At 40.2% G+C, this 72089-nt stretch overlaps 1 long non-coding RNA gene across 1 annotated transcript; it reads right to left on the reverse strand.

Annotated features, from left to right (window-relative positions):
* Positions 1 to 28983: 28983 nt before the first annotated feature.
* On the reverse strand, positions 28984 to 43360 carry LOC120407192. Its single transcript, XR_005599834.1, has 3 exons — positions 43253 to 43360; positions 35285 to 35379; positions 28984 to 29276 (listed from the first exon to the last, which is right to left on the reverse strand). It is a non-coding gene; the product is annotated as an uncharacterized LOC120407192 (long non-coding RNA).
* Between the last annotated feature and the right edge of the window lie 28729 nt (positions 43361 to 72089).

Here is a 72089-nt window from a genome sequence, read left to right on the forward strand (position 1 = left end):
TGGTAATTAGTTATACCCTGAGCATGTGGGAAAGACCCCCCCAGGCAGATACCTGGGAAAGAATTCTCTGTAGTAACTCAGAGCCCTCCCCATCTAGGGTCCTATCACCAACTGTTGGCAATTTTTACTACTGGCAGTCACTGATTGGCCACATGCCATCATAGGCAGTCCTGTCATACCATCCCCTCCATTAAATTATCAAGCTCAGTATTGAAGCCAATTAGGTTTTTTACCTCCACTGCTCGCCTTGGAAGGCTGTTCCAGAACTTCACTTCTCTGATGTTTAGAAACCTAATTTCGAGCCTAAACTTGATGATGGCCAGTTTATATCCATTTTGTTCTTCTTTCCACATTGGAACTTAAATAATTCCTCTCCCTCTCTTATCATTCTGATGGCATAGTTGCCTTTCCAGAAACTTCATCGATTTGAAATCTGCAAAAATAAGCATTAACACCACAGTATGTCTTCCCAAGGCTGAACATTTGCTTGCACATTAAGAAAAAACTTGGAAGACTACATGTAATTGGGCCACCAATAAAACACACTCTCTTTGACTGTATTTTACAGATTCCATGTACCACTGTATGGCTAGAATTTACTGAAACACTTTACCAATTGATAAATGAATTTTTAACTGTAAAAAATATATATATTTAAAAATAATAGGATTCATAGGTACTTGACTGTTTAATATGCTCCAGAATAACTTCCATGTTTCTGAAATATTAAGATCCATCAGCTTCGTCTTATTTGGATATATTTATGTTTTTCCTCAGTTGCTGATAATTTGGAGGCAAGCTTTGGAAACCTATAAGTGACAGGGAGAATTTAATAGAGCTCTTTTGGTGTCTTCTGTGATTACTCAGATTTTAGAGTTTGACATCCTCTTGAACCAGGATATTACTTTTGTGCCTTATGGCACAGTTGCTTTAATCTGTATTTCCTTAGTCACAGGATTTTCTCTCCCTTCCTTCACAAAATGACAAGGATGATTGAAGATAGTATTTATACAATAGTACTTTATTTGATGAGTAATGGGTGATATTATATTTTATGTGCCACTGGGGTCTCCTGTTAGAGTTACTATAGATGCATTGTTTTTGTTGTGCCTCTATGATTTCATTATGCTATGTTGCTTGTACTAAGATCTTTTAAAAGACGACTAGTGGAACTCAGGGTTTGTACCATGCAATCACAATATTTCTTGCTAGGGCACTGATCCTAAGCCCATTGAAATCAATACAAATTTTTGTATTTACTTCAGTGAGCTTTGGATTCTTTGCAGTTTCTACCAGATATAAGATTCTAATAAGTGAAAGTTTTCCTCTGTGAATTTTTCACATTGGTGAGGGGAGAGAAAATAAAAGCTGGCTACTATTTTTTGCAAGACAAAGTTTTACCAAGTTTCCAGGACTGTCAATAGTCCTTTACCTATTTATGATATTTTGTCATTACTGTGAAAGTTCACATTTTACAAACCACGCAGTCATTGTCCTACATTATTTCAATGTTATGAAAAGTCCTTTATAGCAGAACTAATTTGTCACCAATGCTGACAAAGGCTGAGAACTTTTCTGCAAATCTGTGAAAAGTCCAAAAAACCCCACTGTTTTCATGGAACTTAAAAAGCCTTCTAGCAAAGATTTCAGCAGCACATTTTTCCAGTGAGATACTTACATTTCCAAGTTTTGCCACATTTTTCTGACAGTGGATGACTTAAGCTATTTACAGGTCTCTGTGTGAAACCACAAGAATAGGATCCATGGGCAAACATTGGACTTTGTAGCAGTTAGTTTTAGCAATTTTGACAAACCCTCTATTAGTGTACAAGAGTCAAGCAGCTCATTGTGGCACTGACTGAAAAAGAGAGCACACACACAAGAAGATTTCCAGATAGCACTAAGGAATTTACAGCCAACTGCTCCATCACGACTTAGAGCCATGCCTGCCCCTGAGCTCTCGCAAGTTAGTTGAGGCAGAGTAGTTGCATGGGAAACCTCCAGTATCTTAGGCACTGCATAAATTGGTGATTCAGGAGGTAAAACTCATCTTGAAACCACACAATATCAATGCCCTAGAATGGTGTTAGGGACATTATTTTGCTGAAGGTATTTTCTTTCATATGAGAGCTACTGCAAAACAGACCTTCTGGCTAAAGCTGTGAAATTAACAGTGGTATAAAATTTAGCCCTGGTGTAAGCAGTTACAATTCCACTGTAATCAATAGAGTTACACCAAAACTGATTTTGGCCCACTGAACCATATATCCATTTGAACATAGACTCAGTTTAAAATTAGTTGGGAAAAAGTTATGAAGCATTTGCATATACATTTACTGTGACTTCACATGCAGACTGCATAGCTCCTACCCACTCATTTGCACAATTACCTAATTTGCACACACATTGAGATGAACGCTTGTGAAAATATGGGGGCATTTTTTGATTGCGCAATATTTTACACATTGACTTGAGAAACTGCCTTCTAAATATTTGGACCTTACTTATGTGAGAAAGCCAATGGCATTTTCCCCCAAATAGAGCAAAAATATTCCTTCTGCTTACCTTATCAAGCTTAGCAATAGTGACCCCACTGAACAGAATACAACTATCTAAAACAAATACATATTAAAAAGCCAATGGAGACATATCATCATGTGTGAAATAGTAAATTACCTTCACATGGATCCCACAGGTAATGAGTAAGCAATATTTTATTTCTTTCTTCATATGGAATATATTTTATTGCCTTCTGTCAAGGAGAAGAAATGGCCTCCAAGGAGTAAGAGCTTTAGGTACAGACCACAGAAAATAAAGATGTTCTATGCTTCTAATGACTTCCATTCCATTTTGAAACATGCCCACATTTTATAAACAGTAAGTGCAAAGGATCTATTATAATAAAATGTCTTAATCTAGCCAAATCTGTATGAGTTAGTGAAGAACACATCAGAGGCAACTTATGAAAGCCTTATACAGATAATATATAGACCAACTCTTGATCCAATGGTGTCTTTATTAATCATTTATGGTCCCATCCACCTCTCCTAGCAACAGCAGCTACATTCCACTGAGCATCATTCATACCATTCCACTTCCTGGAGTTTCTGAATGAGACATTTTCCTGACACTGCATAAGGACACCAGGACTTCCCATCTCTACTCAAGATGGGTCACCCTTATTAATAGCTTGATTATTCACTATACATACAATCTGCCCCTGTGTAAAGGCAAGAGTGCTGGATGCTTCCCCAGGAGCACCTCTTGGAAAGAACTGTGCCACAGAAAGCCCAATACTAGTAGCAGATTACTACACCCCACCTTGTGCTGGTTCAGAATGGGCTGAACCAAGGTTCAGCCCATTCTGCACCCACCTATGTGGTGAGGGTAGTAATAAATGTGCAGTACCTGCTTCCCCCTCTGCACGTGAACCTAATGTCCTGGGAAGACATGCACAGACACCCACCCCAAATGCCCACCCCAACTGCATGGTCTATAATCTGACTTTAAAAAAAAAACAGTTTGAAGCCCATGGAAGAAAAACATTCTACAGTGTAATAGAAACAATGGTCTAAAAACACTGCGGCAACCACACTAGACACTCATGTTTGGGACACAACCTGCAGCATAAGACGATGAGTGCTGCAGGGTAATATAACCTTTATCCCTTTACTTACTCCACCATTCCTTTCCTAAAGTCAGTGTACACGTGTAGTTAGGTTAGACTTGACCATGCTGTATGTAGGCTTTCACACAGCAGCACATCTGCTACAAGATGAGCCATCAAGAGCTCTGCAAACCAGTTATTAACATTCTTGGTTACATGAAGCTCATACTACTTGTTTTACTGAAGGTTATTTTTCCCCGTTATGAATAAATACTGTATAATAAGACTGTTACAATAGAACTGTGAAAATTAAGCCACATCTGCTTGTTGGAGATACAGTATTTAAACTGCCTGGTAGACTGGATATTCCCCAGTGGTAGCTGAAGTTCTGTATGCCCACTAGACTTCTTAAAATAGAAACTCTAAGTCCTTCAAACTAGTAACGATTTTCAAATGTCCAACAAATTGCTTTTTTGATTAATGACTAATTTGAATACTCAGGGATAAATTTCCCCAAGCACTTTGTATTAAGAAAAACTGGTATTCTCTATGCAGCTCTTCTGTACAACAGTTTGAAAATTTACTCCCTAGTGTTCAGGGACATTCAGAACTAGGCTCAAAGGTAATGATGCAGCCTTAATCACTTTGTCTTCAATAACATTTTCTAGGAAGTGTGCGATGTGTTTTTCTACAGTCAACCGTTGAACTACCCAGGTTTATTTTAGCTATCAGTGACTTGCAAATATGTACATACTGAGGTCACAATCAAGGAAGAGTTTTACTGATTCTCAGGACATTTATCTATCAATTTGCTCTTTAGCAGAACAAAAAAGTTGCAAGTGTTACTACCTGATACAAGCTGGTTTGGGGAATTTCTATCCATTTTCAATAAATGGATTAAAATTTTCCTAGATTATAGTCATGGAATGTAATGGCCAAGCAAAACCTCGAATGTCAATCCTGTTTATCTTGAATGTTCCAAATTGCACTGTGCTGAAAAACAGAGGAAATCTCATGTCCATGACCCTAAACCCCTTCATAAACAAAACTATGCAAGGTTTACCCAGCCTTAGTTTTAACATGCTTAACTTTCTCAGATATCAGCTATTAAGCAAAATATCTGTGTTGGCTCACTTTATGTACTGAACACTAAGTCACCCTTCTTTGCAACAGAACCAAAATCTTCAAAAGTGCATGTTAAACTACCTCTCCATCTCCAGCTTGCACCACACAAACTCCAGTGCATTAATACCTACTGTCATGGGGTATGTCATTCACTGTCAGACTGGTGCCTACTGCTGGTCATCTTGGGGAGTAGCTGGAGGCTGGTGCCCACTATTCATGGCTTGCACACCATCACTGCATCTCTGCTGGCTGCCTGCAGCCTCAGGAACTGCAGCATCCCCTTCACGGCTCGGCCCTTTGGCTGCGTCACTTTCCATGTTCCCCACTTCCGGGGAAAGTTTAGCCCCTCAATAGTCCAACCACTTCCCCAGTGGCGACTGCATAAATTGTTCTGCCACTTCCCCAGTGGTGAGGGGTGGGGGGGGGCAGGCCTGCCCACTACTCCAGCCCAGGGACCCTGTGGATTGCAACCTTCTGCTGTGCCCCAAATTCCTTTCCCTGCTGCTATGTCTCCTTCAGCCACGTCCACCTTCTTTACCCTTCCTCAGGGCCTTCTTTACCCTTCCTCAGTCTCAGCAGCCGGCCAGGAGCTCTTCTTACTCCCCCAGTCCCTGCCAGCAGGAGTTCTGTCCAAGGTGCCAAAGGTCTCTCAGTCTGCTAGAGACACAGTTCTCCCTCCTCAAGCTCCAGGCAGCTACAGACCCTGCTCTGCCCTGAGGCTTCTTTTATATGAACCTACTGGGCCCTGATAGCCTGCTCCTCACAGTCCCTCTCCTATTGGATGTTTTTTATACAGCCTCTCTATTAACCCCTTACTGGCCAGTGTGGGGCAGATGCCCCATTACATCTAGTTACACACATGTGCAAATCCTGATCTGCATGGTATTGGTGCACCTAACCTGGGTGAGCGCAAAGTACATATGTCTTTTTATACCAACACTTTTAAAGATTTGGGACACAGAACATTTTTCTTATAGTAATAATTTTATTGTCACCGACATTATGTATAAGATCCTTGTAGAAGGCCATTTCTTACCATTTAAAACAGTTTTTAAGATACACAGGATTTAATATGTGTACTCATATAATGGGCAAGATTTTCACCCTGAAAGTGTACCCTCCCAAAAAGAGGAAAGGGACTCCTTCCCCGATTTACCCTAACTTACATAGGCTACCCAGCTCAGATACACAACAGTAAAACAAACTGTCAACTCACTTATTTTCACTCCAAAATAGCTGGGCAGGAAGTGGTCACAGAGTGATGGAAAATGAGTTCCACTCCTGCATTGTGCTGGCCTGCACCACTGAACCAGCATGTCAGGGGCATCAGCCAGTACCAAATTACTACTTTTGGAAGCAAGGGGTCATAGGAAGGAAGTTTTGGCTCCCTGAGCTGTCACTTGCCCCATCCATGCACTCTTGAGTGGTGCAGGTATATGTCACCCCTTGATATGGGCTTTGTCCTAGGGACACAACCAACTGTTGCTTAACAATTAGACAAAAGACTGCCATTGGACTAAGTGACACCATCAATATTGTGACAACTTATGTTGACTGTACACCATTATATTTTAGAGAAATTAAAGAAAAGACAAGAATTAAGGCCATTTTTAAATTCCTTTGTGCCAAGTTAAAATGTATTGATAAATGACACTTATTTGGGGAAAACTATTCACCAGTAAGCAGAAGGAATTTAAGCAATTACTTAGAAGAGAATATATTCGACTAGCAAGAGAGCAGGTATGAGTACATTTTTCACAAATCCCTAACTCTCATTTTCAAAAGTGACAAAGGCCTAAGAGCTACTCACAGAAGTGTAATTCCCAGTGTGGGTAGACATATGTATGCTAGCTCCTCCAAAGCTAATGCCTAAAAATAGCATTGTAGCCATGGTGGCACAGGCAGCAGTTCTGGATGGCTGCTCGAGTACATACTCAGGAGGTCTGGTGGGATTGTACTCAGGTGGCCAACCCCAGTCACTACCTGTGCTGCTGTGGCCACACTGCTATTTTTTGGCATTAGGTTGAGCACAGCTAGCATATGTGTGTCTATACGTGCAAAGAATTACACCTGCCACCTGCTGTGTAGATACCTTTAATCTAATTGAAAGTCAATGGGACCTAGGCATCTAAGTGCTTAAGTCACTTTTGCAAATGTGATCTAGTCTCTTAAGTCACTTAGGCACTTTGAAAATTTTACTTTAAATTGCTATGGAAATACATGTTATAGCAATATCTGCCAAAAGGCTATTCAATACCATGGTTGATTGCTATTGTCCCTGTGGAAGCAGAAGGGGACCCTAGAATCTGAGGCCTGCTATACAGTAGACTAATTTCATTTCCTTCCATCATATTCAAAAATGCCCAAACTGCTAATCATGCAAACTAGGGCTGTCACGCAATTTAAAAAACACCAATCATGCGATTAAAAAAACTCCAAATTTGTATACTGTGTTGTAATTGAAATCAGTATATTAAAAAAATGTAGAAAAACATCTAAAATATTTAATACATTTTAATTGCTATTCTATTATTTAACAGTGCAATTAAAACTATGATTAATCACGATTAATTTTTTTAATCGTGATTATTTTTTTTAGTTAATTGTGTGAGTTAACTGCAATTAACCAACAGCCCTAATGCAAACACAAATTCAGTATAATTTATTATGATGCTTGGTTTGATGGAGTTTCTCATTCTGCAGCCACTCACAAACCAGAAACTTACTTTCTCTATGTGTCTGGATGTAAGGTAGATTTGAGGGTGGGGATTCATAGACTCAGAGATTCCAAGGACAGAAGGAACCATTGTGATCTTCTGGTCTGATTTACTGTATAAATAACACAGGCCATAGAACTTCCCCAAAATAGTTCTTTTTGACTTCAGGCATATCTTTTAAAGTAAATCCAATCTTGTCTTAAAAATTGTCAATAAGGAAGAATCCATCACAACCCTTGGTAAATTGTTTCAATGGTTAATTACCCTCATTGTTAAAATTTGTCTAGTTCCAGCCAGACCATGTTATACCTTTCTCTGGTAGATAGAAGAGCCCATGATCAAAATATTTGTTTCCCATGTAGATTCTGATGAAGTCACCCCTTAACCTTCTCTTTGTGAAGCTAAATAGATTGACCTTCTTGAGTCTATCACTAGACATATTTCCCAATCCTTTAACCTTTCTCATGGCTCCACTCTGAACCCTCTCCAATTTTTCAACATTTTTCTTGACTTGTTGACACCAGAACTAGACAGAGTATTCCAGCAGTGGTCTAACCACTGCCAAGTAAAATAACTTCTCTACTCCTACTTGCGATTCCCCTGTTTATGCTTTCAAGGATCACATTAGTCATAGCATCACAGTGGAAATGCATGCTCATCATGACACGTCAAATATTTTTTTAGAGTCACAGCTTCCCAGAATGGTTACCCATATTGTAAGTATGGACTATGTTCTGAATTCTTAGGTGCATACATTTACCAGTATTAAAATACATACGATTTGCTTGTGCTCAGTTTACCAAGCAATCCAGGTTGCTCTGTATCAGTGCTCTGTCCACTTTACCACTGGCCCAGTCTTTGTATCATCTGCAAGTTTTATCAGTGATAATTTTATGCTCTCCCAGGTAATTTTAAAAAGTGTGAAGTTGAGAGCCAAGAATTTATCCCTGCAGGACCCCTCTAAACACACCTACTCACCAATTCCCTGTTTAAAACTACTATTTAGCCTTTTTATCATTTAGCCAGTTTTTAATTCATTTAATGTGTACCATGATCATTTTTTATCATTCTAGTTGGTTTTTAAGTACATATACACAGTAAATCTGTCAGTGTGCAGTAAGTATAACAGACTCCAGTGAAATACCATTTTTCAACACTAATCCATTGGAATTTTACGTTAAGCAAATCAGGGGTATATCAGCCATATATAATGGGCTATGAGGCATGACTAAAGTGCATTAACTATGAAAACATTCAGTGTGTAAGATTTTTAAGATACCAGATGCTAATCCCTGAGGTCCAAATCACAAGCTCCTTAGTACATTATAGAACAATCAATTTTATGTTCCCAAGGTTTGTGAATTGGGCCATAAGCTTTTAATTCAATGAACTGAATGTATCATACTTACAAAAATGAATACAATGTACCACTCAGAGCATTGCAATTAACTTGCTCAGCTTTTTTCTTATCCCTCAAGATAGAGGGGTGGGAGAATACTAGAAACAATGTTTCATTTAAAGAGGAATAACACAAAAATCAAAGGAAGTTTAAGAAGAATAAATAAGTTAGGAATCCAATAACTATATAACCTCTTATCTATCTTTCATAGCCTATTGGAAATTCTTCAGACACTTCCAGTTGCTCTCCACCTCAGTCAACACATGATAATTTGGATATATTCTTTGTTTTCTTAGTTTACTTGATCGATGTAGTCATATCATGAAACCACTATATTATCACTTATAGCAGAATTATCATAAGTTTTATGATTCTGAATGATTCTTTATGGCTCTTGGAAAAACCCAGCTCTGTGCTGACAAACACACACAGTTTGAACCAAAAATTCCAGTTGATTGCATGTAGAAGCATATGCAAGAAGTGCAGAATTTGGCCTTTACTTGATATTTCTCTCAAGAGACCAAAAATTGAATCATAAGTGACCTGTTAATTAACCTTTAGATAAATCAAAACCATCCCTCTATTTCTTCAGTCAAGTAAAGTCATCGCACAGGCAGCATTCTAATACTTTTCACTCTCAGGATAATGTCACCCTTACCTTTCCAGAGGAATGCCTGTGGGTCTCAGCTCTCTAATTTAGCATTGCCTAGCTGATATGTCACTCCAGAAGTTAATCCTTTCATTCTACTGTTTTCTGCATATTTTGACTACCCTATCTCCCATAAATATGCATAATGTATCCTAGATCCAAGCTCAGTACACCATACCTAGCGGTCATTTGGTCTTTTCTACTTCCAGAAACGTAGACAAGGAGAGAAGAGATTTTATTCTTAAAAGTAAAACATAATAAAATCAAGACTTCCAGACAACTTTAAATAAGGAATAAGCAAAAGTATTTTCTGGTTTAGATAATTAAACAAAAATGTTGAAAATGTACAAAAATATATATAAATTTCTGGTTCAAATGGAAATTTCAACATTTTGAGATTTCCCATAAACTGGAGATTCCAAAAAATTTCATTTCAGAAATACTGAAAATACGATGTTTCCAAAAAATACATATATGCTCCTAGTGGGTGGTAGGCCCAGTGCAACTGACAAGATTCATGTCAATTTCATTCAGCAGCTGCTCCTGATCCTGGAGCCTGTTGCTCTGGGGCAACTCTGCCTTGCAGACTCCCCCAAGCTGGGACCCCAGAGCTACCAAACCCCTGGACCAGCTGACTCCTCAAGCTGCCCAACTCCTGCAGCCTGAGGATCCAATTGCCCCAAGCGTTAGGCAGCCTGGAGAGCCAGGAGGCTTCCAGGCTCCTAGCTTTGTGGCAAGAAGCCTGGAAATACTGAGACTTTCCAGGCTTCCAGCTTCATAGCAGAAAACCTGGAAACCCTGGGGTCCCCAGCCTATTGCCAGTCCACATGGCAGGTCTACCCCAGAGTCATGGACCTTGGAAGCTTCAGCACCCCACCACATGACCTGGCAGGGAAACAGGTCACTAGACATGACTGATCACGCCCTGGTCGTTGCAATGACCAGGGCACGGGAAGTCATGTGTAGGGACCGGAGCAGAAGTCAAACCTCGTGGTTGGAGCCAATGACAGTGCCAGGTAGCAAGCTGAAGGTCAGAGCCAAAGCCAGGGATAAGGCATAGAAGCAGCAACATGAAGTAAGGCAGGAAAGCAGGAACTGGGAATAGATGCAGGTCTGGGATAGAAGTACAGGAACCATGAGTCAGGTAAGCAGGAGGGGTCCATAGCAGCAGACAACCAGGGAATCCTTTAGTTGCTCAGACAACTTTCTGTGCTACTTGCTGGTTTATATAGAGCACCTCAGCCAATTGAGGTCCTGGATGTTTCCCCAAATTAGGTGCCCTCTGTGAGCTAAGCCTTCATTGATTCCCTTTGCTGGTTACTCAGGTGAGCTGCTGGGTGGTGGTCATGGCCTGAGCACTGCCTGGGGCCCTGGGGTGCAAGGCCCACCATCCCTCACAGAACCCTGCCTGTTATGCAACAAACATTAATCACACGCAAATTGTTTTCTTGAAACATCTCAGGTTTGATGAATCAATGTCATTTCTGACCAGGACTACGGTTAGTAGACCTGAAATGTTAGCATGGTCTAAAATGATTGAAGAACATAACTAGAAATTCACTCATTTGACCTAATATCAAACATCTCTGCTAAGACTAGCTCAGTTATGTAGCGGATTTCAAGTATAAGGCCTTTATTCAGCAAGAATGGACTTCAATGGGGTAGGCTTAAAGCTCATAAGGTATAGTGCAGATCCAGAGCCTAAATAACTTAAATAGTAAAGGTAAGAGATAAGTATGGAGTACTCACCTTGTTCCCATTTAGCTGAAAGCTTAGGTAATGACTTTATTGTTCTCATTCAAGAGACTGGTTTTGTATTGTTTTGATCCACTTTATTTAAAATTAAGTGTACATATGTATCAAAGTAATATTCTTTGGATAAAGAATGGATATCTACAGTAATACGTAATAAAAATCAAAAGTGGATGATGAAATCCTGGTTCCAATTACCTCAATGGAGCCAGATTTTCACTGGGAGGATATGCAATAAAGTTGCTTTTCCTCACACTAGCCAAGTTTGGTGTTATTGACTGCTGCTTTTTATTTGTTAAGCTTAAATTTAAAGACATTTCCTTTCAAGCTCATCGACTTGTAGTGTATTGGAAATGTTGCAAGCTGTAAGTCTGAAACTTGTTATGTTTATAGACACTTTTCTTCCACATATGCTTGTTAAATTTGGGCTGATTTTTCCCTATTGGTTTTAATTACTCAGTGTTTAAAATCTCAATAGAAACCCGGATGGATATGATGCAGAATGTCAGGAATTCAATCTATCTTTGTTATTTGTATGGCTTCCATCACCGGTGCATTGAGCACCTCACTGTCTTTGTCCTCAGACTACCCCTGTAAGGTATGTCATTTTTACTACTGTTTGTTATTATTTGGCTTTGACACATTTTTAATTTTTTTAAGTCATAGGAAGCTGATACAAAGTGAAAAATCAAAGGGTCAGTGCTAAACCTTCAAGTGATCTCAAACGAAATGTTTGGTGCACCATGATGACAGAGTCTGAATAGTTCATAACAAAATGTTAGGACTTGGAACAGCTTATTCAAACACTCTTCAGACCCATAGCTTCTTCCCTCTCACCATCTTCCCTGCTCTCACCCACATCTGCACGCTTCCAGCTCTCTCCCTTCATCCTTTACGATAATGCCACCAACTTTCTTCCCTTCCTGCCAACCTATAGGCCTCATACTCCCTGAATTCCAGTTATCCTCCATCACAGACATCTATGTCTTTCCCACCTCAGACACAGATGTTACCCCTACATTTTGGGGATCCAAAGATCAGCAGTCCTGCTATTTTTCCACACTTTCTTTTTCAAGGGCTTCAGATCTCAGAGAGGCAATGAGGAGTCTTATGGTATTAAAAGATATCTTTAAAACAGCCATCTATACAGTATTTTATTTCAAAGTGTCTCTGAATGGCAGGAAAAGAAATGCTTCAATAAGGAAGCAGACTGAAAAATTAGCATATTCCATCTGCTTTAATATGAAAGTTACTTTCAGAATCATTTTCCAAAAAAGGCTTTAAAATATATCCCTGTCTTAGCTGAGTGAATACTAGTTTAAAAATGGATATAAAGCATCAGCATTTGGAATGAGAAGAAACCAGTAGAGGTTTTGTTGCTAAAAGGTCAACAATGCTTGCAAAGAGATTCAATCTTTAAAGCTCTACAGAATTTCATTTACAAAAAAACACCATGAAAAGGAAAAGGCTTTGAAAATATGAATCTGCAAGTAGTTTCTCATCATGACCCTAAGTTGGGAATGTTGTTGCATAGCGTATACCCACTGCCACCTACAGACAAAGATTTGCGCACACACACATCTGCCAGAGTCAGAAGTTTTGACTGAACCCAAGATGTCATAATGTCCAGATATTAGCTGCTCAACAGTCTTGAAATAAACTGCAGTAGCTCAGCTGCTGCACTAGAAGACTGATAAAGCTATTCAAATACATATAATCAACAGATTGTCTGCTATAAAGGCAGCAAGGATGACAGTGACATTGTGTTTGATATGTCTGTCTGTATGGGGGATGAGTAAAAGGGAAGCTGAGGGGAACAGACAAAATTAGACCCTGTTAAGACACTTTCTTGATTTGCAGGAACAGTGCTTATATGTGCATGTGCCATAATTATGACTGCAGTCTCATTGAAGAGTCTTGACTGCATCTAGCTTTTAAAACCATCAGTGCCAGAAATACAGACAAGGATCCAAAATTGAGGGCCCTGAAAAGATAAGGCATTAACTGCACATTATAAGCTATTGATTTCTTCTCTTCCCCCTTCACACACACCCCCACCACCTGGCATCAACATTTTCTACAACCTCAGCATCATCATTATTCAGCTTGATCTAGTTTACAGGATAAAAAATAAGTAGGAAATATCAGATTTGTAATGGATTGCAGTAAATTTGGATCTAGAATGAGAGAAGTTGCACTTAATGAAAGAGACACAAGAATTTATAATTCAGCATTCAGCTTCCATAATTTTGCAGACAAAAGATATAAGCTTTGAAAAGCAAGTGGGAAGCAGAATTTTGGTTTCATACAAGTTATACTTTTCCCTGTTAGCTAGAAATGGTAAGATTAAGATTCATTAATGGGTATAAGTCTTTTTCCACCAATTCATTTTAAATGTTGAAAGTGAGCATTTTTAACATGTTCTATTCTGCCTACTATGTTACTAGATAACTGTTTGCTATTTTCCCTGCAAGGGACAAACATTGTTTTTTGTTTAATTTCATTAGACTAAATTGTGTCAATCAGCCTGAGACTTTGCCAGGAGCAATACAAGCAAACAGCACTGATTCAAAACTATACCTTAGCAGAAAAACAATGTTACCTATAAAGAGGTTAAACATCTTAATAAATTAGCTGCAGGCGGTATGAGAATATTATATACAGTGAAGTGACATAATACAAAATGTATGTAGCTTGTTTCCCTATACATTATATATATTATACCTTCACTTCTCACTAAATCTGGGCCTGAAGAGAAGCCAAACTTTTGGCATGGCAAGTAAGTATAAAATGAATGTGCATGATGGCCTGGATTATCTGGATCATTTTGGTTATTTTGCACCACTCTGGCAACACAATGAAGATGTAATGCTGCTTTATCTATAGAGAATTCCTCCTGGATGGTGATTCCTACATTACATCCCTATGCCTCTCCATCCCCTACATAGAGATGTGGCTGAGAAAAAGGACACATAGTAAGGATACCCTATGTCAGCTGATCCCTGGCTGTCATAATGATTTCTTGAGAGCATGAACAGTGAGACATAAATTAGAAGGGTCCTGAGACTGCCCTAATGTATGCCTTGGATCAAGGATTGAAGCCACATTTGGTCCTCTCGAGTCTTGCACTGAACACAGCTCCACCAGACGAGATGATATGGGCCATAGTTTTTGTCCTTTAAGTCCTTTTGTTCTTTTTATTCCATACTAGTAATAGACGTTCTACTGATGAACAGATGAAGTTCATCTTTTTTTTTTTTGTTTTTTATAAAAGTGAGATGAAGACTAAGTGTTTGCAGTAAGCTCATGAACCAGTAAATGTGCTGTTCACTGATATTTGAATTAACAGAGAAACCTTTGGCACATCTCTACTGACTATCCAATGTTTTTGCAGCAGATTACATTTGGAAATACTTCACATTTTATATGAAAGGATGAATCCTACATCCATGGAAAATTATGCTTTTTTTTTTTTGCTGCCTAACCTTTGTGTGTCAAAATTCCCATGACTCTTAGCCTACATTCCTTTCTAACATTTTAATCCATAAGTGATTAAATAGGCAGTGCATCTCCAGCCACCCTTCACTCCAGGGGGTCAGAAATTGGAAGTATTAAACTTTCTTTCATTAATCCAATTCTCACTGCCCAGCCAGAAACTGAGATTAGCAGACACCTACTGCAAAATAACTATCTCTAGCCAATCAGTGCACAATAGTCGCTGATATTTGCCATTAAAAAGTAATGGAGAATTTAAATAGCATGTTTGCTTGATATGCTCAGTATCTATAACATTTTTAAAGTAATTGACATGGATTAAAATTAAAGCCAGTTCATAGATACAAGACTGAACAAGCATCTTAGTTCACACTGGAGATCAGAGGATCCATTATGAATTAGAAAATTTCAGGTTGTTCTTGTTCCCACTGATGCCGGCAATAAAATTCTCACAGACTTTAATAGCACTGATGGCCTGATCCCAAGAGGCATTGGGCCCCTGAAATTTCTAACAACTTTGAAGGGAGCTGCAGATGCTTGGCACTGCAAAGTAGTAGGTTTGAACTAGCAGAGTGGCCGTACATTGCAAACCATACTTTCTTCCCTATGCCATTCATTATGATAAATGCAGCTTAATTTTAATTACTGATATAATATTTTATGGAATGGTGGTGCAAGTATTGTCATATATGTCGAAAACAAAGTTTTACTCAAGAGAGATCTTATTACAGCATACTTCTGAGCAAATATTTGTGAGCCCTAGGGTTAGTTCCCAGAGGTTTTTGTAAAAAAAATAAATAAATCAAGAATTGTGGAAGAACAAAGTGAAAGAGCCTGTTTCTGGGTTTAAAATAGCAGATGACCAGAGCTGATATGTATTTTGTTGTGTTCCCCACTTCTGAGGTCTGCATTGTAAGTCCAGGACTTCAGGCAAAAAGGGCCACTACCTCAATGGAACAAAGCTTTATACTACTTGTCATTTTCTGCTGATGCAGAAAGAGGAAAGGATTCTTGGAAATTTATCCTTGTTCCAGACAGGATTTGCCCCAAAGTATTGCTTCAATCCCAGGTAACCAGGCTGTGTAGAGAGTTCTGCAGGGGCACAGAAGAGGAGAAGGATTCCTTTACTCCTCAATCCACAAACTGGCTACAGAGCTACTCCATGACTGGTACTGTAGCCTCAGAGTTGCAGCAGCCCTCATAGATGTTATGCCCCACCTCCAGTGGAGGGGAGTAGTCACAACTAATCTGACCTAGTCAATGCCTCTTCCCTGGTCTGCCCCAAACCCCTCCTTTGCATTGGGGAACAAGAAAGCTCCAAAGAGCACTGCTCTGTGAGGTGCAGGAGTTGTGGATCTCCCCCAAATCCTGCCTTCCTTCTGTGCAGCAGAACCCACTGTGTTCAGGGTGCTCTGTGCCCATGGAAGGTGTGTGTGTGTGTGTGTGTGTGTGCGCGAGCGCACTGGGTGAATGGGTACAGTATTTTCCTTTTTAGGAGTCATACAGCATTTCAGCAAAGCATAGAGATATGTATAGATGTGATAGTGAGACTAAATAACCTTTCATTCCATTTACAAAGTGTTTGCATTCAAGAAGCTCTTTTTAGAGGTAAAAGAAACCATAATATTGAAGTAGAATTAATCTATATCCACAGTAGGTTAATGGATGAAAACCCAGGTGCACTGACTCTGGTTCTTATTACATGTTACATTTACATGCTTTGTAACCTTTTGACTACTAAAGATTTATGTCCGTCCTTGACCTTGGTCCTACATCCAAACCAATGAGCCAACTAGCAGCAGAAAGCACATTATGCTAATGAGCTGACTACAGCTGCATGGAACTTTCAACACATAACGCTCAATGCTATCCTTCCTCAACCATTTTTTTATGCCATTAGTTAATGTGACCAGGGACCAAACAGCTATGCTGTCAAAATGAGGCAAAGCTTACTGTGAAGCTACCCCAGCCACAACAAGCCTGTGTGAGTGTGCAATACTGACATGAATGCAAACAATTCTGCTCTGGAGAAGTGTCCTTTTGGTATACTGCTTGCTAAAGAAATGAAGCATGTTAAAAAATTATGAACCACAGATCATTACAATGTATCTTTTGTTATTTTTACATTATGTGAAAAGGTACATTATATACATTATGAAAAGCTGTACGTTATGGTACAAAGACAGGTTGTACTATATTTGCAGGCTCCCACCGTGCTATTTATTAATATTCAGTGTGGCTCTGTATAGAATTCCCAGAGAATACTTTATCATCTTTGAGTTAAGGGAGTAGGAATACATAGCCTACTAACACATATTCCAAAATAGGAAGGGCTGAAGGAGATATGTAATTCAAGTACATTTCCATTCCCCTTCTAAACCTCTGCCACCTCACTTCCACTGCCTACAGCCCACAGGTGAAATCCTGGCTCCACCCAAGTCAAAGGCAAAACTCTCATTGACTTGAATGAAGGAAGGGTTTTACCTCACAGCGCCATTAAAATCCCTTGCTTCCTGGGGAGTGGGCACCTCTGGGAAACAGCTGCCTGGGAAGATGGGGGCCAGCTCCAGGAGCAGCTGCCTCCCCTCACTAACCAACTCCCCAGGATCTGCTTGCCTGGAAATTGAGGCAATTCCAGGAGGCTGCTGCCTGGGAGTAGGGCAGCAGGGAAGAAGCTGAAAAATTCCATTTCAGTACTTCTAAAACTGAGTTTTTCAGAATTTTTCCTCTCAGGAAAAGTGTTGATTTAAAAAAAAATCATCCCCATTCAGGAAAAAATTCCAACCCTCCCCCTCCAATTTTTTCCACGGGAGAGAAATTCCATTTTCAAGCTACCTCTACTCTACACCCTTATCCTAAGTACCCAACAAGCACCCTTTAATTCTTTCCAGATTCACTGGTTACACGTTCAAATGTTTTCATGCATAAGAGAGAGTTGGCTTTCATAAGTTGTTGTAGCTAGTTCTGCAGTTGGTTTGCTTGTGTGTAAGGTACAGGGTCAGATAGTGAATGGCTGCTGTAAAATCTGTTTTTCCATTACCATGTTGGGGAAATTGTGTGAAAGGGCAATCTGTGTTGTTAGCAATTGTTTTAAAGTATTAATTCTTATTTTGGAGTCACAGCATTGATATACATGGTGGTTGATTATACATGTAACCAGTATTTAGGCTGTCTGCCAGTGACTCAGAATGAAGGTGGAACTATATGGGCTTGGAATAGTGGAAGGGAGACAGCTGAGACTGAGAAGGGGAACTGATCAACCCATCTTCACTCCATTCATGAGTGACTTAACTGTAGAGTCCTTGCTTTTTTATGGTTGGTTTCTAGCAACCTTTACCTCAGTTTAAAGGTGTTTTCATGGGGAAAATTTCCCAGATTTTTAATCTTTGTATTCACATAGATAGTTATGAATGCTGAAATGTAGGCTCTACTGTGTGCCCCTGCAGACCCCCACTGTCTCTCATCTTCTGTCCTAGTTCCAGTTCTGCCTCCTGAAGAGTTTCACTCGATCAACAGTGCCATTTGGGGGCTCTAGTCATGAACTGTAACATTTAAAAGCAATGGGCCAACTTCATAGCTCCACTCTACTCCCTATGTACCATTCAGACAGCACAAGGGATCTGAGTCCACCTGTCACTTACCCATGGGCTTGGATCCCCAGCAGGAATCACCAACAGACATAGAACCAGCTCCCTTGCCTCCCTCCCTGCAGGCCCTGGTGCAGGGGACAGGTAGGAGGAATGGCTGGAGAACAATGCATTCCTGGAATCATCAACTGCTGTACAGCCCCTTGAGGAACAAGTACAGTGATGCAATTTTGTGCAGACCCAGCCTCCTCTGATTTGTGCCAGGGCTAGGTAAAGCATTTAGCTTAATGTGCTACATAGATGGAAGCAATATGTTGGCAGAATTACACTAATAGTGGGATCTATGATTCTAGCTCCAGGGCTACAATCAAACCTACTGCAGGCACCTGGATGGCTAAATGGTGTGGTGGGTGGGGGGCCTCTTGAGTTCCCATCGGCCCACACTTTGGGTTGCTTCCCTTTCTCTGGCTCTCCGAGTCCTTCCTCTGCTCAGAGTATGCAAGAATCTCTCCAAACAAAAATAGGTTCTTTTTTTTCCCCCACTCCCCAAGGACAGGAAGGATCAATGTAAAGAATGGACAAAAACAGTGCTCAGTCTTTTGGGCAGTCTCTTAGTCACTCTTTGGGCCCAATGTGTCTGCAGGATTTTTAATGTCCTGATCAAGTCCATCCTTAGACCCCCTACACACACACACCTTTTTTGGGGGTGGGGGTTAATATCTGTTCTATACCTGGTTCAGGCAGTCTCAAGGGCAGGAGAGTCCACAACTGTTTACCTCTTCACTGATCTAACCTTATAGCCAGCTGTCTCTGAAGCACAGCAATCCTTCCCTAGTAATCACCCTATTTTGTGGCAGTCCTTCCCTTTTTAAGCTTCCTCCCCCCAGGAAGAGCAAGCCTTCCAGCTGTATCTGGTTAGTGCTGACTGACCCCAGAAGACCTTGTTAGCTGCCTCCTTGATAGAGTGAAGGTGTACACCCTCATAGATGGAAAGAGAAAGGAATGAACGATTGTAATGGTACATTCAACTATTATTATTTGTTCATCACAGGCACTGTTCAAGATAGATATAGATACAGATATAGATAAAGGCAGTTCCTGGTGCAAAGAGTTTACATTCTAAAAGACAGACAAAGACAATACAAGACATGTATAAGGAGCTACAGAGGAATTTAATGAATTTTTCCTTCTCGTCTTTCTTTTCTCCATTAAGTACCCTCATCTCTAATCAACTTGTAATAAGAGTCTTAAAATATGCATGTGAAATGGCTGGAGTCCATTTTAGAAATAGAATAAATAAATTTTCACTAATTTAGAGTCATTTTGGGTAGCAAAACTAGATAGTTCTTCAAGGCAGCTAAAAGAATCACAGCACTTTTCACAATTTTTGCAAAACTCCTGAATGTTCCTTCTGAATCTACTTGGAGATTTCAAAAGTAGTCATCTCTCTCTGTCATATGCACACACAAAAATAGATTTACTTCAGGATTTTCTATTAAATAAGAAGTTATGGCAAATAGAAACAGTCCAATAAAAAAGGAACCATCAGGACTTTGGCTGCATTCACATCAGACTAAGGTTCACAATACAACTGAAACAGTACAAACAAAAGAAGGATTATATTTTATAGGGCTGCTGCCCTCAGAATTAAATTCACGGAGCATACCAAATGCAGACAATGTTGACAATAGCTGAGTGAATAACTGAAAAAAAATTGTCAGCAAATATTGATTCAAATTAAGAAGTGAAGCTTGAGCCAACCATATTCACAACCCTGTCATGTCTGCCTTTTTATGAATGCTTGAGTGCTCAATCTTTTCTAGCACGGATTTCTCAAGTAAAATGAGGTTTTAAGATGAAGTGTTTGAATTTTTGCCAAAAGTGAATTGCAAAGTGTGTATTCAGGTCTAAAACTGGCCATTTGTGCATTGTTGGTTATACGCGCAAGTCATCAACTCAAAGAACAAGAGATGCTATATAACTTACACAACTAGAAGTGTTAATCATCTGGAAAAGACTATTTGTAAATGATCAGAAGACTCAGGATTTTTTAATAAAGAAATTCATGATTAATTTGAATAATGAAGACATTCAAAAATGTCACAATATGGCTTAGATTAATTTGCAAACAGAAAGATACAATTCAAATAAATAATTCATCATGAATCATTCCCCAACTCTCTGAAGTAAAAAGAGGGCATTTGTTCAAATAAACCCCACTCTATAAATGATCAGAATGGGATCATTGTAAAGAAGGAAATAAATAACATCAGGTTGGGATACTCCTCTTTGATTTTCAGGAAGTTTTTATCAAAGTTGCCACAGCAACAATGGGAGGCCTCCTTAAATGAAAAATTAAAAAGAGTGACAAATGTTATGTTCATCCACGGGCACATAAGAATATTGTGTCCAGTTCTGGCACCCACAATTCAAGAAGGATATTGATAAATTGGAGAGTGTTCAAAGAATAGCCACAAGAATGATTAAAGTATTAGAAAATGTTTATAGTGATAAACTAAATAGACTCAAATTGCTCAAATTAACAAAGAGAAAGTTAAGAGGTGACTTGATTACAGTCTACAGGTATCAATGCGGGGAACAAATATTTAATAATGGGCTCTTCAATCTGGAAGAGAAAGTTATAACAATCCAAATGGCTGAAGTTGTAGCTAGATAAATTCAGACTAGAAATAAGGCCTACATTTTGAACAGTGAGAGCAATTCATCACTGGAAAAATTTACAAGGATTGTCACAGATTCTCCATCACTGACAATTTTTAAGTCAAGAGTGGATGTTTTTTGAAAAGATAAACTCTAGGAATTATTTGGGGGAAGTTCTATGGCCTGTGGCATTCAGAAGGGAATCCCTTCTGGGCTTGGAATCCATAAATGTATAAGGTTTATACATACACATTTGTGACCCTTCATTGCTGATCATCATTAAATGGAAGAGGGTACACAATGTTAATCTGCAAGACCACCACCACAAATTGAGCAAGCCAACAAGTGACAGCCAGCCCTTGAGGGCAACAGCTGAGGCTCTTGATCATGCTCTCTTAATCAATCAAAAGTGGAATGTGATGGCATAGCAGGTAAACAAGGGGGCATTCAATTTAGAAGGAATGGCCTTAGCTTGGATATCATCAAGGCCATGTGAACAGACATGGAAAATCCAAAGCATGTAATGCCTGGCACCATCCTGTTGTGTCTGCTCCCCTATTAGCCTTGGGGAAGGACTTGGGAAGATGCTTACAAGAAAATTATTAGACCAATGCCTGGATGAGGCATGTTCTAATATATTCATAATAATCATTTAACATGGGACAAAGGAGAATCAAAGCAGTCAGGATCCTGGCTGAAATTTGTAGAGCAACAGATGTTCTGGTGAAGTATTGGAGTGAGGGGTTGCTGGTGGATTGTGGGTAATGGAAGGCATGAGCAATTAACACTGGGGAGTGAAACAGCACACTGACACAGGAGATTGCCTGAGCTCTAGAGCTGACCCCACTCACATGGTTTGCCTAGTCACATGCCAGGTGCCATAGATCAGCTGGAAAGTGAGCCATAGTATTGTGAGGAAATGTACTAAAAACAGGAGATGTGGTAGGGGCTGGTGAACATGACAAAGGTACAGTGGAAGTTCAACCATCTATCTGTCCAAGACTTTTCATTTACCAGTCCAAAGAAACTGTTAATTACCAATACATCACTGCGTGGCTTTTGTGCTAAATCTGGGATCTTGGGACACTGAGCACTCAATAGCTAGCTCTGTCTGATTAAGTGCAGTGCCAGTATCAAACAAACAATCTTAGGCAAAACATTTGGGTGGCGAATAACCTCTTGCTGTATGTAAAAGCCCTCTTCTTTCCTATTACTTGAATCCCACATCTTGCTGTATGCAGCCCTGCACTGAAGACAACATGAGGCTCAGAGGGTAAGATTCACTAGAAGAAATATTTACATTGTAAAAATAAGCTACCATAATGTAACAGCCAGTCCTTAAAATAGTTATGGGAAATTGGCTGCATTCACACTCAGGAAACACTCGAGAAGCAGAATGTATGGGGAAAAAAATACTAATGAGCCGTGGTCTAGCTAGACATCTGTCTTTTCCCTCTGTTTGGATTTCCCTGTTGTCAGATTGATTAATGCGCTATTTTTTTGTTTGGATATCTTAAGTTTCAACAAGTCCATTTCTTGTTTTTGCCACCAACATTTCCAGTAGATTTCATCCAGCATGTCAGATTGACAGATACATTCCTGGCACTAACCTTGTAGGAAGCTCATTATTGTTTCAAACTTGTGCACTCAACCTGGAGGTCTTCTATTCAAAGGCCTCTGGAGATGTAGGTCATTTCAAAAATCTGTGTTGGGTAAAGGTGTCATTTCTCTGCTAGCAAAAGCTTAGGAGCAGAGGTCAAGGCCATGTACTGAATTTTATATCACTAGCCCATATGGATAGGTAGTAAAAGCCGAAATAACAGCAATAAACACTAAGTAACTTCTCACAGTATTTATTCTGAAGTCTATTTTATTTATATGGTCATCTGCTGTATGCTGAAGAACCATAAAATTATTTATGAGATTGTTTGTATCTTTAAATATTGCAGGTCTTTGCTGGCAGCACACTGTGATATTATTGCTGCAATTTCAGAATTTTAATTATACTTGTAAAATGTTGCTGGGTCGATACATACTTTTGATGTTTAATGGGCATTTTGCATAAGGTTTGAAAAGAATTAGTTTCATATACATTTGAGTCTACTTCCAACTAAATGCCATGTATCTATTGTGGACTCTTATCTGTAACACTGAAGCCAACTGCCCTTAAACATAACTGAAATCAGCACGAATATTTTTAAATGAACAAATGCGGGAAGTTGTAACATATGGGTCAGACATGTTGGAAAGGTCATATTGTGCTTCCGCCCAACACAGTTCTTATTGTACGGTTTCCTTTTTCATGCCTCCAAAGGACCAAATTGCCCATGTTTTCTATTGAGTAAGGTGGCAATAACACCAAGGCAACCATTATTTAACATCATTGGAATCCAACAGTGCAGGGTCTTCAATCCAGCCCTCTCCTGTACCATTGTGACTGGACCACAACTCGGAATTGCGTGAAAAGGGGACGCTCTGAGAGGCAGCCGGAATGGCTCATGGAGCTCTGGGGAGTGCAGGGAGAGCACAACTGCTGTGCTGGTATTGGAGGAGAAGGGCATGTGTCTAATGGAGTATTGTTAACACCAAATATTCAAAAATAAGTCAGGCTCCAAACAATCATGGGATTAGCTTAAAAAATGCAATGCAATTTTTAAAAGATTCTTTTTAAAACTCAAAAACCCAGAAGACAAATAGTGTGAACATTTTCCAGCTCTCTGCTACCATGTGGGTTAGAGCCTTATTTCAATATGAAAACTGTGATTCTCATGTTATATGCTTCCAAGAGCTGAAACTTTTAGAAAAATACACCATGGAATGTCACAAAACCCATGATACCAATCGCACAAGTTGGCAACAACAATGGCAGGTGCAGAGGTTGCCATAGCTACAGCCACACTGCCACTTCCAACTCTCAGCTCCCTTTCCAGTGGCTAACACTACCACTACCCCCATGGAGTCCTTGTATGTCCTGAGTACAAAGACCCTGTTGTCCAAAAATTTGTTTAGGAGATGCAAGGGGAGACAAGAAACTTTATGCCCTCTCCCTGCCTTGTTTACCTGTACACAGTCTGGCCTTTTACTTCCATACCATATGTAAGAAGTAAAGAAATAGGTTACCTAACTTTTATTGACTGTCTTCTGAACATAAATGGTGTTTCCTTTAATTCCTTTTGACATTCAAAATGACTCAGGGGAAAAAATACAGATACAAGCAGTCAGAGTTGAAAAGGAACTCTCAGATGGCTAGATATGTTAGAGAGAGTTATTCAAATAGAGTGGCAATGTCTTTGTTTTAATGGGCTTCTACATATATATTGAAGAGTTGCAGGAAACTTGTCACTCAGGGTTCTCTTTGCAAATCTATCCTGTGACACACTGTTTTTCTGTACAGCTGAAAGAACAGCAAATACTATTCTTCATTATTGATGCCATTTCCCATTATAGCATCACATTAAGATCTTAACCTGCTCCTAAGATAAGTATACAAAGATGTTTTTCTTATTGAAATAGACAATCCAATGAAATAATAATGCAGGACAACTAACAAGAACAGAGGGTTAAAATATTTATTTTTGTTTGATGGAACAAAGCTTGCTTACTTATTGGGAAAAGGGGTCACTTATACAGTGCTTACCAAATGTTAATATATAATAAAAATACCAAAGAGAAGAACTATTCAGTTAATGAAAACACCTAAGGAGTTTGATGTTTGTCTGGGTTTAGTTTCTTATAAATCTTAATTTCTCTGTGATTGGCATCTTTCTTCTGAGTCTGTAACATGGCAAACAATGCTGTGAGACAGACTATAAAGATGAAAATAGACAATTCTGACTAGGTAAGTTTTATGCACAGCTGGTTGGTGTGATGCTGACACACTGGAGTCTCTGGCACAGTGATTGGGCTGTACAACTTCATGAGTAGGGTTTTCAGCCCTTTGGTTGTTGCCAGTGCTGAGGCAAGTAGGATGGAATAGTTTGCAGGAGGTCAACTTCTTTTATGTAACTAAGAGGCCAATGTAGCGATACTGCACGGGAAGGCTCTAGTGGAGTTGATACCTGCCTGCCATCTTATTAAGAGAATAGCAGTGCCACCAAGGGCAGGTGAGGCATGGTAAGCAGACATGGTCAGCTTCTTCCTAAAATTTGCAACTGAATTAGGTTCTGCTATATTTTATATTAAATATATAAATCTTTGATACTATAGTTTTTCTATTAAGGGTACATTTTGAGGGCCTAATGCAGGGCTGAATCTCTACTTATTGCAGATTCGGGAATCCCTTTTGAAATTTGTGGCTTAAATTATTGTTTCTAAAGTTCTACATACTGATGCATTACCAATGTTTCTTATCAATGGACTTACTTAAAGTCACTTCCCCACAAGGGGGAAGGATCCCAGAGCTGCAGCCCGAGCCCAAAAGTCTAGACAGCAATTATCCAGTTCCTTAGTCCAAGTCAGCTGACTTGGACTAGCCATGAGTGTTTAATTGTAGTGTAGACATACCCTTAGTGAAGAGTTTTCTGTGAACTGGATTAATAAAGTCATATGTGAGGCAGTCTGTGTGGACCTGTAAGTTGACTGTGTCTGTGTCAAAAGCATCAACCCAAAAAGGACCTTGGAGAAACTTTTTGCTACAGGCTACATTCATATAATTTCAGCTTAACTTGGTACTGAAATTCATTGAATTACATTGGAAATGACTTCTGTTTTAAAGTTATATTTCAATTTGTTTTCTAAGGGAAAGAACAAAATGATGTGACTTCTATACACATTCTCACTACCATTCTGTAGCTTATCAGTAAACTTATATTTCTGTGCTGCCTTTCCTCTTCCTGCAGGAGTAGTGAGCAAACTATGGTTAAAATATTTTATGCACAGGGCCAAACAGGAGGAATTCATCAGAAAGGAGACAACAGTGATATGCTTTATGAAATTAAACCATAAGTGACTTTCAACATCAACTGTCACAGACCTGCTGCTCTGCTAGGATTACCTGAGGTCTGATTTGAGTGGTTCTGGGCAAAAAGGTAGATGTGTCTGAAACATCAGCTATTCTCAACTCAGTGTTACCCATCATCCCAAAGTAAAGAACCAATATGGTTGCTTCTGAGATAAGATAGGTTTCCCCTTTTCATATGAAATTCTGTTTTCAGGGATAAAAAAATGCAGTGCTAAGATGGAAACTAAATTTGATTCAGTTGTGGTTTGTTAAGATCCAAATGTATTCTAGAGAGACAGATTCTGATACTGTTACTACACTGGGGGGTATTTACTCTCTGAGTAGTTCCACTGAAATCAATGTGCCTACTTGAGTAGTAAGATGTTACTCAGCCTGAATAAGAGAATCTACTCTATAATGAGCGAGTGTCAGAAGATGTACAGACTGTGACAGACTAAATGCATGTGATGACCATTAAAGAAATGAAGATGAAGCTAGAACTGGCTCACCAATCACAGAGAATTTTTCTTTTAAGAGAAAAGTTTAAATGTAGCCAGATAACACTGAGCAAAAAAATATTCAAGTTATGGGCAAAATCTGCTTGTTAGATTTTATAACCAATATGGAATTCTACACACACACACACACGCACACACGCACACACAGAGCATCATTCAGGCTGCAACTCGAGTACTCAAATTTAGGAAATGCCTGAAGTAAGGTTGCCACTGGGAGAAATTTACCTGTCTTTCAAGGTTTAAACCAATGTTATGCACTCAGTTGCTTTTATCCCACAAATTATAATCCATATGATTATTTGATAGATGCATGAGTCTTCATTCAATGCATGGGGCTAGATAATGCTTTCTCTCAGGAGAACCTGCTCATAGTAGTTGGTTTTCACTTGAGTGGAAGAGGTACCAAACTATGTTTGGAACTGGAAGTGCTTTTAAGGTGGTCTTTAAATGAGGCTGGAAAGGAAGAGACGGGAGAATTTCCTTATCACTCAGATAATCTGGCTGGCAACTCAGTATACAAAACAAGGCAGCAGATTGTTAAAGCTGTTCTGAGACAAGGGATGAGGAAAAAGATTACTATATGGCAGGAGCATGTTTAATAGCTATATTAGTGAAAACTTTTCCTTTAATTCAATTCATCAAGAGGTTTCGATTGCCTTGCATATTCTTGACATGGCCACTGTCCCTCAAGTAATTCACAAAGTACTGAAAAGCTAAACATTTTGTTCAGTTAGATATACTTCAAAGTAGGGTTGACAAGGCAATTAACTTCCCCCTCCCTATTAAATAATAGCATGTGCTCTTATTGTCATTTAATTACACACACACACACACACACACACACACACGAGGAAAAGGGAACAAAAACCTTAACTTAAAAAAAATCATTAAGCTAAGCCCAAAGGTATGTAAAAACCAGAACCTCAAAGCTGAATCCTTTTGAATTTCACAGGGATTGGATCCAAATCCTCAGATCTGAAGCTAATTTGGCACCAGGTGAGAGCCAAAATTGGTAGGGAACAATTTCAATTGCTCAGATGTAGCCAAAGTCTTTTGGGGTGATCATGAAAACTTAGGAACGAATCTTGCGTGATTTTAATTTTCCATTTAAATCTCATGAGAATTGCTTGCAGAATTTCAGCACCATCAAATCTCAGCCCAGATGGTGACCTTCATTCAGCTTCAAACCTAGAGTTAGATGAAACCAAATTTGGATCTAAATGCTGCCTCCTTAAGTTCATCTCTAACTAAACTGGAAAGTCTATCATCAATGAGTACCCAACATTACACTGCTCATGCAATCTGAAGAAGAGAGAAATGCTTAAGGGTAACTGAGAGAAAACAGTGACAGAGAAGAAAATACTTTATACTGTTGGTTCTGGGCAGTGACTTTTCTTTGTTTTCCTGAATTATGGACAGGATGCAGAATGCTGCTAAATGAGAATATTAGTGACATTCTTGCAAATACAGTTCTATCCTATTTGTAAGTAATGGGGATTCTTTCTGTGCAGAACAGAAAAAATATGTTTCATGAAAGACAGCTTTTTTTTAGAAAACTAAATTTAGATATTTATTAAAGAAGGCAGCTGTTGTTACTGTATATCAGTGCTTTCATGTATGTCAAAATCCTCTGAGTTTAGCCTATAGAGGCTGGCAGATTTATTCCATTAATTTAGAGGTCTGTGAGCATTTCCCATAGAATAGGTTACTCTGCATAATTAATGATTGTTCACTATCTCTGGCAGCGTCAGTTGAGGAAAGATTGAGGGGTAAACGTAAGGGGCAAGAATTTCTTTGACATTTTTGCCACCATCATGGTCTGAAGCATACATTTGTAGAGGCTTGGATAAAGTTTGAAAGATAATTAGTCTTGCTTTCTTAGCTATTATCACAATCTGGTCCAGACCCACTTTCTGAACAAACACCACTCTGTTGGGATAAGATTCAATTATTGCATCCCATCTGCTGCTAAGCTACTTGGTCTGGGGAGTGACACTGTTCCTTGCTCTGTGTCAGGCACACTCCTCAGGTGTAGAACATGTGTCTGACAGCCCTCGGGGCAGTGGGTCCCTGCAGGCTGTCCACCTAACCCCTGGAACCAGTGCCTCAGTCCTCTCAAGTCCCCTAGTTGCTGAGACACATTACCCTCAGAGACCACCAAGGGCGGCTCTAGACATTTCGCCACCCCAAGCACGGCGTCATGCCGCGGGGGGGCGCTCTGCCGCTCGCCGGTCCCGCAGCTCCGGTGGACCTCCCGCAGGCGTGCCTATGTGAGCTCTGGTTTCAGACATGATAGTAAGGTAAGGAGAGAGGGGCTTAGCACAGGAATTTCTTGAACACACACTTTAGAGTGTTCAAGAAATTTGTTTCCCATAGATTTATAACAAGAGTTATAGATCTATCTATTTATTTGTATCTATAGATCTATCTATTTATTTGTTTCCCATAGATCTATAACAAGAGTTATAGATCTATGGGAAACAAATTCCGGAAAGTCCTATGTCTGATAACACTCCCTTTTGTGAGTCCCTGGGTTTAGTACAAATCCATAAGGGAGGCAAAGTCTCTCCCGGTGCCATTCCTTCTGAGCATCTGATGATGGAATATCTTCCTGGGGTTAGAAAGCACCACCTTTTAGAAACAGCCTCTGTCACCTCTTGGGGTTCCAGCTCCATGCAAAAAACCTCACTGTCCAAATAGGGCAGTGTGGGAAGTGTCTTTAAATGTTGATGGTCCTTGATTGCTCTGGCACAGCTTTCCAGACAATCTCTCCATTATGTGTCCAGATCCTGCTACAAAACAGATGATCTAATCCACAATGGCATTCCTAAAACCAAATAGAATTCATAATTGGACACATACCTATTCCCCAAAGTGTCACAAGAGTAACCTCTCCCAATTGCGTGTATTAGAAGTGTCAGTTACAGAAGGCTCCTGTTTTAATATCACGAGAGGGTAGCAAGAGATATGAAAAATAGGGATATTCAACATCCTGCTTATCTATTGTAATGAGCTATGATCCTCTGCCATGACCATCCAAAACTTCATAGCCCTGTTGGCTCTAGATCCTCTCATATTTCAGCACTGAAAGGTTTAACAGAAAGTACTTAAAATCCCTGAGTTCATATAGATACACTGTTTGACTTTGGCAGTGACCACACAAGATCTCTTAGCAGGCACTATCCAGCAGAAAATATGCATGGGATTTTGGGCCACACAAGTGCAGAAGTCCGAGATCCTGGCTTCTTGGCAGGTCAGTCTATTCAGAGAGATGGTCACACTGTTATGGAAACAGATTCAAATCACCCTAGCACCACTGGTACAAGTTGCAGAGTGGATCACAGATACAAAGCTCAAAAGATGCAGAGCTCCCACTCCCAATATGGCTAACTGCCTCTCTCTCTCAGCCTTACTGCAAAGAAAAGCTATCAAAAAAGGTTCCTCTTTTTTGTGCCCGAGTGGGAAAATATAACAATTTAATTTTAAATCACATTTGATTTAAGCCAGTTCATTAACTGCTTTCCCTGATTAGGTCTTTTTTGAGCCACTTGACCTAAACTCATAGTGTAGACCAGGGCACAGAGATCTAATTATGTCAGCCAAAGTCTCCAAGGTCTCAACACTAGGTGAGAGACCATTGGTTCCTATAAGAGTCTTTCTCTAGCTGATTTCAGTAATAGGTATGGCAGTTATGGTTTAATCCAACATCAGGTTGTGACTCCTTCAGAATCCTCCTTCCCTGTAGGGTCCAATCACTCTAACAATAATCTATTTTCATCGATTGACTCCTTAATCACACCACAGAACCATTGGCAGATGTTTATCGTGACTGGATTGAGTCCTCTGTGAATTAACAGACCAAAGGGAGGTGTTATTAACAGAGGTCTGCTAGCATGAAATTTGGCTAAGGGATGTGAAGAAAGGAGAGGGGTTTTGGAACAACTCCTCTATTTCTAAGAGATGGTAAAATGAATGAATGAATCAAACCCATCTTTTATTTCACTAGCTCAGTTCTAATTAGTTTTATTCATGGGCTGGAAAACAGTCAGACCTAAAGGCAGCAAATGCCTAAGAAAAAAATGAAAAAGTAAATGAGAAATATGATCAGAATATATATAGCAGGTAAAACCAGACAGAAAGAGAGAGAGAAAGAGAAGCAGTCGTTAAACATTTAGAAAGAAGGTGAACAAAAAGGTTATGTACTCTGCTTACAAATCACCTCATATGAAATAGTTAGGAGTCTTGGTGAATTGGATCATCATCATCTTCTTGTTTGCTTAAAACAAAGATGACAATGGAATTCTGAGGAATTATAAACCTATTAGTTCACTGTCTGCACTCTGTAATCATTCACTAAAGTGCAAAGTAATTGGGTCAATGTGGTACTGGAGTTCACTAGCTAGAGAAGAGAAAAACTTCTTTCCATCATTATTTTCTGCAATAAACTACTTGTTTGTAATCAGTGAGCTTTGAAGACAAAATATGATTTTACCACTTTGTATGGCATTCATCAACTATAAAAATGTTTCTCATTCAGTGATGAGAAAGGACTCTGTACTACCTATACAAAGTGAGATATTATAAATAAAGATACCATTCAGCTCTTGAGAATTAAACATGAAAATGAGCACTCTGTTACACAAAAACAAACAAGAAACAAAGCAATGAATTCAGGTGACAGCAGGTATAAAAGGATTCTATGTCATGTAAAAAGAGTCTATATAAAGTGCTTAAACTTGAAATAAAAACTCCTAAATCACATATGATATATGGTGCAATAGAATTAATAGAGAAGCTCCTCCATGAAAACAAGACTGAAAGTTAACCATAAGCAAACAAATCACATACTCAAACATACAATGGTGAGATCATTAATGAGAGAAATGACTCCACCGGAGAACATTTTTATCTTAAACAACATTTTAGGATAGACTACAGAGGAAAGTAAGAGCTGTAGATGAGTCTAAAGTGCATTTTGAGAAGGAAAACATCCTTAAAAAACACAATGCAACACCACCATGCAATCCCTTCCTCTCCAGGAATCTTGGCCAATCTGTAAAGCAATGACCTACAGTAAGAACCAAAGACATGAGCTATCAAAGAAAATGGAATGTTTTCCTTTATTCCCCTCTTCAGTAAGGACGGTGTGTTGAAACTCTGGCATTTCTTATTAACGTAATTTATAACAGGTTATACTGTATATTGTTTTACATCTTCAATGTATCGTTTCTTCCATTCGTTGGTTTACTAGCTATATTGTTGACCCCACATGCAACTGTCATAACTGTATTGTGACGAGCTAGGCAATTTTTTTGGACAAACACTTTATTCATCAAAAAGAAATTTTTCAGTTTCAGCTGACCTGAAACTGTTTGTAAATTTGACCCAATTAAGTTTTGGCTGAGAAAATGTTTTTAAAGGCCAGCTTCAGAAAAATGTGTGTGTTTCCACCTTTAGCCTAGTAACTGGAACATTTGCCTGGGATGTGGCAGACCCTCCTTCTAGGTGAGCATCCTAATCATAAGGCTATTGGCCATTCTGGGGAGGTTTACCTCAGTCTCTCCTTTTGAAGTTGTTCCACTTTTTATAAATACATTAATATTCACTGGACCAAAGTGGAACAGCTTCGACAGGAGAGACTGAAAGCAGAATAGCCTGCTCCAGAATGGGGATTCAAACTTAGGACTTCCACATCTCAGGTAAGTGTCCTAACCAGTAGGCTAAAGGTTAGGAAAGGGTAGATAGTTTTCTGCTCACATATTTTCACAACCAAACCGAAAGTTCTTGATTTGCTGGCTTAACTGAAAAAAATGTATTTATCTATCATCTGTAGTATTTTAGTTCTCCAGAACTTGTGTAAATTAAGAGTCAAGGAAGGATGGGGGTGGGAAAGCAGTGACTGAAAAAGTAAAATCATTTTCAAGGCTTATTTATTTGTTTTAAGCACATCATAAAGAAACTAGAACCAAAAAAGGCAAAACAATAAGCAGGACATCTTTCAGTGTAGCTAAATGGCACAGAGTTACCTACTGGCTAACAGAGTGACTGGGTAATTCCAAAATACAGGTCCCTAACTCTAACCCTTTCCATAAAAATAATACATATGAAGGAGGACTCTCATCCTGCAGTCTGACACATGGAGATGGACCTCATGACATTCTATTCAGTGGAGCTCCACACAGGTTCGGGGATCTTGCCTGTATCTCACTGCTCTAGCAGCTCTGCCACCCAAAGCATTTCAGAGACATCTGCCAACATTTACTTTTACGTTTTCACAAAGGAGCATACACTACCTAAAGAATATGAGTCAAGATTTCCATACTCACTAAATATTTCAGACTGATGTACGTGTCATACTGGATATTACCTATTTGATTTATGGACTTGCTCAGCATGGTCACTTAAAAACCAGTAAAAATACATTTTAAAAGGTCATAATTTACACTAAGTGTTTTATGGACACAGATATATTTAAGAAGATTACACTTATATGGGCTTATAATGCAGGTTCAATGCTGTCCCTCTACAGTATGTGATTTTTTAAATTAACTTCCCTCTTACAATTTCAGGGTCTAAGCAATAGACCATTTGTATAATCAGTTTTAAAAAATTATCTATGCACTATTAGAATTATACTCATGTAAAACTTCATTAGAGATATGTTGCTAACAAGATGCCCGTACTATGTATATGGAATTGAAGGGATAGTTTATTGGAAAAAGAAAACTATCATATAAAACTTCTTTCCAGATAATATCCTGTCCATGGAGGTGGCATTTACATGCCAACAGGAAAGAAGATGAAACATGGTATCAGGCTGGAAGGCAGATAAAAAATAAATGTCCACAACAGAACATCTATAAACTACAGCACTTCTAAACTGACAAATATTACCATGTTTGGTGCTCTTTCTTAGGAGTATCCCAAAAAGTTCTCAACTGCACATAATCTGAATTTCCAAAATAGTTTTGATATAAAAAGCACTATGGATGTCATCATCTTCCTGTACATTATGAAACACAAGCTACATTCATCAAAGCTAAAACCTAGACCATGGCTCTCAACCTTTCCAGCCTACTGTACTCCTTTCAGGAGTCTGATTTGTCTTGCCTACCCCCAGGATTTCACCTCACTTTAACTACTTGCTTACAAAACCAGACATAAAAATACAAAAAAGTTCACAGCACACTATTACTGAAAAATTGCTTACTTTCTCCTTTTTACCATACTATTATAAAATAAATTAACTGGAATATAAATATTGTACTTACATTTCAGTGTATAGTATATAGAGCAGTTCATACAAGTCATTGTCTGTATGAAATTTTAGTTTGTATTGACTTTCCTAGTGCTTTTTATGTAGCCTGCTATAAAACTAGGCAAATATTCAGATGAGTTGTTGTATTTCCTGGAAGACCTTGGTGTACCACCAGGATATGCATACCCCTAGTTGAGAACCACTGACCTAGACCATAGTACATGGCCAGAGTAGCTGTACAAGGCCCAGGGAGGAGTAGGCGAAAATATTCCTACAAACTGCAAAATGGCTATGGAGCGGCTCTGCAGAGACAGCCTCAGCCCACGGCTGAAGTTGCATATACATGGCACCTATGTACCTCTAGTCACCTCACAAAATGAGAAGAGACTGAATAGATCCATGGAGCAGTAGATTTTCCCACCCATACCTTCAGGTTGCCCCTTCCCACGTACTGTTTCACAGAGTAGAAGGATGCCACATAGATGGGGCACACAAACTGCACATATCCAGCTCCACCCTAGCACAGTTGAACAGCATTGATTCCTCTACACAGGGACTCTTAAGTTATAGGTGAGGAGTTGTATTAGCCTTCAAAACAATATAAGGCAAATCTTTTTCATTTGCATGGGATAGGTGACGTGTTATACACAAAGCCTTTCATTTCTGGAAACCCATGAGTTCAAATTCATTATTGGGAGGCGGAGGGGAGAGTGATTTTTGGTAGTTATCACCTATTTCGCTATTTGTCCATATCACAAAGCCGCACCCAGTTTGGCTCAATAGTCTCATCTTAGAAGAACCAAGAGGGTTGAATTAGGTCAGGGTCAAGGTGATAGAACTAGCTTGCCCAGTGCACCTTCCCTGTGCTTTGTCAATCTCTAACCAAGGCTATTGGTCTCTTCACACTTTTGAATACCAGAAGTTTAAAATAAGTTTTCCTTGTGTAGAATTTTGTCAAGTAAGTGCTGCATCTGGCTTTAATGTATGTGGACAATGTGTGAAGTTTACAGTCTATAACTAAAACAGCATTTTCAAAAACTGTATTTTAGAAGTAATGTAGGTGTAATTCACTCTGTGATGCTACTCTGCCATTACAAGGTAAGTTATAAACTACAGAATCTTTAGCATAGCTTAAGGTTATGATTATGAAAGCTGGGCTGATATTAATAGTTTCCCAGCAGTCATGTATTTCCAAGATACACAGTGGATATGGGTGATATTTTGGATATACACAGGCAAATAATGAAAAAGAAAGAATTTATACAAGTCCCAATAATGATCTTTGATATGGTGGCAATTGTGGAACATAATCAGTATAATTTTTGGCTTTATGAATTCACAGTTAAGATTTAGATAATAGCCAACCTAAATCAGCTATAGAGGGAGTGCCCATATACAAGTCAAGCAATGCTATTCAGCCAATTAAAAGTATTACAAATCTAATCTTAGAGTTCTGAAGAGGAAGATAAACAATTCTCTTAGAAACTGTGCAAATTATTTGTTTTTAAAGGGGAGGGGCAGGTTCCCAGCTATGTAGGTAGGTGAATTACAAAAATTAAGCATGAATAATAGCTTACGGATATCCTTTATTGTTGTTCTGAGCATGAATGAAACATTGGTACTTGAGGGAGCATGTGTACAAAGGTTCCACAAACCATTCACTGTGACTTGGCTGCAATTCAAAAACATAACAGTAAAAAATAAAATAAATAAATAAATAAATAAACTTTTATTATTATTGCAGCCTAGAAAACAATATATTTCACTGAAATCAAGAGAATATCTTACACTTGCCCCCACCCCAGAACAACAGTAATTAATTTGTGCCCTCAAAGTTTGAAGACAATGGATTACCCTGCATAGTAATTTTAAAAGATGCATTCAGCATGGATGATGGCAGGAGTGGCACCACCACCATCAGGGACTTCTATGTTAGGTCTTAGAGATGATATATGTAGTATTTCCTTTTTACACAGCTGAATTGCTTGAGACTGAATGGATCACTAACACCACAAGCTAGACAAAAATAAAAGTGGAAAAGCACCAGGGCAGAAGATTTGCAGTATGAGAGTTTAAGAAGCTGTTTCCAATCCTTTCCCCCTCAGGATGTATAATCTTTAAACCAAAAACCTGCTCAGATAAACAAGACATTTCTCCTTGTACAATGCACACAAGACATCATGTGCTCTTGAAAAATATCAAAGTGTGACAGCCTAGGACAGCTATATTTCATCTAAGTTGTTATCCTTAAATATTGGGCTCTAAAAATTCTTCTCTGTTAGTAACATAAATATGACTTCTATTCCTTTAATCTTGCTGCTTGCTCTACACATATACATTTTTAACAATGCAAGGAATATAGGCCCCTCAACAGTCACCATTTCATAATATCAAAAAAACTACAGCAGGTTTCCATAGTGATAGGTGAGTGATGTTTGTATCTTAATTCGTCATCCACAGTGACTGTGTCCCATTCAAAGATGTCTACATTTGTTCCACAAAAAGCACTGTTTGGAACAGGTTAATACAGTCCCCTTACCTCATTTTGTTTGATTACCTCTCTACCTTAATTGTACATCAGCAGAACAACATGTGGCAAGTCTTATTTATGCATGTATTGAACAATTCATTGTATAGGTATTGCATGTAAGGAGCCTGATCCAGTGTCTACTGAAGTAGGTGGAAAGATTCCAATGGACTTCAGAATGCTATGGATCTGGCCAAGAGACTTGTACAACTTGTACAACTGAAGAATATGGGATGCAGGAAAAATTAATTTGTTGACTGCCTTGGCCACCGTGGCAAAGTTGTTAATTGCTTAATTACAGCATCGTGCACAAAATGACAATACAGTTTAGAAATCAAACAGCTGGTCAAGAAATTACTTGTTTAAATAAATATGATGCGATAAATAGTCAAATTTTTGAACTTTTCTGCTATGCTCATACCCAGAAGTATATTAAGAGTTTGTTTGGATAGCTGCAGTTTGCATTTCATAGCTGCTTGTTCCATTATTCAGAGTGATTTTGTGTAGCCAAAAAGTGTTTTTATAGTTGTGATTTAAAAAAAAATCTTCTAATTATAAAGGGAATATGCAGTGACTTCTGCTTGCTACAGTACTAGCCCATGATTTATTTTACAAGCAGTTTCATGCAGCTCTTTACTAAATAGGGGTTCTTTGTGCTTTATTACAAGTTTGCTCCATTGAGTCATGCTCTCTGTGGGACGTTATGTCTATATTTTATTTTACTCCTGCTATTAATTACCTTGTGGGCCTGTATCGTGTCTCCTTCAGTCTCATTTATTATAACGGCGCCTGCTAACACCACAGTAGTTAAGAGTCTGTCAGTTTTTCCATTAGAAACTCCATCTCCCAGGGGTTTATAATTCAGCTGTAAAACTTTGCTCCTGGCTGATACTTGGCATAGATGGCCACAGCCATAAGGCATTTTAACATCAAATTGAACAAAAAACTGTTTTTAAATCATAGGATTACACGTGGGCTCAGAGTCCTAAACTCAAATTGCTTCATTTCTTTTAAATGAAATTTTTCAGGCTATTTGCTAACAAGAGAGGTCAGTGCTTTTTGTGTATTTTTTGGTTTGGTTTTGTTTTTTTAAACATATCACAAGACACTTTCCCACTCCTCTGTCTAGCACAGAACTTCTCTCTTCCCTAATGCACAGCCTGAGTGCGGTTGGCTTTAGAGTTTTCTCCTCATAGCTGTTTTCTGAAACAACCTTCCTGAATCTCTCTACCATAATCTCTCCTGCCTCCTCCTCTGAATATTTTTAATTCCATTTCAAGAGTTTTATTTTGGAATACCTTTGAATGAGAGACACTCAACAAAATAAGGGCCTTCCCTGTGAACTGCTCTGCCCAGGTGAACACCTTTGCCAGTACAGAGCCCCTATAGCCTTAATGAGACTCCACACACAGGCAAAAGGGTCCACCCATGTTAATCAGCTTACACGATCAGGATGTGGAGATGTATTAGATTAGAAAAGTATTACTCACTAAATAAAATGTTGTGAGGATATTTTAGGGGAAAAAATGTGAAGGGGCTGGCCTTTGTTACTGTCTGGTCTGTCAATTATCTACAAACTAAACAAGCTTTAGAGGTTAGCTTTAAATCCTCACTCATTTACTTTGATAGATTTGCCTGAATAAATACTTCCAGACTTTGAGAGACCAAACTGTACTAACACTGGTTTATTTCAGAGTAATGTCAGTGGAACTGATATTGTAATTTACCCTGATAGATGCCACAAAGAAATTCATGGAAAATAAAGATGAGATGTTTATTTTTAATATCAGTAGTCGATGATCCTCTGATGAAGTTCTACTGATACATCAGATAAGTCACATACACTGACTGTCATCAATTCCACATAAATGCAGGGTCCCACTGGGCTGACTTATGTCTCTATTAAGTGGAATACCCACTTAACAAAAATGCTGTTTGACTAGCATTGCTGCCACCCAGAGAGCTGCAGACAGACCATCCCATTACCCAGACATGCCATGGAAGAAGACATTACTGGAGGAATTCTCTCCACACTGTGGTCTCTTAGTGTCACTTAAATTAGCTCAAAGGGGCTGCAAAGTGCCCTGAGGAATATCCTGGGTGCAAGAACTACAGAGCGGCTCAGGTGGCTGTACACCCTCATCCCACCCACCCTCCAGGACATGCTAGAAGTGTGCAGGAGGCCAGGCATTGAAGCCAAAGCAAAAAAGTTAAGGCATCCCTGAAGTCTATCCTAGACTACATCAGGGTGTGAACTGCCCCCCCAACTCCCCCAAAGTCCCTGCTTAGTGACAAATCTAGTCTCTCATAGCATTAGGGTGACCAGATGTCCTGATTTGATAGGGACAGTCCTGATTTTTGGGTCTTTCTTATATAGATTCCTATTACCCCACCTCCTGTCCCCATTTTTCAGACTTGCTGTCTGGTCACCCTACATAGCATTGGTAAGACCAAACCTGCTGTCTAGCACAGTGCTGGCAGCAGGAACCCTGTGAGATTCACAGCATAGCGATTCAAAATGTGCAGCTGGCACAGAATGAACAAGCTAGCAATCAGGAGCAAGGAAAAGAGAAGCAATTTATTTTGTGCATGTGCCAGAGATAAGGTGATTCTCACAACTGTGAGTTGGGCAAAAGTCAGTAATGAGACTGAGGCACACAAAGGCTAAATCACCTGAAAGAATCACAGTTAAGTGGAATTACTATCCCTATAAATCAGCAGTCATTGTCATTAAGTAGCATTTGTCTTAAAATCGCTTTCCCTGGAGGCATCCCGATTAAGCAGATTTCCTGAGTACATACGAGCTTGCTTACTCTATGCCATCACAGTTAGGTGGAGCGTTCAGTGAACTTTGGACTTTCAGTGGACTAACTGTAATATTTAAACCATCAGTTGCCCTGAAATGGAAGTATTGTTTTCTGGTCAGCTATGATTTAACCCCACCAGGGATGGATGGGTGTCAGAGAAAAAGATTGGGTGTTTTGGGGGTGTATGGAGGAGGAATCAGAAAAGGAAGTGTAGAAAAGAAGACAGGAAGCATGTGAGATAGTTCATCCAGTTCACTGTTCACCCAGTCCTCTGAACAAATAACGGGCTGTTGGAAGGGGGAAGGTAGTGTGAGATACAAAAGGAAAAAGACCTGGAGAGGATATTTTTTAGCAATATACCCTCAAAATATATGCCTATAATTTTGTTTTGGGGTCCAGACAGTAATAACGCTCTCTACTCCAGCAATGAATGCACTTCAGGGTCCTAAGAAAGAACTCACAGGCACAAACGCCTGGCTAGCAGTGGTCAAACTGTGTTGCTTAACTAAACCAATACTCATCTACACATGAGGACAAAAGACTATGCCATAGTAACCTAAATAATCAAGACACCAAACAGAAAAGTAGATACAAACCCAGATTTCTAGAAGATCTATATAAAACAAATCCATCCCTGCCCCTACATGTATATAAATGAAGTGTTTTATAAATCAAGCTATAAACAGACAGCAAGTATTTAATAGCTTTGTAGACCCTAGCTGAATAATGGTGCTCATACCAGCTCCTTGGGCTCGAAGGCAGAGGGAAGAGAGAAAGCATGCATGATACAGTCTAGTGCTCAGCAAATAGATTATTTTTGAGAAAACTGAAATGCCCCTACACGCCCAATCTGTTCACACAACTAAGCACATTTTGCTTTCAAGAATTATGATGGCATCCTATTGTGTATAGTTATATACAGTATCCCTTAAAATATACCTGTTAAGCAATTTCATACACCATCCAGCGAGTGGTGCAAGCCCTGAGTTTCTCATTCTGCTAATTATGAATTCCCTGGATTTTGTTGGTTTGGCAGATCCACCTCATTACTTTTATTAAAATGGTTTTCCTGGTTTTAGTAACAAGAGAGCTTCTAGCATCATCTATCTTTACAATGTGGCCCTGCCTATGAAGATCAAGGATGTGTTTTCTCTGCACCTGTTTGAATCCATCATTCATCTCTCTAATAGAAACCAAAAGTAAATCTTTAAGCAAGGCCAACAAATACAGGACAAGAGTGCAGCCTTTGTTCCTCTTCAATTATCCAAATCCCAATTCTAATGCCACTCCCTGGGAGGAAGGCTGAGTTTACCTATTTTGCTCTTTAAGCAAATTAAAATTAAAAATTAAATTTGAAGGTGAAATGGTGGCTTTTATTTAAAATCCATGCTCATATATAGTCCACAGCAGTTACTGCCCATCAAGCAAGCAGCTATTTCTGCATAACTCCTCAAATGCTTCTGTTCTCTTTTCTAATCCAAAGAGAAACTGTCAGTCATGTTTATGGGCTGGTTTCCAGTTTATTACTAGGGTTGACTAACAGGCTTCTATGCCAGATTTGACCTATGATTGTCATAAAATAATTAACACCTCTGAAAGGTGCTCTATTAGCACAGGATCTTTAAAATGAAGCTTTTTCCTATTCTTGTACTCAGGACTGCCCAGAGGATTCAGGGGGCCTGGGCTCCCCCCGCTGCCGAATTGCCGCCGAAGACCCGGGGCGGAAGGACCCCTGCCGTGGGTCTTTGGGGCACTTCGGCGGTGGGTCCTGGAGCGGAAGGACCCCCTGCCACCGATTTGCCACCGAAGACCCGGAGCGGAAGAAGCTCCGAGGGCCCGGGCCCCGTGAGAGTTTTCCATGGCCCCCGGAGTGAGTGAGTGAAGGACCCCGCTCCAGGAGCCCCAAAAAACTTTCGTGGGGGCCCCTGCGGGTCCTGAGGCAAATAACCCCACTTGCCCCCCACGGGAGGCCCTGCTTGAACTACTCTCTTTACTCACCATAAATTCTTTGATCATTGGAGGATTTGTTATTTCCTGTCACTGTTTACAATACAGTAACTGACAACCATGGAACTGACCTTCCATAATCCATGCCCCCATTAGTTATTTTAAACAGGTAAACCAAGTGATATATGTAAAAGTCAGAGTTTAACATGTCTGTTTATGCATCTATCCACATAAAATATGGAAGGGGGCATTGACTGGCTGGTGGAGATTGTGACCATGCTGAGATTGAGCAATTACTATAGCCAATCCCCCCGCCCCAAATCCACTGAATTATTATTGCACCTATATATTTTTTTTTATTCTGTCTCCACAATCTCAATAGTCACAGAAAGATCTTGTCACAAACCAGGATGTAGACAGTCAGGCCTAGTGGTTGGAGTCAGAGTCAGGAACCAAGCAGGGTACAGGACAGCAGCCAAGCTGGAAACAAGGCAGGAGCAGGGCTGGAGCAAGGCAAGGAGCAGGTCACACAGAGGAGAGGCTGCAGCTGCAGGCATCTGCATTTAGTTGCTGTTGGTCTTAAGAGCAGGCTTGCCCACTTCCTTGGCCAATCAGGTGGCCCTGCTCTGGCTTAACTGTGCTGAGAGGTTTGCAAGTCCTCATTCCTGACAGAGCTAGTGGCCTGCTACTGCTCCCTGTGAGGTCAATAGCAAAACTTGGAAAAAAGATCAGATCCAAAAGGTGAAATAAAGTTACATAAGTCTCTTAGTATCACTGAATGAAAGCAAATAGAAAAAAAAAGACAGCTTAATAGGCTTAGATCATCTAGTTTGACTTAAAATATAATGAAGATAGCAAGGGGCAGGCAACTATAGGAAATCCCTTAAAAAATTAAGAGCAAAAAATAGTAAAAATTGAGAAAGTGTGCTGAATGTTTTGAAAAAGTCTTAAAGGAAAGATTATAATACACTTTTTCAAAGGTCTTACATATGGAAAAGGAGAGGTACATTGAAATTTTAAATAAGGGATTACTTATCTGGAGCAAAAATGGGGTTTTTTTTAGCATAAGTACATTAAACGTAATAGAAGTGCACTTGTTTAGTTTTGTAATCATTTGAGAAAAGCAATAACACTTCAAGAAGATGAAAGCTCTCAGACTTCAGCCTAATAACCCACAAAACAACTCAAAAGATATTAATAAGAAAACAATGTCTTTAGAAGTCATAGAAAATATTCATTGGCCCAGAGCCCTTGCATGCATTTTTAAAGTTCTCTTTCACAGAGAAACATAAAATAACCCATAAAGCATTAGGTATTGAATCTTGTTATACAGATCCACACACACGAATGAATGACACACAACTTCCTAAGGAGAGCTATAGAACCATCCCTTACTTTACCCTGTTTGACTGGGGTGTGCTGCTTCAGGCTCTCCATCTATGGCACTGGGAAATCTAACTCCCATTTCTGGAACACTGCATCAAAGGCAGAAATTGAGATGTTTGTATGCAACAATTATGCAGCAATTCCTTTACAGAGCATCTGCTAGCAGGCCCCCTTGAGGCCCCACTCCGCTGGTTTCCACAAGTTCTGGGCAGTTCTGCATCCAGCTGCAATGCCTGCCTCTCACTGTCTACTCCACAAGTGGTTCTGCAGCTTCTGCTCCCTTGGTCAGCTTCCAGCTGGGCACGTGGCTTCTCTGCAGCTGGCTTTCTAGCTCTGTTTTCAGCTTCCCTTGTAGCCTCTCCAGCCCCTAAGGAAAGGTCACTTCCTGCTATGACTCTTCAAAAGAGTTCTGATGGCCCTCACTCCTCTATTGGACAGGGGAGGAAGATATACCTGTGTCACAAGACCTCAGTGGGTCACACAACTGAGAATACCAAATTCAGGACAAACTGCTGAGAACACTCCAAAACTGGTGGGTATTCTTCCATAAGATATACCAAAACAACAACAAAAGTAAATTTCTGTCTCACCTCACCGGCTAACAAGAAGTCAGAAATGCAGCCTCCTTAAGTATTCCAGTCCTGGATTCAATACCCAGACATTAAACTTAATGATGAGTGGTTATTTAAAAACAGTTTAATCAAACAAAGGATTCTTCTGAACCCAAAGGACCAGCCATATACCCAGGTCAATATATAACTCAGATCTTACCCAATAATCATGCTGTTGCCAATCCTTTAGTATCTAATATTGAAAAGCTTATTTATAGAAAGAAAGACATGAGAATTAAAATTGGTTAAAAGGAATCAAATACATACAACAATTGCAAAGGTCTTTGATCAGGCTTGAATCACTGATGAAATAAACTGCTGGTTTGTTAAGTCTCTGGTTGCTTCCAAATGATTTGGAAGGTCCTTAGTCCCTTGGTAGAATGTTCCCATTAGTATAAATCCATAGTCCAGAGATTAGAGCAGGAAAGACGCAAAATAGAGATGCTTCCAGGGCCATTTATAGTTTCTGTCATGTGAAGGGAAACTTATCCCAAACAAAGCCCTGAGCATAGTTTGTGGAAAAATACAGGCACACAAAATGTGGTCTGGAGTCACATGAGCAAGTCACATGCTCTTGCATGCTTTGATGAGTCAGGGCAGTCATTACCCATATTCTAGCTAGAATGTCCTCAGGAAAGTCAACCAGGTATGGATAAGCTTCTTCCATGGTCCACTGTAAATTAAGTGTTCTTTGATGGGACATTCAACTTGAATAGTCCCTTCACAATGTGGTAGTTAAATACCTTGTGGGTGTTATCCAGGAGCAAACACATTTGAAATAATGGTATACAGAAAATATTCATAATTTCAGATAAAAAAAGGTACATGCATACAAATAGGATAATCCTATTCAGCAAATCATAACCTTTCAATTGACACCTTAAATGACATACTTTGTACAAGATTTGTTGCAAATATATAACAATGGTAGCAACAATTATCTACATGGTCATATTTTAATCAGATAACGTCACAGTCTGTGTATCCTGCTGGATCACAGGTCAATAGATAGGGGGTCAATGGTGTTTCATTAGCACAGAGTGAAGCTGACTGTAGGTTAAAGTGACTAAGTGGAACTGTATTAAACCCTGGGCACTGCTCTGTGAATGTAGCTGTGTTTGAGACCCAAGGAATCACACTGCAGGACTCCCCACTATCTAGCTGAAATTGCACAGGGCTTTTCCCTATTAACATTGTTGCATACATGGAGGTTGGTTTTCTCCCATGTTGCTTTCCTGTCCCAAAAGTCTGAATCTAATATGCTTTCATACTCAAGAGTCATGATGTTTTCATCACTGTCTGATGTGCCATCCCCCCCTCGTACAAGTCTGCTAATCTTCCTGATATCGTCCCCTGCTCTGCACACACTGCTACAATGGTTCAACTTACCATATTCTCTACAATGCTGTTTTAGCACAGGGCACTTCTCCTTTAACTGCTCATGCTGTCTCTTACAGTAAATGCATCTCACGATGAGTATGGAATCCTAGTCACCTGCTGTCCTTTGATTTTGTCTCACTGTGTGTATTTCTGGGGGTGTTATACTGACTTGGTTTCTGCTGGATGATCCAGGTTTGAGCATATGTGTAATATGAGATTGCCTTCCCAGAACCTAGTCGCTTCTGCAGGTGGTGATCCCAGGTGCCACAGACTATCATGTCCCAAATGAGGGAGGCTGTCAAGCCCCCACAATTGCATTTAGCAGCCAGTATGCATAAAGCAGTAACATAGGGGTCTATCTCTCCCCTTCAGATTAGTCTCTAGTAAAAAACCTGCACCATTCCAGTTTCATTCTGCTTTGGAGAGCAATAGGTCTCCAGGTCTCCTAGCACTGTTGTGAGCCTTGTGGTGAGTGCTGCAGACCTCTCTGCCTTATTCTCCAATAAGGTAAAATAATAGTTTTGCTTTCCTGTTGTTGTCCTTTTGCATGGCCAGATCTGTGTTCAAGTCAAGTCTGTGTCCTTCTTCCCCCTGCTCCATCTCTGGCCTAGGAGTCTGCAAATTCCAAGGGCGAGTAAGACCAAGTTCCATGACTCATGCTGCCAACTGCTGCAGTGCAGAGAACTCACAGCTCAGACACTGGTCACAATGTTTCATTAGCAAAGAGTAAAGTGAATGCAGGTTAAGCAGAACAAGTGGAACTTTATTAAATCCTGTGCACTGCTCTGCCCATGTGACTGAGTAGCTTCCATCCGAAGCTTCCCGCATTCCTTGTTTTCCTGGAGTCCCATCAAAGACAGTCCCTGCAAATAATATGGCAGGGATGGCCAAACTGTGGCTCTTTTACAGTTAAAGTGTGGCTTGCAGATCCCTTACCCTCCTGCACTTCCCCCCATTGTCTATCTACCAGACTGAGGGGAAAGCTCAGGTCTTCTTCCCTGTGGTGGGGTGATAGGGCTAACAGCATCTGCCAGAGACCACCGGTGCCTGCTGAGAGTGGGCAGGGGATGCACATTTAAAGATTCTATCCCAACAGCTTGACTCATGCAGTCCCCAAGCACACCCTCACTTTTGCCCTCAGTGGCCCCTCCCTGCAGCTCTCAGGTGTTTGCTCCACCTGAAGAGGCAGCTGCAAACAGCTGGGAGCTGCAGGGAGGAACTGCTGCTTTAGCTCCACAGAGAGAGACAGAGGCAGAAGCCAAAGCAGTAGCTCTCCCTTCATCTCACCGCTGCCTTTCCCTACAGCTGCAGCTCCCAGTGTGCCAGCTCCAGCAGCTGCTGCACAGGGAGGGGGTCCGGAAGCACCATGAGACCTGGGGCCGGCAAACCCTGGCAAAAATAGGCGGGGGGCATGTGACTCTATATGCCCCCACCCAGGGGCGGCTCTAGAAATTACGCCGCCCCAAGCAGGGCGGCGCACTCGCCGCCCTTCCCCGGTCCTGCGGCCGGGGCAGAAGTGTCTGCGGCGGGTGCGCTGGTTCTGCGGCTCCGGTGGAGCATCCGCAGTCATGCCTGATGGAGCTCCGTTGGAGCCACGGGACCAGCGCACCCGCCACAGTCATGCCTGCGGGAGCTCAAGCAGAGCAGCGGGAAGAGGGGACCCTCTGCAGTCATGCCTGCGGCAGGTCCGCTTGTCCTGGGGCTCCGGTGGACCTCCCGCAGATATGACTGCGGAAGGTCCGCCAGAGCCAAACGCCGCCCTGCCGGGACAATGCTGCCCCACGCGCCTGCTTGGCGCGCTGGGGTCTGGAGCCGGCCCTGCCCCCACCACACACTGCCTCTGGCTTCTGCCAAGTGGTGATGGTCGTCTCGGGACTTCAGCCCCACAGGAGATGCCTGCCAGGGCTCAGTACTTAAACCCTGAGCCCTGGCAGGTGCGCCCTGGCTCTCAAACTTCTGAAGATTGTCATATGCAGCTCAGCAAGTTGGGCCACCCCTAGAATATGGCCCTTCTGACTGCAGTTCCTGCTCAGCTGATTCACCACAGTGCACAGATCTAGTTCCATAGGCTGCAATCTCAGATCCTCGTCCACGCTGTTTGATGGATTTCCCCAATGCTAGTCCTCTGGTCAATGTGGTCGAGAACACAGTCCTGCTGCTAGGTCAAAACATGTCGTGTCCCATTCCATAGACAGAATAGCTCCCATTTTGAATATGCACACAAAGTACATATATTCACATGTGGACAATTATACTTGTGCCTATATGAGCTTTCCCCAAACACTTTTGTGAACAAAGAATCTATCACACAAAAGTTTGCAGAAAATGAAAGTTAAAAGTAAGTACAGTTGAATTAAATTAAATGTTGACTTCCCGCATTCAGCCTGCTCTAGAGTATAAACCATTTGCATCATGTGCACATATGATAACTCGAAAAATTTCTTTGTTCTGATTTCCACACCTCGATTTAAAGTATTGTTGAAAGGAATTGATGCTTTGTTGTATTCAAAGATACTGCTCCATAAGTAAATATGTAAATGCTAACTAATTAATGAATTACAATTCACATTGCAGACAAGCTGTTGCTTTTTAAGAATTGTATTGATTGAATTCCCTGTGTCTTTTTTTTTAAGTGCTCCATTATCCTCTAGCAAAATGTTTGATTTATGATACAGATACAGTGGAAGTTTCTCCAAGTTTTATCCCCAGATGCCTCATGAAAAATAAAGACAAAGCAAGCTTCTAACTAGGAATGACACCAGATGTCAACATTCCAGCAGTTTATACCAGAGATGTACTCTCATGTGGTTAGTGCTGCAGAGGACCACAATAAAAACAAAGTTGATGGATAATCAACAGGAAAACACACACACACTTTGGGAATAATTATTTCTTCTGATCTCTGAAGTGCTTCCTGGGTATACCTGAAGCTGTGAGGCACCTGGATACCACTTGCCCTTAGTATGAGGAAGCCTTGTTGGTGCCTGACATGGGTCAACTCCCCAACTCCACTGGCCATGGGCAACACAAGCACTCCCCTTCAGGCCTTGCTGTGCTGTCACCTCACAGGTTAGCGAATAGCACGCTCCAACCTCGAGCCCTCCAAGGGTCTTCCTGGAGAGTCCAGCCCTTGGTCCACTGGACACTCACAGTATTCTCAGATACACAGCTTCCAAAGAAACAGTACACCCCAGTTCCACCTCAGATCACTGCTCTGCTTAACACATAGCACTTAGATACGTTATAGGGAAATCAAGTACATGCATATTTAATAAAGCACAGAGATTTAACTAGGAGCAAGCCGAGGTTTTGGAAACAAATGTTCACATATAAAATAAAATCATAACATGCATTCTAGAGCCTAGACTTAATCAACTCTTCTGTCTTGTGGAGCATTGCTCACCGCAAATCCCTGCAGCACTTTACAGTCAGGCTTGGCTGTCACCCTCCTTCCTTGAGACAAGCACACTACCAGCTTGCCTCACAGGTAAAAAGGACTCCATGTATTTCTTTGAACCCCATACATATTTACACAATAAGGAAGAATCAAAATCCAATTGATCTGATTTTTTTTTTAATTTTTTTTTACTGTGAATTTTGAGGGTTTGTTCTTAACTGGGACAAAAAACAAACACTGAAATCTCAAAATTCTCTGTAAAATGAAATTTCTGTTCTCTGCACAGCTTTGCTAATATGGCTACATTTGGAGGCCAGAACTTTATTAACAATTAGTACCAACTGGGGTAACCTCCCTAAATTACCCAGCAGGCTTGTTCCAGTGTGGATCTCAGCTAGCACCAGTGGCCTCATATGGAAACATGAGGGTCAGCGTGAAGGCCATGTCCCCTCTCTACTCCCTCAGTCCTGACAAGGAACCCTGAGGGGAAGCCAGAGTCTCAACCCCCTCACTCCACACTGGAGATCACAGAGGCAAGATTAAGGGGGCCACAAGCACACTCCTTCCTCATGCCATGTGAACTCTCAGGACCAAGGCCAAGCAGCCAACTGGGCTTTAGAGTTCTGAGTTAAACCCTTCCAAACTTACCAATCACATTGGAATCCTCCATAAAAGCCCAACCACTGTAAATTAACCAAGTCAGGTGGAATGTGGAAAACCCCATACAGCAGTTTGCCAGTTTTGGCATGTGAGAAAAATCTCTTCCAAATCCTCAAACTAGCTATTAGCCTAGCCCCAGCATCACCACAGATCCAGCAACTATGTTAAGGGGGCTACAACAGGAAGTCTGAAGCAGACACCCCACTGTGGAAGCCAACTGTATCACTCTTTCCCTTTGTCACAAGACAGGAGACAGTCACCCACTCCTGCATCACCCTCCATCAACCAGTAGCTGCTGTAGGCGGTTCTAGATGCAGCAGGTGACCCTATTCCCTGCTACCATATAGCGTGAGGAAGGTGGCAAAAGAGAAGAGTGAACCAAACAACCCCCACTAGTCAGAGAGGATATGTGGAACACTTCAGCTGTTCTGAGCTATCTCCCTCCCACTACACCAGCTAGCAGAGTGAGCTTTTTAAAAAGTTGCTGGAAAAGTGATGACCTTTCCCATTGCCAAAGTCATCTGAACTCCATTGTGATTTCTAAATCTTTGAGGAGAAACCTGGGGATTACAGAGACTGAATACACCTCATTAATCCCACTTCTGAAAATGAATCCTTTTATGGCTTTGGGCACTGACTCTGGTGGGAGGCAGTGCAGCAGGAGCCCGTGCGCGTCAGGCAGTTCAAATGTCTCTGGGATAGCTGTGTGAACAAAGGACAAAACCGCCCCCCACTTTGCTCTTTGAAAAGGTGCAAAGGGCATTTCCTCCAATTTTACCCAGCATGGGCTTGGAAGCTAGAGGCAGAGCCTCCTTGTTTCACCCTTGATACACCTCTACGCTGCAAGTAACAATGTGATTATAGCACTGACAGGCACTGGCTTCCACAGAGGTTACTAAACCTTTTAAGTAAGTTAGTAAGCTTGTACATACAAGCCCTCCGTGGAGCCTGGGTACATACTTGAGATGCTAGCCCGTCACCACGTCTATACTACTGTCACCAGTGCTAGCTAGATTAAAACTAGTAAATCCATGCTACCATCACATCTTCACTTGCAACATAGACATAGCCTTACTTTCTTTGTGGAAGCTAGTGCTACCACTAGCTTTACCAATCTTTGCACACAGGTTATATAGAGACTCACTATACCCAAAGCCACAGTGGTAGGCACATGTAAGCAGGGGGGGGATCCCAACATGCTTTGAGCAGAAACTGCAAACACTGTATTTCACCCAAATTTACCCCAATCCCTGAGGTTCAGCTTCATTAGTAACTCATTATATTAAACCTTCACTCAATCTTTTCCTCCCTAGACATGACAAACCAACCTATTTTAAATATCCCTATCTAAAAGGGGCCATCTCTTCTTCCTTATATTCTGTGTGGAATTAATAAGCCTCACCTGCCACATAAAGCAGCAGAAATCAATCAGAACAGTTAAGAGATAGGTCAACAGCAGAACTCTGTGTCCCTGATGTATTATGGTATAAAACATATTATTACGGATTAGATAATGATTTATTCCCTGGCTCAGACCCTCCCTCACCTTCCTCTCCCCCGCCCCCCAAAAAAGGCTCCCTGCAGCCTCTCCTCTCCTAGCTACCTTGTTTGCATAGCAGGGCTAGTCACAGACTCAGTTTTCCCACATGTAAAATGGGGATCATAATATTTACTTATCTAGTCACCAGGGTATTGTGGCAGTGATTAATTAGTGTTTGTACAGTGCTTTGAAATTGTAAGTACTATATATCAGTCAATGTTAAGTTTCTGCCAAACAAATTCATCTTTTTAAAAGTTGAAACATCTTTCTTTGTGACGATGGATGCTGTTTCTTTACAATTTCCTTAGAATTAGGTTTGCAGTGAACTTCCAAGAGGGCAAAAATTAGGGAATGAGAACTGCCCACACAAATGAGTGGGATGAGTAATTTAATTGCCACTCACAGCACCAAGCTTATATCTCCTCTGCTAAATACCTTTTTTTTTATTTTCAGAAAGGCAGTGAATCACGCAATTCTATTCTTTAAGGATTTGTCTTGTGGTGGGCAGATGCAGACTGAGTATCTTTTTAACTTTAAAGAGGGAGAAATTAATAAATATTTTAAAACACCCACAGGTAGTCTGTGAATGGTGTGAGTTAATGTCTGCTGAAAATACAGAAGATGCTTTGTAGCGAGAACTGCTGTAGGCAATCTGTCCTTCCCAACTTGCATAATGTGTATTCAAAACACAGAATGCTCCACTTATTCTCCTATAGTTATATCAAACTATACATAACTTGTTTACTCTGACTGTAGAAATGGTCTATCTTCAACTCCTCATTAACTATTTGGTGTCAAAGTTTGTGCCACTTGCCTGCTGTCATGCTATGCTGTGCTCTCCCCAGCCTCATCCCCTCTGACGTGCCAAAAGGTTTCAGAGTTAAGCTGAATATGGCAGATCAACTTTAGGCTGTCTGCAGACTCAGGCAGCACTATCATCAAGTTTTTCTTGGCGTACTTAAGGGCTAGAAACATTTTTTTTAAAAATTAGATTTGAGATTCTGATCTCATCGTGTGACTACTAGAACTGGGGACCCTATAGTCTATATGTGGCTATGACTTAATCTGGCCCCATAGAGGAGATTAAAAGTACTGGAGAGGTTACATAAGTTTCCTACTATGTTATTAAGTTCTAAAGATACATTCAATTAACAGAGCTAATTAATTTCTAAGGCTTTGATCCTGCCATGAACTCCACATGGTCACAGGGATCTACTTGCATGATGTTTAGATTCAAACTATAACTATATGATGGTGCTATGAAAGTGCACTTAGAATCATAGAATTCAAGATCAGAAGGGACCATTATGATCATCTAGTCTGACCTCCTGCAAGATGCAGGCCACATAAGCCGATCCACCCACTCCTTAGCAAGTGAACCCTGCCCCATGCTTCGGAGGAAGGCGAAAAACCTCCAGGGCCATAGCCAATCTTCCCTGGAGGAAAATTCCTTCCCGACCCCAAATATGGCGGTCAGCTGAACCCCGAGCATGCGGGCAAGACTCTCCAGCCAAACCCTCTGGAAAAGGTTACATCATACCAGGCACATAATTGACCTATTGACTAAGCCCGTTATCCTATCATACCATCCCCTCCATAAACTTATCTAGCTTAATCTTAAAGTCGTGGAGGTCCTTCGCCCCCACTGTTTCCCTCGGTAGACTGTTCCAGTATTGCACTCCCCTGATGGTTAGAAACCTTCGTCTAATTTCAAGCCTGAATTTCCTGACTGACAGTTTATATCCGTTCGTCCTCGTGTCCACATTAGCACTGAGCTGAAATAATTCTTCTCCTTCCTGGTATTTATCCCTCTGATATATTTAAAGAGTGTAATCATATCTCCTCTCATCCTTCTTTTGGTTAAGGAAAACAAACCGAGCTCCTCAAGTCTCCTTTCATACGAAAGGCCTTCCATTCCTCGGATCATTCTAGTGGCCCTTCTTTGTACCTGTTCTAGTTTGAATTCATCCTTCTTAAACATGGGAGACCAAAACTGCACACAATACTCCAAATGAGGTCTTACCAGCGCCTTATATAACGGGACTAGCACCTCCTTATCCCTACTAGAAATACCTCGCCTAATGCAACCCAAGACCGCATTAGCTTTTTAACCACATCACATTGCCTACTCATAGTCATCTTGCGATCAACCAGGACTCCTAGGTCCTTCTCCTCCTCCGTTACTTCCAACTGGTGCGTCCCCAGCTTATAACTAAAGTTCTTGTTAGACATCCCTAAATGCATAACCTTACACTTCTCACTATTGAATTTCATCCTGTTACTAATACTCCAGTTTACAAGGTCATCCAAATCTCCCTGGAGAATATCCCGATCCTCTTCCGAATTGACAATACCCCCCAACTTGGTGTCATCCGCAAACTTTATCAGCCCACTCCTACTCTTGGTTCCCAGGTCAGCAATAAGTAGATTGAATAAAATCGGACCCAAAACCGAGCCTTGAGGAACTCCACTGGTAACCCCCCTCCAACCGGACAGTTCCCCCTTCAATACTACCCTCTGCAGTCTCCCCTTTAACCAGCTCCTTATCCACCTCTGGATTTTCACTTCGATCTCCATCTTTTCCAATTTAACCAGTAATTCTTCATGTGGTACCGTATCAAACGCCTTACTGAAATCCAGATATATGAGATCCACCGCATTTCCCTTGTCTAAAAAATCTGTTACTCTCTCAAAGGAGGAGATCAAGTTGGTTTGGCACGATCTACCTTTCGTAAATCCATGCTGTAATCTATCCCAGTTGCCATCGGCCTCATGCTCCGGAACCATTCTCTCTTTTAAGATTTTTTCCATGACTTTGCATACTACAGATGTTAGACTAACAGGCCTATAATTCCCTGATCACTTTTTTCCCCTTCTTGAATATAGGAACTACATTAGCTAATCTCCAGTCAGTCGGTACAATCCCGAATTTAGGGATTTATTAAAGATTATGCAATATCCTCGCCAATTCCTTAATATTCTAGGATGAAGATTATCCCCCGATTTACTTCCGTTAAGCTGTTCCAGTTTGGCTTCTACCTCAGCTACCGTAATGTCTACCCCCATATCTTCATTCCCATCGGTCCCTCTATCACTATTCCTTAGCCCTTCATTAGCCTCATTAAAGACAGAGGCAAAGTATTCGTTCAGATATTGTGCCATTCCAAGATTATCCCTAATCTCCACTCCATTTAAAGTTTTAAGCGGTCCCACTTCTTCTTTCTTGGTTTTCTTCCTATTTATATGGCTAAAAAACCGTTTGCTATTGGTTTTAATCCCCTTCGCTAGATCCATCTCCACTCGTCGCTTTGCCTTTCTCACAGCTTCCCTGCATCCTCTGACCTCAATAAGGTAGGTTTCCTTGCTGATCCCTCCCATTTTCCACTTCTGCTTTTTCTTAATGACCCCTCTAAGACGCTTGCTCATCCAGCTCGGTCTAAAACTGCTACCTACGAGCCGTTTCCCCCTTCTCGGGATACATGCCTCTGACAACTCCTGCAACTTCAACTTGAAGTAACCCCAGGCGTCATCTGCCCTTAGATCCCTAAATATGTTAGCCCAGTCCACTTCCCTAACTAGTTGCCTTAATTTAGTAAAATTAGCCCTTTTGAAATCATACACCCTAGTTTCAGATGCACTATTGATTATCCTCCCATTTATTTGGAAACGAATTAGCTCATGATCACTCGAGCCAAGGTTGTCCCCTACAACAATGTCCTCAACAAGGTCCTCGTTACTCACCAAAATCAAATCTAAAATGGCATCCCCCCTCGTCGGTTCAGCAACCACTTGATGAAGGAATTCATTAGCTATCACGTCTAGGAAAAGCTGAGCCCTATTATTATTACTAGCATTTGTTTCCCAATCTATATCCGGGAAGTTAAAGTCCCCCATGATCAAGCAGTTCCTATTAGTGTTTACCTCCTTAAAAACATTAAAGAGCTCTCTATCCATCTCTAAGCTAGATCCCGGCGGTCTATAGCACACCCCAATCACTATCCTGGATGAGGCTCTGGTAGTTTTCTTCCCCAATGTGACCATTGCCCAAACAGACTCTGTATTGTCCATTGCAGCGCTAGTTATCTCATTACATTTTACCTCATTATTGATATACAGTGCTACTCCCCCACCTTTACCTTTGCATCGGTCTTTCCTAAACAGCACATACCCTTCCATACCTGTACTCCAGTCATGGCTACCGTTCCACCATGTTTCTGTTATTCCTACGATATCCGGTTTCAATTCCCGGACCAGGAGCTCCAGTTCCTCCATTTTGTTACCTAAGCTTCGCATTGGTGAACAAACATCCTAATTTTTCCTGTTGGGCTCCTCTCACTCTTTTTACCCAACTCGGTAGGGACACAGTACTTCCAGTATGACTTGTAGATCTAGAATCTGTCCCCCCACTCTTCCTTACACTTAACTGCCCCCCTCTGGCTATATCTGTTATCTTGTTGTCCTCACTCCCAATGTGAAAATTTGGCGTGGAGAGCACCAGGACCTCTCCCGACCGTCTCCCCCCAGTGTCTAGTTTAAAGCTCTTTTAATCAGATGAGCCAGCCTCCCTCCTAGAAGTCTACTTCCTTCCCTACTTAGGTGGAGCCCATCCCTTGAGAACAGTTGTCTGTCCCCAAAAGCCTCCCAGTGCCCATACATCCCAAAGCCCTCCTTGTAACACCACTCCCTCAGCCAACTATTAACCATCACGATCCTCTCACCCCTTTGGCGCCCTTCCCTAGGGACAGGTAGAATCCCACTGAAGATCACCTGAGCCTCAATTTCCTTGAGCGTCTTACCCAACCTGGCATAGTCTCCCTTGATCCTCTCTAGCGAGAATCTAGCCGTGTCATTCGTTCCCACATGAAGGATGATCAAAGGGTTCTTACCCGCTCCTCTTAGGATCCTTTTCAACCTCAGGTCCACATCCCGTATTTTAGCACCCGGTAGACAGCACACCCTTCTGTTCTCCGGATCGGCCCTGGTCACAGGCCTGTCCAACCTTCGCAGTATGGAATCCCCAATCACGTAGACCTGCCTTCGCCTGGGGACAGCACGGTCCTGTGACCTATCCCCCGTTCCCCCTGGTCGCAAGCTCCTTCCATTCCTATCATCCCTTGTGGTTCCCCTTAAGCCATCCTGTATCTCCCCTGGGTCCGAACTTGGTGCTACTTCCATTGACTCCTCCCCTTTATCTATGGGACTGGCCGCTCGCCTCTTTTTCTTTGGCCTCTCACTGTCAGTTACCACTTGCTGTACCCCTTCCTCATTCTCCAAATGTTGTACAGAATCTACTCATGCTCATTATGACCTCTCTTTGAACAGGAAGATCCTCTGAACAGGGCTGCCAAGAGGGGGGGAGCAAGAGGGGTAATTTGCCCCAGGCCCTGCAGGGGTCCCTATGAGAGTTTTTCGGGGCCCCTGGAGCGGGGTCCTTCACTCGCTCCGGGGGCCCCAGAGAACTCTCGCGGGGCCTGGGCCCCCAGGGCTTCTTCTGCTCCGGGGCTTTAGTGGCAATTCGGAGGCGGGAGGGTCCTTCCGCTCTGGGACCTGCCACCGAAGTGCTCCGAAGACCCACAGCAGGGGGTCCGTCTGCCCCAGGACCCGCCGCCGGAAGTGCCAGGTCTTTGGCAGCAATTTGGGGGCGGGGGGAAGACTCCAGGCCCCCTGAATCCTCTGGGCGGCCCTGCCTCTGAAACACTATAAGCAATTTTATTTCTGCACAGGTTTTGATCCATTTCCAATCATTAGTTTTATATAAACACTGGACTTTCTCAGGCATGTTTACAGAGCTCTTGACTTTGAGTATCTGTGTTGCCCCTTGTTATTTCTAGGTAGCACAACTGTACAGAGTGTACATCTGTAGGATGATACTGAGATAGCACACTGTGACATATCAGGGTACAATCCAAACTAATGAGTAACTGTGTCACCCCTTCCCTCTAACCTGGGATGCCATTTACAGTGCTTTGCTGATGTAGCCTCCAGTTTGGACTGCTTACAGCCCTCAGCATGGAAGTCACACCCCGCTATGTCTCTGTGTGTGCTCCAGCCAGCCAGACCTTGGCTCTTACCAGCCTTGGTTATATTGCAGGATTACCCCAACACACTCTCAGTCTTAGATTTTCTCCCAGAAATGTATGTCCTGTACTGCTCAGTTTTCAAATGATACCTTACAAGACATATTTTTGTACAAAGATTATTACAATACTGTGTATGGTGTGACCAAAGGTTTTATCATACAAATACCATATACAATCCAATACAATACATAATACAATAAAAGCTTGTAGCACTTCATTTGTTGACTGATTGACTACATAATTCATCTCCATGTCCCTGTTGGGCTAGATATTTAACTTATTCTATTGACTTTTTGACTTATTATTAACTATTAATTAATTTGTTAATTTATTTAGGAAGTATTAAAAGTATTTAAAAATGATGGCCACATAAATATCAGAAACAAAACAACAATCATTACAACAGTGAGTTTTTGTTTAGAAAGCCATTATATGGCAGTATAATAATCTGATCTCTCTAACTAACATTACAACATTTAGGTTCCTAGTGATTTTATTAAACTGAGTAAAATTTCTGATTACACATATTTAGCAGACCAAACATGTCCATCAAATGCTAATATTCAAAAAACAAATGGACAGGTGTTCTGAGTTTTTACAAGTTAATGCACTATGTACCTGTGAATAAAAGGTCCCAAATGTCTAAATATCTATTTGCTTATGTCAATTTCACATATTGGTATGTTAATTGTTCCATAACAACCACCTTGCATATTTTGGAACTATTCCTCTACAGTGGGACTATTTTTCTTTTTCCAGTGAGAGGTTATCAATATAAGGCCTCTATCATGAAGGAACACAAAATACCAGTTTTATTTGTCTAATCTTGGACATAAATATGATTATCAAGTAAATGATTGACATATTTATTACATATTATTACACACATAAGTACATTGTGACATATATAATTAATACATGCTGTCAGCTAAGTAACAATGTGCATGCAATTAGGCAGATTTGATTGCAGACTGATATTAGACTGTTAGTGGCAAAACTTGAATATTTGGAAAGTGGCCACACACATAGAGATCCAGTATAGCAATTGTGCAGCATTTAAATGGACATAAGCACTCACGGCCCAGATTCTGTGCTCGTGTGTGGCCTCAAAGCTCCCTGAAGCCAGCATTACAGTTCACAGATCACCCCTGTAGAGGGTGACCGGTCAGTGACATACATCCAACTTTGCAGCACCTATGCACTCCCTTTCAAATTCTACTTACTGCCAGCATAGGGAGTGTGGCCAAAGCAAAGGAGAAATAGGCAAGGCGCCTTTATGCCCTGCTAACCCTGGCTACTATTTGTCCCTTGGGGCTACTGTCAGCCTCGTAAGGTTTCTCTAATTTTTCCTGATAAACTAGCCTATCTTAGATATTTTATATGGCATGCATTACCATAATATCTGAGCAGCTCATAGTCTTTAATGTATATTTATCCTCACAACATCCCCGTGAGGGAAGGAAGTACTGGTAGCTGCTCAGGCACCTAACTCCCATTGGGACTTACCCAATTCACACAGGAAACTTGTTGGTAGAGCAGCTAATTGAATCCAGTTCTTCCAAGTTCTAGGTTATTGCCCTAGGTGCTGCACCAGCACACAACCAGCCTCAGATCAGGGAAGCACAAAAGTGAGTTTTACACTACCTACCGTCCTGAGGAGAGCTGGGAGAATTTTTCAGACTAATATTTATTCCTCCCCAAAAATGCAGGGTTGTTTGGTTGGTTTTTTTTTTTTGGGGGGGGGGGGTTAAAGTCAAAATATTTTGTTTTGATCTTTTCTAAACAAAATATTTAGATTTTTCTTTTAGAAACAAAGTTTTCTTTGGAAAGATGCCTACATTTCATTTTTTAAGGGTTAAAAAAATTAAAGAAAAGGTTTCATCTCCAGCTGAGTAAAACATTTTGATTGATCCAAAACAATTATTTGTCTGTTTTTTTATTTGCCAAGAAAACCAAAAGAATGTTGTTTTGGACAATCCAAAATATGTATTAATTATTATAATTATTTGGTTAAATCAGTGAACCAAAACTATCAATTATTCTCACAGCTCTATTCCTGATCTGCACTGTGTGTTCCTGAGCCACAGCCAAGGATCCAACCCAATATAACCTTGTGAAATTAATATAACCTTTCCAGTGGTCTGAAGTCTGGTGAAATTCCATCTTTCCATTTTTACCATAACTCAGAACATGCAGGTGGTAGCAGGAGTCTGGAAATCAGCACATTAGTAAATAAGGGACCATCAATTAAGATTGACCCACCTGTTTATCAGTCACAGGACACTGTTTTCTATTAAAATAGTGAAACAACAACATTTTGTAATGTTTAAAATCCAGATTTTGCCAGAGGTGAATGATGGCTCAGCAGACCTCAGCCAAAGGGCAAATTGCACATTACTTAATGCATATACTACACATTTGATACATATATTTTTCAAACCTTCTGATCTTTTGGCGGGGGTGTTTATTAATGTCTCTCATTCTTTTATTTTTCTGGGTGATCAAAAAGATCCAGTCATTTTACAGGGTGAGTAATAAGGAACAAAACGAGGGAGAATGTCCTTCTGTTCTGAGAAGTCTGGCTTTAGCTCTGCTAACCCACGTTAATGAAGAAGAAACTGAAGAAGAGCTCTGTACAAGCTCAAAAGCTTGTCCCTTTCACCAACAGAAGTTGGTCCAATAAAAGATATCACTTCACCCACCTTGTCTCTCTAATGTCCTGGGACCAACATGGCTATAACAATACTGCCTGTGGCATTTGGCAGGTAGCACTTGCTTTGAATTCCACCTGCCACCCTGCAGGCATTTTGTTCAACATATAAGAGCATTGTGGCTCATCATGAAGATGCTGGTTAGCCTCGGAGCAGCATGTCTCCATAATGTTTGAGAAATAAGCTTTGGCCCCCACCACCTGCAGCAGGGGGGCTTGAGTGGGCTCAGGCTTCGGTCCCCTGTCCTGCGGTCATGTAATAATTTTTGTTGTTAGAAGGAGGTCATGGTGCAATGAAGTTGGAGAACCCCTGCTCTAGTAGTTTTGTAAAGCAGTAGAAAAGTCACTGTTCAACCAATCTATTTTGTAGCTCCTCAAAAGCAAAATGTGATACACAGTCCTTACAAAGTATCAGTACATGTAGTGACTGACAATCTGTATACAGACAAAACACTCATAATATTACTGTTACGTTCAGTCAAAGTTTTGTCTGGGAATGGACTGCAAGCTTGAGCCCTAAGTACACTAAAGCATATCAAGATTAAACATGGACCTAAATTTCAGATTTGGAGCCAGATTTTCCAAAGTAGGAAATTTTCTTCCATCTCTAACCCAAAACTGTGTCTGAATTATAATATACGCATTACTACTTGAAGGAGGGTGAAGGATGAAATTCACGGTCAACTTGTGATCTCTTTACTTGACCAAGTCGTCTCACAGAAGTTAATAGGAATAATCATCTAAGACCATCACAATTTGGCCCTCAATTTATGATATGATTTGAGCTTGATTAGAATCCTTTACCTACAATTATGCATTATAGTGGCGAAACTCATAGCATAGAAATATGGCTATACAGTTATCAAAATATGTATTGTGCTCATGACAATATGTGTCAAAATAGTTTCAGAATGATAACTAAGTTCTGTGTTTAAGAGGGAGGTCAACATATTAAGTTGTGGTCTTTTTTAAATATTTCTGCCTGTTTTCTTTTCAGTTTGTTAGAAAATGAGGAGTATTAGAAGCTATATGAAAGAAAGAAAGAAAATGAAAGTAGATTGAGGCAGCACAAAAATGTTTTTCACCTGCATTTTAATAGCAATGTCACATTTTTCAGAAATTTCACAAATTGTGTATAAAAATTTACTAAAATAAATCTCTTGGAGGGGAAAAATTCCAAAAGTATTGCCAGGCTGCAATTTTTTACCAACTAGTGTAAATGTTCCTCTTAATTTCCAGAGTAATTCATTTTAAGAAAGAAAGAAAGAATTTGTATTATTATTATTATTATTATTATTTAGTTCACAGGAGTCACAGAGTGCAAGAGACTATTCACATATATTGTTTTTCAACTACTGCTGGCTTACAGTATAATTGTTGCTCCAACACTGACTACTCACCAAAATAGTAGTAAGTGATGTTGATGCAAAATCACAAGCTATGGCAAATAGCAGCTGACAAATACAGACAGAAAGCACAAGGAAGGATGTCATAATAGTAGTTTATTTTCTTAATTCTAAGGCACTATAGTTATTTGTGAATGGCTCTCTGCCCTTTTCTTGAAGCCACTCTATAACTTTCCCAGTTCATTTTCACTCCCTTTCCTTTGATTTCTTTCATTGCCTCTATTAAAAAAACAACAACGTAGCATGCAGACTAAAGCTGAATATATTGCAAACTTGGGACCAGGTTATAGATGTGTGTGGAGGGATCGAGAGTCCATGGAGGAATTCTCTTGACTCAGCCACAGTTTCTCCCAGGAGTTTGCACGGGGGGCTGAAAGCACTGTGTCCTGTTTATGGAGGCACTTGACCCATTCCAGCCCAGGTCTCCTAGTTGAGGGAGAAAGAAAACAAGGCCTTTATTGAATCTAAATATTCACAGTGCTTGTACTCCCTTGTGTGATTATTACAGATAATCATAGCTATTATTATTAATTATTATTATTATTATTATGTCACCATGCTAAATTTGGTCCTGAAATGACAAATCTGAAGATGGAGGGGGCAAATTTTAGGAAGTGCCTAAATCCCAGTACCTCAAAGCTATTTCGGTATTTGAAATCAATGGGAGTTAAGTGCCTAAATACCTTTGACAATCTGGACATAGCTGACTTGGGAACCTTAGTCCTACTGAAAGTCTCCTAAATCTTAGGCTCCTAAACCACTGAGATGATTTTGAAAATTACCTAGGATTGCTGACAAAATAAGCAACATTTTTAGAAAAGAGAGAGAAAGAAGCACTTAATTGAAATCTGGACTATCATTAAAATGTAGGAGATTGAATAAGAACACATTCTAGCTAATCTTCTCTCCTGATAATAAAGAATGGAATATACTGAGTTTTAAAATATTACTTTTTTATAGCAGCTGTCATCCCAAAGGACACCAAAGCACTTTACAAACTATTATTCAGCAGCTGTTTCTGCATGAACATGATACCAATTTAGTAGCACATGGCAACACTATCATAAGGAGAGAAAGCCCAGAGTACTATGCCCTAGTGAAATTGCAAGAAGAATTTTGATTAAACAGAATATATTTACCCAAATGTAATCTGTCCAGACCAGACAAGACTATCTCTTCCTACTCTTCTGAAAACTGTGATGAGATCTTTAATGACCTCAGGTGATCAGGACTTCCACTTTGACTTTCATCTGCAGCAGCTATCTTGGCTCAGGGCTGATTCAAAGGGAAAAAGTCGCCAACTGAACCACCAACACTTGTTCCTGTGTCTCCTACATGTTCTTTGGAGGTTTCCAGTCCAAGTGTAGACCAAGGCAAACCATGATTACAATCATTACAATAGCTTGTGAAATCTGTCAGATCACAGAGCAAAGTGGGAAGGAAGGCTACGTATTCTCCTGGAATGAAATAACTGAAGGCATTAAAGAAAGACATTGTTAGGGGTCCTCTGGATTCCAGCATGGGCATAAAGAATTGTCCAGGACTAAATGGGAGACCATGAATCCTGTAATCTTGATAGTTAGATGTAGAGTGCACTAGCCTATGCAAAAAAGCAAAGTCAGCTCCTTTTAATTATCTCTCTTCAGTCAAAACCCACAAAAATTACCAGGGCAAGAACAATAGGGCAGAGGAGCAGGTTAAATAACAAAGATGCAGGTTTTTTCCCCCATCAATTAGTATCTTGACATTTAATGAAATGATTTAGAGAAACATCTCAGGTCCAATTTGTACTTCTCTCTCAGCAGATTAGAGAAATAGCTCTCAAAGCAGCTTGTTAAACAGTAAGTAACAGTAAAAAGGCATTTAACAATCTGCTTCTTGTATACCTCCTTTCTAGCCAAATTGCACCTATAAAGTTATAACAGAACTGCTTTGGAATCTAAACAAACATGAGCTGCATATTTTATGGCTTGTGTGGTGGTTAGTGTAATACAGTTTCTTAATTAGCCTCTATATATGGACGGTTGTCTTTCACAACACTTTATTATTGTTAGTAATCCAATAGAAGATTTCTATATATTTACAATAAGCAATAGCATATAAACTTTATGCCAGCAGACTGTCACATACAGTATGGGCCAAATCTGGCTCACCTAAGTCACATGACTAGCCAATGGGTTTGGCCCTGAATCTCCATCTCATTATTTCCTTTCAAATTCTCATAGTTTCTTTTAATAATTAGAAATAAGCTGGGTGAGATTCCAAATCCATACACTTTACTCATGAGTCTCTCAGTTCTTTCTATTCACTTTAGCCACACCGAGCTAGATTCAGCCCTATATTATGCCATATTCTACCCAGGGCACAAGACCCCAGTGGCAGAATCTGGATGCGCTCTGTGGTTATGGTGAAACCAGGCACCTCCACCACGGAGTTGCAGTCAACCAGAGCAGCCCCAGAAACGAGTAGTGATGACCAGGAAGGAGCAGCTGGAGAAAAGCATCCCTAAGACAAACTCTGTTTGTGGTGCTCCCATGAAATTCTAACCGCAGTTTAGAACCTAGCTAGCTGAACCCCCAAAAGGAACTAAGCAATGGACCCCCTGTTTCTCTGCCCCTAACAGTGAACTCCCTCAGGGAAGGGAGGGGCAGAAAACTGCTGGCTCAGAGAGGTGCAATTTACCAGTAAGACTCTCATAACTACTGGTAAATATAATCCTAATTAATCCCCTCAGAATTACCTAGATCACACAGGTGAGCTTTGGCTGGAATCCTCATTTCGACACCAGGGAAGGGATCATTTTTTTATACAAAGCTATTATTTTGAGTTTGATTATTAATAAAACAAACATCTCTGTGGCTTCTTTTCCATCGCGAGGGGTCACTGTCACCAGCCTAAAGTAGAATGTCTCATGAATAATCAATTACAAATCTGTTGTGCCCTTTTATAAAACAGGCAAAGTGCATTAAGGAAAAAAAGTCTTCTTGATGTGTGTTTTCAAAAAGTTCATCTTGATGCTCCTGTAGTCCAATGGGAGACAATGCCTCTGTGTGTGTAGCCTTTTTAAGCATATGCATTTGCTTAACTTTATAAATGTGCCTATTCTCATTGAAGTCATTCCTTGGATTTCAGGGGCCGTAGACAAAAAAAAATATCCCCCACACAATCAGCCATAAAGAAACTAATTGAATCTGATGATAAGATCATTGTTGTGCTTTTTCCTTTTGGTGGGACACTTTTTTCATATCTCTATCTGGAAGATTATTTGCTTTTCTTTAATCTTTTTGGCTTGTCAGAATATGCATGAGTGACCTATTATTGTCAACTATACTAGCAATCCCACTTCATCATTGGGGTTTCTGACAAATTACAAGTAATAGTAGGTGGAATCTATTGGACTATTTATTATACAGCTCTTTCTTAAAGGGAAAGAGTGTTTCTGATGCAGTGGTTAGAGCACAAGACTGAGAGACAGAACTCCAGTGTTCTATTTTTGGCTCTGTAACAACTCACAACAGAGACTTGCACAAGTCACATGACTCATGAGTCTCATCTTTACAATGCTCGGTAAAGAAGGAAGGATGGTCTAGTAATTAGGGCACTAAACTGAGACTCAAGAGATCAAGGATAAATTCCCTGCTCTGCCACAGACTTCCTATGTGACTTTGGGCAACTCTCTCTGCCTCAAGTTTCTGTCTGTAAAATGGGAATAATTAGGCTACCACACAGCATATAGATGTTAGGCTCTTAAATACTTCAGTAATGGGGGCTATATAAGTACAGTATGTAAATTTCTAACTGTGAGGCTCAATTACTTTCTGAGAACCTCAGAAGAGAAAGCATTCTTATTAATCTGCAAAAGTGATCTAATTCTCTGGCATTTGTTGCTAGTCCAGTATCCCTAGGGTTAGTCCATTATGCATGGTGAGATGTTGGAAGTGGACTTCACATTTTTTTTCTGCTATGATTCTTATTAAACAAGATGAAATTCACCAAATAATAGCTGCAAAAAGAAACATATAACGAACTTGTTAAAATCTAACTTGACCCTGAGCAGATATAAATAGACACACAGAAACCCTATCAATCTGTTTGACATTCGTAAATGCCACTGAGGAATATTTTTTTCCAAACCATTATTTTATTCCACAAATATTTCTAGATTCACATTTATGCTCTAATAGAGTTTATATTTCTGTTACTATGAGCTTCTTTTTTATGGCTAATTAAAATACATGTTTCAGGGCTAAAAAAAAAAAAAGCAAAGCCACAGCAGGTAGGTATAAAAAAGGCTTTTATAGATGAGATAACTTCATAAAACAACTCAAAGATTAAAATATGCAAATCCATTCATACGCCCATTATTATTTATCTGAATTTGGCAATGTGGGGTGGGTCCTCCATTTCCACTCTCCCCCTGAAGGAATTGGTGAGGGGTAAGGCCTTCATGTAAAAAAGGCAGATTGGGGACACCTCTTCTTCTCCTTTCAGATGGTGCTGGAAAGCTGGAATCCCAGAAACTCCCCAGTAATGCACCAGATCCTTTTGCTGCTCCTACTGTAGATTTACCTGACTAATGTGTCCTTGCTGCACCAGCCAGTGACGGAGGAAGGAGAGCCCAAATCTGGGAGGTGAAGGGGAACACACCTGCTTTACCAGGTAGGTGGTAATATTCTCTACTCTTCTCTTACTTGAGCCTCTGCCCACAGCTGCATATATGTGGTGGCATCTCTGTTGGTAACTTTCCTCATTTGTTGGAGCAATCGACTGGGCATTTTAAGTCTCCATTGCTGTACAAATGAAGTCATGAATTGTTACAGTCCAGCCAATGTAATTTCTCATGCATATGTTGTTACTAGTCCCAAAGGGACAGATTTTTAAAGGTATTTTGGTGCTTAAAGATGCAGATAGGCACCTCGTGGGATTTTCAGATATTTTGTTTATTTCAATGGGAGACCTCAGTCAGTGCAAAAAAAAGGGCATTCACTTGTTGCTGTCATCCAAATAAATACAAACACACCACACAGAAAGAAGAAAAAAAAAAAAAAAAGGAAGAAAGAGGAAAGAGAAGAATAGGAGAAATCATGAATCATCATAAATCAAATATGGTGTATATCATTCATGTATCATCATCAAAAAGTCACTGTCACTGCAATTTCATATTTTTTTTTCAAAAAGTCTTTGATGCTGTGAATAGAGAAGTCTTGTGGTTGTGCTACTCTTGTGGGAGTCCTCTATAAACATAAAACATCATTCATCAGCATCATTCAAATGAAGAAAATATGACAATATAACAATAAAAAACAACACAGTAGTGGACACTATCAAGGACAGACAATCATGCCTGCTCTCATCCATGCTCTTTCTACTGGTAGTGGATTGGGTAATAAGACCACAGAACAACCCAAACAATAACACACAACAACTCACACACAAGTTACAGTTTGTTAGAAGACCTCAGATGGCATCAACCTGCTGCCCTATGTTCAAAAACACATGCAGAAACATGCCACACAAGACACAGACCAGAAAGTTAGTTGGAGTGAAAACAAAAAAAAAAAACACAAACAAAAAAAAAAATAAATCATTCATAGACTGATGGACCAAAATCAAAGAGGTCCTGATGGAGAAGACAGTCACACAGTACAACAGTATCAGTATCACAACAAAAACAAAAGGAACAGAACAAGTTGTTAAGCCTAGCAGAAGCAGCCTAGATGTAGAAACCTTGCTCTCCGAACTAAACTTTGGATATTTAACACCACTGTAAAGTCTGTCTTATTATATAGCTCTGAAGCCTGAAACGTATCAAGCCTCTACTATCCAAACTCCAAGTCTTCAAAAACAGATGCCTTAGAAAACTCCTCAGTATAGATATCTACAAAACAAATACAAACAAAGAGCTTTCACGAAGGACAAAACAGAAACTGACAGGACAGGAAATTATGGAACAAAAATGGAGATGGCTAAGACACACACAGAGGAAAGACCCAAACTATAATAACAAGACAGACATCTCCAGAGTAAGAGGCGATGAGATAGACCCAAACAACATGGAAACACACTACAGAAGCAGAAGTGAAGGACATCAAAATGACATGGAAAGATGCTAAGACTTCAGTAAGAGACTTTCAAAGATAGAAGGCAGTGGTGAAGGCCCTATGTTCTTCAAAAAACAAAGAGGCATGAGATGAGTCACTCAGTCAATAGGAGTTAGGCAGCTCTCTGCATCTTTAAGCTCCTAAATACCTTTTAAAATCTGGCACAAAATTCCTTACCCCTTAACAGTAACCAATAAAGCCTTGCAAATGAGCACCAGAGAAAGAAAGTAGATAAAAGCTAAGAAAATGAAGTATAGAGAAATATGCAATAGCTTAGTTTTCTGTTCTGCAAGGCCCTAATTTGGCCAAAAATTTAAGCACATGCTTAAGTCCATCCTTATTCAGCAGAGCATTTATGCATGTGCTTAAGTGCTTTGCTGAATAAGATTAGCTTTCTGAACTTGTGTCTAAAGATAAAAGACCAGGGAGAACTAGATTCTGATTTGCAACAGGGTGTCATGAGTCACAGCCTTGACCCAATGCTAGAAGCTTCCATATTCTGTCAGTGAACATCCTGGTTTAAGTCTCTGAAAGGTGAAAAGGAAAAGGCCATGTTTGAAATTAGCAGCTACATTGTCTGAAAATCAGTATTGTGAAGAAATATTTAACTCTGGATAAGGTCCATTCATTGTAATACAGTATCTCTGATAAATAACAGCTGAGCCTTAAATCAATATTCAGTTAAATACTTCCTGCGTTCTAGCCATTAATTGCTCTACAGCTTAGCAAATAACATTTTAACTGCATGAAGAATGGTAACCAAATATGTATTTGTATTTTCATTATTTTTCCTTAAGAAGGGCTATGCCTCTTTCCCAGTACTACCGCCACATAAATCAAATCATGAAGGGATTGCAGGACAAAACATATAAGAAGAAACACAAGTGCATCCTCTGGCCTTAAGAAATGCTGTGTTAACTTGCTAGTAAATAAAGAACCAAGTTCTATAGTCGGGGAAAAAAATGTGCTATTTTATCCTTTGAGTACAAAATGTGTGTCTTTTAAGTGGTTTTTGCTCTTGGTCTAGAAAGTAGAAGTATGAGCATTTCACATTTTTGTTATTTTTAGATTTTGAAGCACAGTCGTCCAGTTTCATAAGTTGTATTGCTTTTTTTTTTTTAAGACTAAGCTTCTTTACATTTTAACTACTTTAATTAAGCTGGAATATTAGTAATGTTTACCTCAAAAATTAAAGAAACAAGTCATGAATATTCATGATTAACCACACAATGAATACTTTGAAATAAGCTCTTATAACCTAAATACCATCAGGAAACAAACAGCTTGCTGATGTTTTACTCTCACAACTCACAAAATAGCCAAGGTCATAGTAATAATGTTTAACTTTGTCTATGTCATATGACAAGTATTAAAACAGCTGTTCTGTCTGGAATGCAGACAAATTATATTACATCTCCTGCATCTGATAATTTGCTATCACCTCCATAGTATTATCCATACATATCACTATATCATGACTTTATTTCTGATTAAATTCTCACCTTTGTTTTAATTTCCTCTTACCTAGACTACTGAAACTCCCTTCCTATCACCCCCTCTACTCCAGCATGCTTCTTTCTGTGTTCCCACACGTACACGTGAGAAAGAAAGATGGAAGAAGCATGAAAGAATGAGCATGTCAAGTCTATTCCCAGTCAACTCTATTGCCACCCATTCATTTCAGGATCTGAGTCAAAATTGCCCTCCTTGTTTATAAAACCTTCAGTGGACTTTTCCCATCCTATCTACAGACTTTGTCACCTTCTACTTCCACACTTGAACCGCTGTTCATGTAACAATGGCCTTCCCATGTCACTCTACACAATCCTGCCATTCATGGTCTTCTGCAGCTCCTGCCATTTGGCACAACCTTCTTTTATCTCTCTGCCTCAATGACTTTATCACACTGATTTATTTCAAACAAAAGCTGAAAATGTCTCTTTTCTTGCTTGTTGATACTAAGTATTTTCTTCTGCTGCTATAGTTTATGGACCATGCCATTATTTTATTTAATTTATTATTTAACTCTGTAAAGATGCCATATTGTACTCTGTTGTACTCTTGAACTTAGCTATTATGCTTTGTAGTGTACGATTCAGCTTACCAACCTATACTGTATGCAACAAACTACTCTTAATGGGAGGTAAAGATTGAGAAATCAAGCACTCCAAACTAAGGAAATGCAGACTAAATGTTAAAAGAACAATCTTAATTATGCTTATGGATATGTCTTGAAATACAGTCTCTTTTATAACAATTTATATTATTTATTAAATAACTCAATTTGTCATACAACCTTACGGATAATAAATTACAGCATGTACTGTAAAATTCTGCACTGCATACATAAGACTTATGACTTTAAACACTGATATATTTAAATGTCCACAGCGGTTCTTCACAGTTGGTTAAGTTTTTAGATGTTAATGACATTTTCAACAACAACAAAAAAGCCAAGTTTGAATGTTCTAGCTTTAGTTATCATTAAGTTAGTCCAGAGTAAATGTTCTAACTGAAACTCATGGGGTCAAATCTTCAATGGATGTAGCTCACCTGAATTCATAGGTTTAGTTTGAATTTTTTCAGACTAACTCAACTCAAAAAACAGCTCAACCAATTTTATTTACACATTGTAAAAAACAATCACCTCTGTGCTGAGATCATGGAAAAGCCCAGTAAAGAGTTTGTTGGACAAAGTCATAGAATCATAGAATCTCAGGGTTGGAAGGGACCTCAGGAGGTCATCTAGTCCAACCCCCTGCTCAAAGCAGGACCAAATAACTGAATAACTGAAAAAGTGGAGCTAAAATGTAAATTGGAACCCAGACTTAACTATAGACTAAAGTGTAGCTAGGGGAAAACACCCCCTGTAGTTTAGTTTTGTGCTCTGTAAAATATAGCTAATAATACTTGCCTCACAGGAATTAATTCTCTATTGTTTTAAAACATATTCAGAGACTTAAATGGAAGCCACTACAGAACTGACAAATACTATTGTATTATATAGTATTGAATATGTACTTTAGTGAATATGAAGAAAATGTTTTTAAATGAGCAATATGTAAATACAGTAGGCATACATTAAAATGATACTACATGGTGGTGTTGGGTAATGAAATACCTGCTATGCATGGCTAACAAGCAGTGACAGAAATTGCTTACAGACTGCTCAACAGAAAGTTGTAAGTAAATATTTTACAAAAATTGCTTATACTCTAACTTTTAGGGACTGGTTCCACTTACTAATTACTGTAATAACCACAATAAGTGATTCTTTTCTCATTAACACAGGTGTAAGTCAGGAGTAACCCTAGTGAAGTCAATGGAGTTTTTTAGGCGTAAAACTATTCTGCATGAGAAGAGAATCAGACCCATGACGCTTAAAAGCATAAAAATGCTTTTAAAACTGCAGTACAGCGTCTTTGTTGTATACATGAATATAGAATCGTGTACGGTAATGGCCTAACAGACCTTGACACTGCAGCCTTCTATTTATTGATAAGCTAGATGAAACATAGGCACCAGACAGCTGTTTGCACTACTCTGTCAACCACTAGCTTGAGAGACTATTTCCAGTCTATGTGACCATTCAGTCCTCAGCATCTCTTCTGAAAAAGCAATGCATACAAAAGAGAGATAGCAACATATGTGTACATATATTTAAAAAAATAATTCCCAGATAAAACACTCTACTGCACACACTTCTCCCCCCCGGGGAGAGGATGAGAGGACAAATATGTGACATATGTTAGTCATGTTGCTTCATGTGCTCAGATACTATGGTACGAGCGCCATATAAAAAACCTCTATAGACTAGAGTTCATAGCAATGCCAAGTAGTATCACTTGTGGAGGTGGCTTTAATGATATAGGTACATTGGGGGAACAGGTTTGAGACCTCCACATTTATTTCACATTGTCCATTGAACTGTCATAGTAACAGCTTTCACTGCTACTGATCTGAGCTGAAGTGAAAGCAGTGAACTAGAGGTGAAAGGCTCTGTATCCCATTACCAGTCCCCAGAGCCATCCCGTCCCTTCTATTGAATCCACTTTTATTTTTCACAATAGCTTAGTTTTTACTAAACTCTGACACAGTACTGGAATGACACCTCTAGCCTAGCTGAATTGTTGCCACATCAGATTACATTCCATTAACCGTGATGTGCCAACACTTCTGTCATCACAGTGTCGTACCATGTCAAGCCCAGGAAATGGATAAAGACAAACACAGTTTTGTTAACAAGGAGGGTTAAACGTATGTTATATTTCCCTTTAGAGGAAAACCAATTTAGAAAAATAAAAGCTCATCACTTTAGATGGGGGGGATGATACTGAGATTAAACCACTGGATTGACAGTTGGGAGACCTGGGTTCTTTGAACACTTCTGATACAATGATCCTATGTGACCTTGGGTCAAACAATCTCTGTTTTCGACACTGCCCCTCCTGCAGAAAAAGACCATAGTGCAGAAGCACATGCAGAGAGGACTCGCCATACACAGATCTCCCCATCTCCTGTGTGGAAGGAAAGAGGCAGCTGCCTCCATAGTACCATCTCCCTCTTCGTAGAATCCCTTTGGGGGCACTCTGCACCAGGATTCCCCTAGTTGGAGAAGACAAACCATGCTGACTGGGGGTGGAGGATGGGAGGCCCCATACTGGATGGCGTCAAGGCCAGGAAGACACACAGTCTGGGGCTGTATCACTTGCTCCACACGGCCCTTCTTGTAGCACTGCAGCAGGGATTACCCCTTAAATGGGTCTCTAGGGCAGTCATGACCAAAGACAGTCCCTAGCAGAGCAATTCCATTGGAGCCACACTGCCAGGGAGCAGGAGGAGGTCCCTGGGAGCATTGTTATACTGTGCAAGGACAGGTTCTCCACACAGATATCTGGCTTCCACAATCGGTGACAGATGCTGAAGCATATTCTGCAGGGGAACAAACACCCTGCCCTCTCTTTCTCTCCCCTCGCCCCCACACACAGTATGATTGGGGCTGGGGGAGGGACCCGGTGAGAGAAACTGCATAGAGATTCCCTCCCCTTGCTTAGCAGCCTCATGTGGATTTTATCATGGGACTGTGGGAGGAAGCTTGGGGGTGGGGTGGGGGAAGACTTCATGAGCTTCGCCTCATCCTTACTTACAGATTTTTCCACCGGGGGAAAGGGAGAAGTTGCCCTCTTCTCCCCCCGTGTAAAGGGAATTTCAGCTCTCAGAACCTGCAGATTTCTAACATCTCTGCAGATCTCCTAGAGCCCAAGGTCCGCTGTAGAAAGGCCTGTGCTTTCACAATGCCTTGTATTTCTTTACTGCTCTCCCCAGCATCTGTCAGCAGTGGCCCCTGCATTACGGGTATCATTGATGTGAAAAGAGTAGTCTGGAGTACTTTCCATAACTCACCCAACAGCAGTTACTCCATCTATTAGAAGACAGAATAATTATAGGGAACTGTAGCTCTTTTCCACTTTGGCATTTGAATTTTCTACTGTATGTATTGGACACATATTGTATGTTTTCTTAGGTGCAGATTTTATTTTTTGTTTAAGAGTTCCACATTTGTAGCTGTCCAGGATAGCAATGCAATCCATGTGTAACCATCACAGTACTATGCCTTTTCATATTCATTACATAGGCAGAGCTCATTCTATTCATATATTCTTTGGCGTCAATAATCTGCACAGTACTGAACTTTAAAAGGAAGCCTTTAAGATTCCATATTTGTTTTATTTATTTTATTTAGATATGAAATTGCCATTTTCATACTTTTGGTTCTTTAAACAATAATATTCAGTTACAGTGAAAAAAATTTAACTTTAGCATTTTGATT

This window comes from Mauremys reevesii, linkage group 5 (assembly GCF_016161935.1).
Source record: "Mauremys reevesii isolate NIE-2019 linkage group 5, ASM1616193v1, whole genome shotgun sequence".
Lineage (NCBI taxonomy): Eukaryota > Metazoa > Chordata > Testudines > Geoemydidae > Mauremys > Mauremys reevesii.